At 46.3% G+C, this 68893-nt stretch overlaps 5 protein-coding genes across 9 annotated transcripts in view; 4 read left to right on the forward strand and 1 right to left on the reverse strand.

Moving 5' to 3' along the window:
- The first annotated feature begins 7564 nt into the window (after positions 1–7564).
- DMC1 (DNA meiotic recombinase 1) lies at positions 7565–18704 on the forward strand. Its single transcript, XM_054167902.1, has 13 exons — positions 7565–7621; positions 8246–8290; positions 11280–11426; positions 11710–11792; positions 12781–12833; positions 13708–13749; positions 14849–14921; positions 15528–15619; positions 16439–16512; positions 16614–16728; positions 17304–17364; positions 17897–18013; positions 18635–18704. Exons 1-13 carry the CDS (start codon positions 7565–7567, stop codon positions 18702–18704), a joined length of 1029 nt encoding a protein of 342 aa, XP_054023877.1.
- Positions 18705–21406: 2702 nt separating this feature from the next.
- On the forward strand, positions 21407–38420 carry DDX17 (DEAD-box helicase 17). The gene is made up of 13 exons (XM_054167894.1): positions 21407–21888; positions 26082–26232; positions 27439–27538; positions 27668–27801; positions 28910–28975; positions 29254–29395; positions 30794–30954; positions 31043–31215; positions 31532–31642; positions 32084–32145; positions 32559–32618; positions 36818–37057; positions 37707–38420. The coding sequence occupies exons 1-13, from the start codon at positions 21845–21847 to the stop codon at positions 38228–38230; spliced, it is 1968 nt and encodes a 655-aa protein (XP_054023869.1). The 5' UTR covers positions 21407–21844; the 3' UTR covers positions 38231–38420.
- Positions 38421–41585: 3165 nt separating this feature from the next.
- On the reverse strand, positions 41586–47299 carry KDELR3 (KDEL endoplasmic reticulum protein retention receptor 3). The gene is made up of 5 exons (XM_009902486.2): positions 47110–47299; positions 46038–46138; positions 45333–45491; positions 44744–44996; positions 41586–41696 (listed from the first exon to the last, which is right to left on the reverse strand). The coding sequence occupies exons 1-5, from the start codon at positions 47198–47200 to the stop codon at positions 41656–41658; spliced, it is 645 nt and encodes a 214-aa protein (XP_009900788.1). The 5' UTR covers positions 47201–47299; the 3' UTR covers positions 41586–41655.
- Positions 47300–53280: 5981 nt separating this feature from the next.
- The window catches only part of KCNJ4 (potassium inwardly rectifying channel subfamily J member 4), a 17754-nt gene continuing 2141 nt past the window's right edge, over positions 53281–68893 (forward strand). Inside the window, exons 1-4 of one of the 5 annotated variants that reach the window (XM_054167895.1) lie at positions 53281–53901; positions 60735–60813; positions 65515–65690; positions 66871–68893. The exon at positions 66871–68893 is cut by the window's right edge and continues 2141 nt beyond it. In XM_054167895.1, coding sequence (XP_054023870.1) covers positions 65653–65690; positions 66871–68203 — 1371 coding nt within the window. In that variant the 5' untranslated portion in view covers positions 53281–53901; positions 60735–60813; positions 65515–65652 and the 3' untranslated portion in view covers positions 68204–68893. Of the gene's footprint in view, positions 53902–60359; positions 60375–60734; positions 60814–64550; positions 64960–65514; positions 65691–66870 lie in introns of those variants that run through there. The other 4 variants (XM_054167897.1, XM_009902487.2, XM_054167896.1 and 1 more) reach the window with 4 other exon arrangements.
- LOC104302097 (endosome-associated-trafficking regulator 1) lies at positions 61893–63412 on the forward strand. The gene has a single exon (XM_009902573.2). It carries the CDS (start codon positions 61986–61988, stop codon positions 63090–63092), a length of 1107 nt encoding a protein of 368 aa, XP_009900875.2. The 5' UTR covers positions 61893–61985; the 3' UTR covers positions 63093–63412.

A 68893-nucleotide genomic window follows, 5' to 3' on the forward strand; every position in this document is an offset into this window, starting at 1 on the left:
ATAACAGTTTCACAGCAAATGAATGTTACAATTGCTTTCTTCATCCTACTTTCATCTGATCTTGGAGGTCGGTTCAAATGAACAAAGACGTATGTAGCAGCAATTCCTGCTCCCACTTAGCTACATATGTGGGCAGTCTTATTTCATTATTGTAGTTATTCCTATTTATCATAAAGTTGATTGAGCTAAAGTAGAACAAGGTGTACTTATTCCAGAACAAAAATCTATGTATGTCAAGAGCAGTTCTTATGGAATTTACAAGTTATTTAGAAAGCTCTCCCAGTTTTAAGAAGACCTGTATTTCCCAAAGTATACATGTCATGATTCAGAGGAATGTATTTTCCCAACTGCATTCCATTTCTTGCAACAAATTTTTTTGGTGCAGAGATGGATAGATTGCAGGAGGTCACAGCACCAGCCTCCCAAGCAGGAAAAAAATGTTTTGTTACAAATTTAAAAGCTGCCTTAAAATAGATTAATCATATATATATGTATGTGTGTGTGTGTGTGTATATATGTATGTGTATATATATGTATGTGTGTGTGTATATATATATATGTATGCATATATATGTGTGTGTGTATATATATATTAACATGGGTTAGAAATATGCTCAGTGATAGATTTGTGAAGGACTGAATTTTAATTACAAACAGCTTAATCCATGTCTGTCCATTTTGCTATTGGCCTGCTTGTTAGCTCAGGCAGTCCTGGAGCTTCCTCTAATTTAGCAGCTGCCACTGAAATTAAGAAGTGGATATGTCAGCCACTAGCTTGTGACATGCTGCTGCACTGAAAACCTGTCTATGGACAAAAAGAAAAAGCACTTTGTGGATAATTAAGGCCAAGAATTTACTGTTAGTAATAAATCTTGTGAGTGTGGTGAATATTGATGCAGATGTAAGTTTACAGATGAGAAAGGATAATACTGCAGTGGAAGTGCTTCTATAAAATGGTAACATACGTGTTTCTTGACTTCCACTCCTTTTCCTTGTATTTCACTCACCCCTCCACTGATCCTGTCGGTTCTAAGGTTGAGGTTTCATTCCGGTGTGCATGTTTGGGGCATGATAGGGAAAGTTGTCAGCATTTGGAGTCTTTTGCTGGGAGCATATGATCTTCACGTGGTAGATTTTTCTTTCCTTGCTCTAAGATCCACTTGGCATAATTTTAAAATGTTTGCTAGCATGCATTTACACCTTTCTTCACTGGTATGCAGAGCTATGCTATACTGATTTCAGGGTATGTGGTGCCTGTTACACGTGTCAGTTACTATTTTCTCTTCTCTCTATTACCACTAAAACCAGTTTCATCCAGCTCCAGGTCATCATTTCTTTGACTGATCATTGGTGAGTTTTTTATAGCTGTCAGGTCTTCAGTGCCAAGACTGTGCTTTACTTGTTATCTTTGTGTGCCTGTACTCCTCTGCACATCTTGTGTTCCCACTTCTCAAGGCCTCTGCTATTGCACCAGGCCTGTATTTTTCTGCACTGCATCCTTATGCTAGTTGTAAATCTCTCTTTCTACCTAGAATAACTGTTGCTGCTATTTATATAAAATACTGTCTGTACCACACAGATAAACAGAAGTAAAACAAATCAGCCGTAGACCTGGTAAATTATGGAAACTGCTGTCACAGCTAACCAAGTAAAAAGTACAGAAGGGTCGAATGAAGTTCAAACAAACCAAGCCTGACAAGCCTCAGCCCCGAGGCCTCGTGGATTTGATACAAATTACTGAGAATGGAAACACTGCATTACAGGCCTCCATGGTTACAGTGTTTTAGCCCCCAAATCCATAAGCAGGTAAGAGCAAACTGTACGCAATAGCAGATAGCCCACCAGCTTTGAGCAGTTCTTTAGAACTGGATATGCTGGCATTTTTTTTCTCATTTGGGGTAGAAAACATGAGTGCAAAAATTACTAAGAGTCATAGTTATCTGACCTGTAAAACTAGAAGTTAGCTGGAAGTATACTGCATATTTTTATAGAGGAAATTGCGTTACATAGTGAATGGTGACAATAAGGGCAGTGGTGAGGATGGCCAAGCACTGAAATTGTTTCTTTCTCAGAAACCTCAGATGAAAGAAAATCTCCAGACCCCCCCAGGCAAACAGTCATCTGCCAAGTTTTAGCTGATTCTGCTTTGAGCTAGATAATCTCTTGATGTCCCTTCCAGTCCTATTGTTCTCTATTACTAGTTTGCTTTTTTAAATGTTAAATCAAGAAAATTCCTTGTGCATTCTCAAAAAAGAAAACCCCTTTTGTTATCTCCTTTATCTTTCTGACAGACTTTGCCTCTAACTGGGTTTAGATTTTGCAAAGCTTAAAAGTAGCTTTGCTTATTCTAGTCTGCACTCTTTTTTTGTGTGTCATGTCATTTTTCATTATATAGGAAGAATTACTTGCTTCACAATCACCTATTAGAATGATCACAAAGAAAATGGAACTCGTGGTGCTTGGACTGCTATGACTTAACTGCATTGCTACAGCTGACATAGAGATTATTTCTTCTTCATTTAGAAAAATACCCATGCTTGAATTCTCTGCTTCGTATTTTGATATTAATAAGTTATCTTTGGCACCTTCTTCAGTCACATCCAACCTGTTTTGGTCCTGATTTGACCTGGCATCTCTTTAATATCAATGGGTATGGCCCTCTAGTTCATACCCTCCAGAGCTACAATGCTGAACTATGGTCTGGACAGGACACTTTGATACACAGAAGGGAGATCTCTAATCCTGTAACATGTCCTTATGACTAATTAAAGGTGAATTAGAAGTAGCAAGATCGCTCCCAAAAGTGTAGTGTTTGAGTGTTTTCTCAAGACTTTGCCTAAGGTTCTCAAGACTGACACAGAGAAGTCTCTCAGTACCACCTCTATTCACAGAACCATAGAATCACAGAATGCTTTGGGTTGGAAAGGACCTTTAAAGGTCATCTAGTGCAACCCCACTGCAGCAATGAGGGTCATCTTTAACTGCATCGGGTTGCTCAGAGCCTCATCCAACCTCACCTTGAATGTCCAGAGAAGGGCAACAAGGCTGGTGAGAGGCCTTGAGCACAAGCCCTATGAGGAGAGGCTGAGGGAGCTGGGATTGTTTAGCCTGGAGAAGAGGAGGCTCAGGGTAGACCTCATTGCTCTCTACAACTACCTGAAGGGTGGTTGTAGCCAGGAAGGGGTTGGTCTCTTCTCTCTAGCAATCAGCACCAGAACGAGAGGACACAGTCTCAGGCTGCGCCAGGGGAAGTTTAGGCTTGAGGTGAGGAGAAAGTTCTTCACAGGGAGAGTCATTCGTCATTGGAATGTGCTGCCCAGGGAGGTGGTGGAGTCGCTGTCCCTGGAGGTGTTCAAGAGGGGATTGGACGTGGCACTTGGTGCCATGGTCTAGTCATGAGGTCTGTGGTGACAGGTTGGACTCGATTATCTTTGAGGTCTCTTCCAATCTTGGTGATACTGTGATACTGCTTCCAGGGAGGGGACATCTATCACCTCTCTGAGCAACCTGTGCCCATGTTGCACCATCCTCATTGTAAACAGTTTCTTCCTTAAATCTAGTTTGAATCTACTCTTTTTCAGTTTAAAACCATTATGCCTTGTCCTGTTGCAACAGGCCCTCCTAAAAGGGTTGTCTGCATGTTTCTTATAGGCCCACTTTAAATATGGAAAGGCCACAATAAGGTCTCCCTAGTAATTCCTTTCAGTAATTCCTTTTAGCAATGGAGGCCTCTTGTTACTCCAGCCTGATGGATGAAGCTGGTCTGATACTTCACCAGTTCTATCCTGAGACCTACTACATACATAGAGGTTTTGTAGTTCCTCTTAGTTCTGTATATTCCTTTGCTGTACGAGACACACAGAAGTTTCTGCCTTGTTAATATTTGGATTGCTTTTGCAATATTCAATATTCTTTTTCTTTCTCTTCCCCTCTGTCTCCCCAGCATGTATTTCCAACTTTACACAGGAAAAAAAAAAAACATCCAGCAGCTGCTGCTAGAGAAAGGAGAGCTAAAGAATGTGGAAAAAAAATTACTGCATCCCTAACCAAGAAGCATTCTGCAGTTCTAGGAAGATTTCAGGTGTGTCACAGTTTTAGTCTGGGACCAACTGTAAGTGAAAAGCATTCCTATGGAAACCAGAGGGCACAGTTTTTCCAAAACAATTCAGACATAAATGTGCACTTGTATACCAGGCTGACTCTTCATGGGTTACATTCTGCAAGGCCAAATGTCAGATTATTCTGTCCTGGTGAAGAACAGGCGAAGTGCCAACTTGGAACTTCAGAGAAGGCATTAGCTTGCATATTTGACTCTAATCCATTTGAGCCACATAAATCTGAATCAAAACCAGCCAACCAAAAAAAAACACCCCACCAAACAACAAAACCACAAAACCCACACAATTTCCCTACTGCCACCTTGGATTAAAATGGTTTGTGAGGATGAAAAATTCAGCTGGATGCTACGTATTTTTACTGTAATGGATTAACTTGGGTCTTGTCCCACCAATAGGTGATCTTAAGTGAGAGTAAAAGCAGATTGCCAGTGCCTCACCCACAGCTGGAGGTGCACTGGTCAGTAGCAGGGCCTGTAAGAGAGATATAGAGCAGACTCTCTTGGTTGGTGGCGATGGGGTATGTGGGGTTATTGCACTGCACATATTGCTAGCAGCTGAATGAGCAGCTAATAACCACAAATTTTCAAGATGTACAATGTAAAGTGTTGCCCCAAGTAGCACTTTGAGGTGGGAAATGATCTTCACATCCTGTGCATTCATTGACCCCTCTGAGAAGTATTTTACAAACTAGAAGGATAATAGATGGAAGGTTGTTTACAGAGGCATTAGCTGTTGCAGAGCTGTTAGCAGCAACAGAAGGATCACTCTGTGCCTGTGCATTCTGTTCTGCAAAGGAATTTGTCTTTAAAGGTCTGTCTAAGTGCTCTTCTGGAATAGCTCTTGCGGAATAATGCTGTTTTCAAAAAGCAGTGCCAGCCAGCTCCTCCATACAGACAAAGCCTTGGGCACCCAGGATTAGACTTAGTACTTAGACAAATCGCTTGATGTCTCGAATGAGGACCCTGTGGGCACTCCTGTGGGGTTCTGATGATGGTTAGGGCCTGCAGATTTTGTTGGCTAGTTTCCTAACGTGGCTAGCACTCGATAGGATTGAGGCACTGATGGCACCCATGCATGCTCTTAACTTCCCACAGGCAGAGGGTGGGTAAGTTTTCACAAGCACCTTGAAGCAGGCTGGGATGCTGTCCCCATCACTTCTGCTATTTAAATCCCCTTACCCAGGAGGACAGCAATGGTCAGGGGCACCTAGGAACTCCTCCTGCTCACACTGACATCTCCTTGATGTGCAGTCCTGTACCAGCTGTGCTGCTGGAGGTGAGCTAAAACAGGTGACTGCTACCCAAATACTGTCTGCAAGAAGACTGCAGAAGTCTTGTGGAAGTGTCTGCATCGTAAAAAGTGCCTTTTCCCTCCTTCTAAAATAGCAGGTTAAGTCATGTGTATGACTCAGCGTCATTTTCTTGTCCTGTGACTTCAGGCAAGTGAGTTCCCCTCCAGCTTTCTGACGGGTTTTAGCCATCCAATCCAAAAATGCCTTGTTTAGGAAGCTGTGTATGTGGCACCCTGAAAAAAAGAAATAAGGCTGTCGAACTGATCTCCCTCCAAACCAACCCCCACGCAGGGTTTTTAATTAAGCCTGTCTTTGTCGGGTGTAAAACAAAGAATAAGATAATAGTCCTTAGAAATGGCGAATACAGCAGTGGATACATTTTAGAAGCTAAAGTGATGGAAGTCATTAATACAACTGCATTTCAGTGAGAGGGTTAGGGAAGAGGCAGGCAGTCACCGCTGCCTCATGGCGGCCCGGCGGGAGCGGGCCTGTGGCTAACGGCCGCCGCTTTTGGCGGGAAGGCCCCTGGCCCACAGCCCCCGCTCGCCCGCAGCCCCCGCTCCCCCTCCGGCGGGAAAAGCGCCCGGCCGGCTCCCTCAGAGCGAGGCAAAGGGGTAGGCACGGCAGCCCGGGCGGCTCTGGGGAGCTCACAGCCGCTGCGAACTGTAAGCACTCGCAGCCCCCAGCTTCTGGAGGTGCCCGGGGATGAGCTGTGCTTTAGTTATGGTTGCAATTTTGACAGGGTGCTCGCTGAGGGAAGGCAATTCCACAGGGCCTCACGTTTTCGGAACAGATATTTGCACCCCCTGAAAAGGCAGCTGGCAAGGGGAATCAAATAAATTCCTGTGTTGATAGACGATTAATCACTTATTTTCCTCTGAGTCAAGAGATGTGAAATTCCACCACAGTGCCCCTTGGAGCAGGCCAGACCGCCTCCTGCCCCTGAGGGGGGACCCAAACTCGGCTGCAGCCAAGTCAGCTGCCGTGCTCCTGTCAGTTCAAAACCCACTCTTGAAACCCAGTGTTGTGTTCTGGGGTCAGGTCCCTGTCACACCAACAGTCTGCATCTCTTGCAAGGAGTGCAGCACCTATCTTGCTCACATACCCTGAGGAATTAGCTAGCAGGGCAGTAACAGGAGGGTCAGGGTACCCGAGGTGGCACAAAAGTGTGTTGCCTCACAAAGATCCTTGTTTATTCGTGAATTTGCTGTGTTGTCTCAGACCTTCACCCTTTTATCTGGTTCGCTGTAGGCAGCAGTGGCTGAAATCGTTGGGGTCTTCAGTGAGCCAACGCACCAGCAGCAGGAGGCCTCTCCACTGAGCAGGAGGATTGTGTTCATCCCTAAAGTTTTCAGTAGGGTGTGGCATAATTTCTGTATTTTCCCTCCCAGCCTTGCAGGAAGGCACAGACCTAGGTCTGCCTCCTCCTTCTGCTGTGAGATGCCAGTTGCCTAAGGATGGGGGAGTAAGAGAGCAGTCCCTCAACCTGTTCAGCTGTGCTTGGAGTGCAGGATTATGTACATTTCAAGAGGACATTTTTAGTGGAGAAGGGGATTATAATATGATTGCAATGCCTTTTGCATTACTTGTTTTTCTTTCTTCAGTATTTGGAGCTAAGGGGGTTATTAAACTCCCTTCAAGTATTTTTTAAATTAGTGTTTTACTGTAATTATTTTTCTGGTACAACACATGATGTGAAGGCATGATTTCTTGTTCCATAATTGACAGGGTTCTGAAACAGAAATTAACTATATGCTGACAGTACCAGAAAAAGCTGATTTTATAAGAATATTTTATCTATTAAATCTAACAAAAGTGGCTTAACTGTATTTTCACTCCACCACCCCACACCCCCAATTATAAAATTATAATATTTCCTTTCTCACTTCTCCCATCCTCTCTACAGACAGGACTTTTGTAAACAAATTAGGTATACCCTAATTACCTGTTTAGATCTCCTTTTGGTCTGGTAATGAATTATTGGGAGCAGAATGCAAGTTTAAATCCATGTCTGATGGCATACTGAAAATGTTCTGTAGTTCAAGAACTTCTTAGAAGTCCCCTTATATTAATTTACTTATTTATTGCTACCCCAATACTATCTTTGTTTGCTTTTTCCAGTAGTGATCAATACTTTATTGCCAGCACTTTCATGATGAAGTCCATGGAGGATCAAGTAGTCCAAGAAGAACCAGGGTATCAGGATGATGAGGTAAATTTATGGTTCATTGAAAAAATATGTGTGGCAAATGTTATTTGAAGGTATTTTGATAATGAGATTCACAGAAAGACAGGAGGTCCCCAAAGATAATCAGGGGGTTCAATGCATTCAAAAATTTCATTCCAGCCTAATACCAAGAAAATCTCATTTCTTAGTCCCTCTACAGCCTTGTTCTTCAAGTACTCCTCATTAACCTTTCAAAAGTTATGCACGATTTTTAATAGGATTACCATTATTTCTTTATATTTTACACTTCTATATTAAATGCAAGGGGACTATCAATTAATTTTATGCTTCCAAGGGATATTCATCAGCCTGCAAAGACTGAGGAACTGTGCTGGAAAAGAACAAGATGATGATCATAACATAAGTTTTATTAGCACAGTAGAGGATTCCTTGCTGAATAGCAGAGGATTCCTTGCTGAATAGCAGAGGATTCCTTGCCTGTGAAGATACATTTTATGAAAAAGCTGATAGGAGCTGTATAGGCCTTCTTGGCCCACTATGGCTTTGCTTATTTGGGCAGTCCAACAAGTATTAGTGTTTTATTAAGGAAAATAATTTAAATATTTACAAAAGTTTACAATTATATTTTCTTTTTTGCTATCTTTTTAGGAATCCTTTTTTCAGGATATTGACCTGCTACAGAAACATGGAATTGTAAGTATTAGCAGTGACTACACTGCACAGAATAGTCTATTTAAAGGTATAGTAAGGTTATTTCCAAAGCACATACACATTGATATAAATAACCAAAATTCCACCTTGAGATGAATTCTAAATCAGTCATGTGAAAGCAAGTTTTGCCTTTGGTGATAATACAGGTTTTCAGAAAACCTCAGTCCCATCAGACTTCTAAATAAAGTGGCAAGATATTCAAAGTATTTAGCACCCAGCACTCTTGGAAAAACAACTACTTGCTAATTTATTTCAAAACTGTGATAGATTACTTCCTGTTCATGCCAATCTTTGTAATTACTTCTGCATTTTTGGTGCCTGTGAAATTACACCATGACAATTGTTGCTGTACTATTTTCAGCATGCCTGTGAAGGGGGTAGAGTGGGAGTCAGGAAAATATTAGTAGCTAGAGAAGTCAGTGGTTAGTTTTCTTCATCAAATATTAACTCCTATAATTGTCATCATCATCTTAATTATTATCATATAAACATCACCTATTTATTTGAATTACTATTGTTATCTGTTTATCCAGGAGATTGGCCCATGTTATGGAAGTGGGATAAAAAGTTGGGTTTGCCCAAAGAAATGTTAGATTTAACTCTAGTATGAATGACTACAGACAGATACAGATAGGGAGGACACAGAGACCATAAGACAGCATTGGTCAGCATTGTAGTCACTGGGCTCAGCATGTAATTGTCAATGGATCTTATTGGCAATCAATTGACATTTTTAAAGAGAGTTCCAAAGAAGGACCATGAGGTTGGAAGCTCTAACTATGGGAACACAGGAAAAAGACAGAGGAAAAATTCCTGTGTTAAACATTTAACAAGTTGACCAGAGACTGACCTCATGTGCTGGAAGGCAGCTGTGCTAGCCTGTCAAAATTAAATGAGACATGGTATGCAGAGAATGATAAAGTATGAAAGATCTTGAAAATAAAGAATAATGACTTAGGCTGTTCTTCTAGATTAATAAGGCCTTTCTGGTCCTTTTTTAATTTTTTTCTTCCTTCCAAGTGGAGGAAGTTTTTGTTCTCACACCCCAGAGGAAGTTTTTGTTCTCAGCTGTGCCAGTTAAAAGCTTTGTGTGAGTGTAAGATGACCTATATCTGTTAATTTGCTTAGAGTTGCATGAGTTTAGATTAATTCCCACCCCCCCTAGCATTAAAGAGAGAAATATTTACTAGATCTGACAGTGTGTCCACAAAGAAAGTCAGATCAGCCTAACCAAGGCTGTGGTTTGACTTCCCCTCCCCCCACAAAGTCTTTGGTAGGTATTAAGGTGCTGTGACCCTAAAGCTTTTGCTGAGTATTCTTGCCCCTAGAAGTCTTCTGGCACAGCTACTTTTGTAGCCATCCTGTGAACTGGATTTGTGAATGATGTACCTGTGCAGGGAGAGAACAAGAACTTATATAACCAGGTCTACAACACAGAGACTTGGAATGCAGAACAGCCTTAAGTCTGATGTGATCAGAAAGACAGAGCCACTCAAAAAATACAGAAGTAGGGTAAGGCGTTTGAAATCTTGGTCTAGAAAATTTTGCTGCAGTGGTCTATTCTCTTAATAGAAAAACAATAAACCAACTCAATCATAGAATCATGGAAAGATTTAGATTGGAGGGGACCTTAAAGATCATCTTGTCCCAACCTCCCTGTCATAGGTAAGGACATGTTCCAGGTTGCTCCAATCCCTGTCCAACCTGGCCTTTGACAGTTTTAAGGATGGGGCATCCACAACTTCTTTGGGCAGCCTGTTCCAGTGTTTCACCACTCTCCACAGTGACGAGTTTCTTCCTTGTATCTAATCTAAACATAATCTTTCAGTTCGAAACTGTCACACCTTGTCCTATTAATACAGTCCCCATGAGGAGCCCCTCCACATTTTTCCAGTAGGTCCCCTCTAACTCCTGGAAGGCCACTATATGGTGTCCCTGGACCCTTCTCTTCTCTAGGCTGAACAACCCCAGCTTTCTCAGCCTGTTCTCACAGGAGAGGTGTTCCAGCCCTTTTATCATCTTTGTGGTCCTCCTCTTGTTATATTCGTTTGGGTGGAAGAGTCATTTTTATTCATGATTGATTTTTCCTCACCCATCCCTATTAATGTAATAATCAAAAAAACATATCACAGGATGAGAAATAAGCTTCCAAATGAAGATGACTAATTTCTTGCATAACCTCCCTCCCTTCTTATGTCCCATGCACCCACACACTCTAGATAAATAGACGGTACATCCAGTTCATATTTTTTTCAAAGAAAAAACATGGCTGCAAATGGTAAATAGGAGCATTATCTCACACCTTTCACATAGTTACTTACCTTTAAGTTTCCAGTGATGTGGGAAACATAAAATGAGGTGAGGGGAGACGAAACATGTCAGTAAGGCTCTAATCGAAGTCATACAGTACCCAGTTTATCAGGAACTCTGGTAGTTCTCTCCAACCCAAAGCATCAGTCAGGTCTGGAGGATACAGGTATTTTAAGCTGGACACACTGTGAACATGAAGAAATAGCACAGTAGTTAAGATTCAGCTTCCAATGATCCTTGCAAGTTGGCTCCCAGTTATCCACAATCAGATTATCTGGTTTACAGATTATCTGTGCTAAGGGACAGAATGATATAGGGTTTACAAGGTTGTGCTCCACACTATCTTGCAATAATCTGTACTGTTGCTTTACTACCAGCTTGGATCTAGAAATACTGACATGCAACAGGGCCAAGTAAATAGAACTGGACACAAGACAGCTTTCTCTCAAAAGCACTAGGATCAGGACTCTGCACCATGATGATACTCAGAAGTTTTTGGTGTCAGTGTCACAAACTGCACAATGAAGAGTTTACTGGAAATCTGTTTCTTGGTGAAAATACACATGCATAGGAATCTATAATAAAATACATTTCAAAGGTTTACTTTGCCTTCTAGTGGTTAACTGTCCTGAGTACTCACAGAAGGGAACTTTCTTCACAGAACGTGGCAGATATTAAAAAGCTGAAGTCAGTTGGGATCTGCACAATCAAAGGAATCCAGATGACCACCAGACGGGCACTATGCAATGTAAAAGGGCTTTCAGAAGCCAAAGTGGACAAGATTAAAGAAGCTGCAAACAAGCTGATTGTAAGACCACCACTTTCCTGATCGTTTGGGCTCTGCAAAATGTTGTGCAATGTTTATCTTGACAGACTTTTTCACCACATCAAGGTAATTTTGAAAATTACCCTGCTCATTACTCTAAATGAGTAATGCTTCACACTCTACAACAACCAGACAAATGCTGTGATGCCTTTTATATACAACCTGTGGAAATGAGACTAGAGTGAAGACATTAGGTGGGATATTGCACTTTAGCTTCAGGTTGAAGTTAAAATAAACCTCTCATGTTCTCTTTGGTCTTCATTAGGAACCAGGCTTCCTGACTGCCTTTGAGTACAGTGAAAAACGCAAGATGGTATTTCATATCACTACTGGCAGCCAGGAATTTGAGTAAGCTTATCTCTACTTAAATCCTTTCTTGGGACAAATTGTTCCAATAATCATATTTATTGTACTTAATGAGACACAAAAATATAATAGAATAAGCATTCAACTAGGACACATAGGTTACCTTGCATTGGGAGCTAGTGCTGGGTCAAGCTGCCTGCATCAGTAAGCAACAAAACCAACTCTTTTCTGAGGTGAAACTGGACCTTGTACAGTCATTGTAGATAAGCAGAATTTGCATTCAGAAATCCTCAACATACCATTTTTTCATCTAGTCAAAACAACCTCTACATCTCAGGTCAAAACTGCATGTCTTCAAGACCTCCCTTGAACTATTTTTATGGAATGTTATCTTTTCAAAGATTATTTTCCCTTTTCTTTCTTTCCTGCAATGATTTGGGATTGTTTAGCCTGGAGAAGAGAAGGATCAGAGGCGACCTCATTGCCCTCTACAACTACCTGAAGGGTGGTTGTAGACAGGTGGGGGTTGGTCTCTTCTCCCAGGCAACCAGCACCAGAACAAGGGGACACAGTCTCAAGTTGTGTCAGGGGAGGTTTAGACTCGAGGTGAGGAAAAAGTTCTTCACTGAGCGAGTCATTCGTCATTGGAATGTGCTGCCCAGGGAGGTGGTGGAGTCGCCGTCCCTGGAGGTGTTCAAGGGGAGATTGGACGTGGCGCTTGGTGCTATGATCTAGTTGTGAGGTCTGTTGGAACAGGTTGGACTTGATGATCCTTGGGGTCTCTTCCAACCTTAGTTACTGTGATACTGTGATACTGTGATTTCAGTAGATCTTTCTCCTGCATAGAGAGAGGGAGGTTAATTATTTGTGAATCAGTAATCATTTAGTGCCCCCGAACTTCATGCATGAAGTGAGGGGCTATAAGGCAGAAAAAAAACATTTGTAGAAGTAGCAAAAATGTCTCTCTCTCATTACTTTGTGCATAGGATTTTGTTGGTTTAACTATTTCATAATCCTCTCCCTTCTCCAGTAAACTTCTGGGTGGTGGGATTGAAAGCATGGCAATCACTGAAGCCTTTGGAGGTGAGAAAAAAATTAGTATTACTGGACAAAGAACGACAAATTAGTTTAGATTTTAAATCAAGCTGGATTAATTCTATCCAACTTACCACCTGGTAGTCATAAAGATGAGTACCTGTGTCAGTGTAAGAAGAACCAGCTTCTCTTTGTATTTTCCCAGTTTCCCTTGTCATTTGCTTGAGCTGGTAATCATTAGCCATACTGATTCAGCACAAAATATCTTCATTAATACTGTTACGAACAAAAGATTTCCCTCATGCAATCTGTTTTCCTTTCCAGTAACAAAACTGCCACAAAAAAAGATATTATTTATGCACATTTTGGATACACTGGTTTCATATAAGGTTTAAAATTACAATTAAGTTACTATTATAGTAAATTTGATTAGTTGGTGGTTAACATTTCAATGTGAAACACAGTAGTCTTCCCTTTAGAAAAGATAAACTGGAGCCTAACATGATATAATGAGATCCATAAACTCATAAGCTTCTCCTTGATGATTTTACTGAAAATTAAACTGGGCCAGGTCTATAGAATCAATAATTTCTTTCACCCTCTCCCTCACTTAACACTTTTCCACGGGTGCCATGTGGTTTTAACTTCTACACAGAAAAGAAGACACGACCTTAGCAGTCAAGATTGATCAAATTAAAGCATTGCAAATTTTGCTTTTCATGTAACATACTTTCACTGCACAGAGTATGATTTATAAATTGGGGTTAAGTGATTCTAAAAGGTAGAGATAGAGGTGAATTCGTTAAGTGAGAGTGTTTCTAACTGCAGTAACTCCTGAATTTGGCAAACTTGGAAAAAGAAACCCTGATTATTATTTATTCTTTTTTTCTCCTTTATTTTCTTCTTTTTTTTTTTACTTAAGAGTTCCGTACCGGCAAAACGCAGCTATCTCACACCCTTTGTGGTAGGTGCAACACCTTAAAAAAGATCTGCTTCTTCTCAGTGAATCCATTCCTTACAAATATATCATATAAATGATTACATTTTAATACTGCTGACATCAATGTAAGTTTTGCAATAAGGAGTGGGAAGATAACAGACTTGTCTTAGAGAAACCAGTAAAGACACCATCTGGAGAAACAGAGCACAAACGTGGGTTACAGGTGGCGAGGGGCATTGCTCAGAAAAAGGGAAAAGGCAGGATTATTTCTTCTGATTTCCTGGCTTCAATTGGTTTTACTGAATATGACATTCTGAAATGGCCCTGAAAGGATACTACTGACTGATTATCCAGTAACTGCATAAACAAACATTTTGGCAGTCACCATATTCTGGCAGTGCCAAATACAGCAGGGCTCTGATTTCCCAACAGGATCTCTCAATATGTAAATAGCAGTATGCAATAACTAGCATAAATATTAATGCTGCTGTAATATAGTCACCAGACACTGGGTAGGCAAACATTCCCTTAAATCAATGCTATATGATAAAGGAAGTTATGGCACCTTCTGGAAAAATAAGACCTCATTTGTTTAGTACAGTCTAATGGTCAGCACTCATACCCTTTTGCATGAATGATTACAACTGAATTGAATATTTTAGTTTATTCACTCCAAAGAGACTAAACCCACAATCAGTAACTAGTTATGTATCAGGAAAAATTCATATCTGAAGAATTTTTGATCATGAATTACAAGAGGGAAAAAACCACCAACCTACAAAGTCAATACCATTAATTTGGGCAGAGGGTTAAGAGGACATTTTGTGTATAAGAAATTATTAGCAATATCCTTACCTAGTTTCAACATAAAATATACAGATTGAGTGATGATATTGATTAAAACACAGTTTTGACAGCATTAATTAAATCTCATCTGATCTCCAACTGAGAAAAGTGACTTGATCTTTTCTCAAGCCAGCAGTAAGTCCGGAGTTATTCCTGATTTCCACATGGATTAAAACTGGTGGTTCTTTGTGCTACGGATAACCAGTCATATTTCATTTTAGAAGGAGAAAGAAAATACTTTTCTCACTTTCATATTTTGATCTATGATTCACTGTAGTGACAGCTCAGCTTCCAGGACAAAATGGCTACACAGGTGGAAAGATTATCTTCATTGATACTGAAAACACTTTGTATCTTTTGGACTGTTGAAAGCTACAGGTACAATGAACTGGGAAGACAGTTCATTTTGTTATAAGCAAGTAGGAGGCTCCAGATAGCTTCATACATGTAAGACATTATGACTGACCCAGAAAGTCTGGAGAGCACGGTGTGCAATGGCCCACAAGGCAGTGACATTTTTCTCCATCATTTGATGTAATCCAGCCTGGAAAATTAGATCTTATGTGCCTTCTTCATAATGATACAGGTGATGCAGATTTTCTATCTGCTTCAAGAGAAATTCACCTAAGAACTGAACATTATTTTTAACACTCCATATCTGTGATAGACTGTGAATAAATAGGTTTTGTTCACAGCTAAATTCCTAGAGCACAGATATCCATATGTTAACCTCCCCACCCCTCACCCCCGCCTCAAACCCTAAACACAAACCAATTATCATGGTGAGCCCTAAACTATCTTTAGGGTATGTGGGACAGTGTGAAGAGAAGTTTGTCTTCTCTAGAATCAAAATAAGTATTTGTCTTTGTTTTTCCATAGTTCTGTTTTGGGATGGAGTTTTAATATTTTCAGATCATGTTCTGTACAAAGAAATCCTTAACTGTGCCTCTTGTCAGCCGACCAGACCGTCTTCGTGACATTGCTGATCGCTTCAATGTTGACCACGACGCAGTACTTGACAACGTGCTCTACGCACGTGCATATACTAGTAAGGCCATCATTGCAACTGGCACAATACCTGTTTTTTTCTTTAAGTCTTCTGTTTTAATCACTCTCAGTCCATTAACTGATATGGCCAACTGAGGATTATACAGAATGCTTTGCTCCTAACAGAAGAATTTGTAAGCTTACTTTCATTTTCTGGTGTTGTGCACTGAGCAGGTCTGTTTACTGTGTTTTCCAACTCAGCTGTGCTACATAAAGTTTTGCAGTTTGCCACAACATTAAGTGAACTCTGCCATGTGTATGATGAGTGTCAACATAGCATCTTCGTAAAAGAAGCACCAATTAGTGTAACTACGCTCACCTGAATGCAAGCTAATTCCATACGTACTTCTCTATCATCTCATGAATGGGACTTCATGGGGACAGCTCCAATACTGGCACAAGACAATGCATTGAAACTTCAGGAAAGTTTTAAACAGGACTTTAAGAGTACAGTATGAACATGAATAATAGGATTAATACATTTTCTGTGCACCATTTAATTCAACACTAAAATGAAAAGTTTATGTTGCTTAACAAAAAAAGAGTTTTCTTCATGCATAGTTTTGTTGTGAAGCTTTCCACAAAGAAGTTTTGTTAGCTGGTGTGGTAAAACTTTAACATAACATCTGGACAAGTAGAAACTGTAACGTGGAGAAGTGCAGGCGCTGCTGGGTGCTGTAGAGGTAGCTTGTTACTGGGTTTAAAGCTGCTGGCAGTGACAATATAAACAGTGCAGACATTTAAAATGTAAATTCAAGCTTTCGTTGCTTCAGAGCTCCTTCTGGTCCTAATTTCATATGGCAACTGTACTTCCCACCAGGTGAACATCAGATGGAATTGCTTGACTATGTAGCAGCCAAGTTCCATGAGGAAGCTGGTATCTTCAAGCTACTGGTACAAACCTTTTTTGTTGTTGTTGTATGCTAATTGCTTTCAGAATACATTTTCCTAATTTCTTTCACTATATTTACTTATCTAACATAATTGCAATGCAGATCATTGACTCCGTAATGGCACTTTTCCGTGTGGATTTCAGTGGTCGTGGAGAGCTGGCTGAACGACAACAGAAGCTGGCTCAGATGCTGTCAAGGCTCCAAAAAATATCAGAAGGTAAGGGAAGTATTGCAAAATTTGGAAAACATGGACTGGAGTTACTGAAACAGTTGCCCTTGGTGGCACAGAGAAACAAAAAAATGTGCCTATTGCCATGTTCCCGGTGCTTTGCAATGCTCTGAGGGAGGATGACAGAATGAATAGGCTTCCTCCTCTTTGGAGTACCTCACAATGTTGATGAGGAGTGAGTAAATGTGTTTGGTTTGGTGTGTTTTTTTTCCCCTCCATGAAAGAAATAAAAAAAAAAATTAAAAAATGGAAAACAGACAAAGGGAGGGAGGGAAGGCTGAGGGCAGGGAGCCAACAGAGAAGGTGGGAACTGAGGAAAAGTTGTTCAGTGGAATTCTAAAAGTGAAAATTTTTGGTGTAAATATCAGTTGAAGTCATACAGGAGCAAACTGAGGCTCTCTCCTGAATCACTCCCACCATCAGACATAAGGAATATTTGCTTCTCTTTCATTTGAAATTCAACATGCTTCAGCAGCAGCCTTGCTTGTACCATGGACGGGAGGATATTTTGGAATTCTAATTGGATATAATCCAATCTTACTTTGCATTGTCTTCTCTTACAGAATATAATGTGGCCGTGTTTGTGACCAACCAGATGACTGCTGATCCAGGAGCAACTATGACGTAAGATACTTTTTCTCTATCTTTTGTATTACATATTTACCAGAGATGAGAACTGAGACTGTCTAAAGCAAGAGGCACCAAAACGAAGGTTCAGATTGGTTATTAGTCCCTCTGGTATGATGAGTCATTCATGGATGACACCTGTAGGTTTCTCTCAGTATTTGTAATGAGTTCTTCAATGTTCATCTGCTGCTTGGCATGATGGCTTCTCTCACTGTGACTTGAACAGAGAGAACCAAGCCACATAAATACTAAAAAAGCACCACATTTTCTTTTGAATCAGCTTATATATGAAGTTTAAGGTGTGTATTTCTAGAACCTCTTGACTTTAATGAGAGGAAAATGATGCCAGCATTGAACACTTAAACGTCCTATCTTGAGGCAAGTGTGTTAACGTCATTTTTAGGTATATATTTTGGTATATGTAGCCATTTATTATTCATTATTTGGTTCAGTATGCCTTACTTGACGGTTTGTCACCTGTGGAATTTGGACAATGAATCATCACAATTCAATTTTCTTGCTAACGCAGCTTTCAGGCAGACCCAAAAAAGCCCATTGGGGGCCATATCCTTGCTCATGCTTCAACTACCAGGATTAGCTTGAGGAAAGGGAGAGGGGAGCTGCGTATTGCAAAGATATATGACAGGTAAATCACCTTTCTGCCACAGAAAGGAAGCTGTGTGATGAGCAACCTTGAGGTGAAATGTAATAGCTTGAACAGCTATATTATGGATTAAAACTAAACATGTTTCTGGGAGGTAAATTGAGAGAAAATCTGAAAGGATACTTAACGGACTTAAAGTTGCCTTGCATATTGTAGGCATTTAATTGCATAAGGTTTCATCATAAATAATCTCTTAAAGAAGACTGTCAAGTAGTTTGCTAAGACTGGTGGTCCCCTGGCATGAAAATTCCAGAACTGTTAAATTACTAAGTTTTGCTGACACAATTAGTATTGTTTTACTTGGTAAACTGTGGCAGGACAGTGGAAAGACCAGTGTTTCTGGTCAGGAATTAAGGAAATTAAATTAGGTTTTGCACAGACAGAATCTTTCCTTCTCCTGCATCTCCTCTATTTCCCTCCCTTCTGTTTGTCATCTTCTAAGAGGTGAATTTTGCATCTTCTGATTTCAATACTATTGATCATATTCAACAGTTTGCACACACAGAATATTTTGGGGACTGTTTCACAGCTGCATTTAACAGGGGGAAAACCACAAGTTGTTTTGCTTTGTTTGTTGTTTTGCTGTTGTTTTTTTTTCCCCAGCCCTGAGATGCCAGAAAATGAAGCCACATTTGCAATAACTGCTGGAGGAATTGGAGATGCCAAAGAATAGGCAGAAAACCAATGTAAGTGTATAGCTGAAAACTACATGGGCAGTTAGGGTGAAGATTTGTGCAAGGCTGCTGACTACCTGGCCACACTTCTACCTTTTGGGAACCATTTGAGATATTTTGAGAGAATATTGAGAAGACCTCTGTCCAGTTCAGTTTTCTTGATCTTAATAGGATTTAGTTCGTTTAGGTTCTTCTTTCGTCAACTGAACGTTCAGCAGAGACTGAAGAAATAAACTAGCCAATTGTTCACAGAATCCTTCCCCTCTGTTTTGTGAAAATCAAAGCTGTCCTTTCACAAGACATTAATGTAATCTTTCTCAGTTTCTTTCAAAGAGTGTTATATGGCAGAATTTAATAGTGCAAAATGGAACAGAACTGGTATAAACTCAACTTTAAAACTGACATAAAAAGGCAGTGGCAGGAGATACAGCCCAAGAACTTGTAGGAATCCTATGCACTACAGAAGAACAAGTTGCTTTAAACGTATATCTTTAGGCATTTTTATCTTGACTAGATAATTTTTGTGTTTTTATTTAGCATTTTCTAATTTTTTTAGAGTTTTAAAACTGTTTTTATTAAAGTCAAAGATTATGAATTAGAACAGCATTCTGCTTCTGTGTGTGTGCTTTGAATCAAACCCTGCTCTCAATAATCTCACTGATCTTTCAAGAGAGAAATAAACCAAGTGCAAACATTTTCAAACCTTTCGTCTAGCCTTGTCAGGCTCCTAATATAAGTGGGAATATAAAAGATTATTATTAATACATACCAAATATTATGAAAAAGCAGAAGATGACAAACCCAGTGTCTAGATAGGGCAAAGAGGCTGGCACCAGTACTTACACTGGGGAAAAAGCAATAATGACTCAGCTTGCTGAGGGCCAGCACAGGCATAGCTCCAAACCAGCTATGGATGTGTGGCATCAGGGTCAAAAGGAAGAGCTGGGAGCAAAGACAGAAATGGAAGGTCAAGGGACAAAATACCAATTCAATCTGCATTACCTCCAATGCTCATGGAATTGCTTGCTTTAAAATTAACAATTTCTATATTAGATGCTTTAAGGGAAGGCCTTACTTTGGTCTCTTGTACCAGAATGCTGATTGGAATGGGCCTGACTTTGGTGTCTGATTAGAAAGCTTGTCCTCACCAATATGGTAATTTTTTTTCCATGTAGATTAACACCTGTAAGAGAACATGAAGTAAAAAGGTAGCGATTACCAGAAATTCATCTGAGAAAAGCCTGACACTGTAGCCAGCATTTACCTTGTAATAGAGCTAGAGTTTGCCTTCTATAAGTAGTATCTTAACAGATCTTTGATATTTTTTCCTGAGGCAAAGTACTGGTTGTTTTTTGATTTTTGTTTTTACAGCAGACAGAAGACAAGAGAGAAGCCAGCAAGGAGGCTGGCTGATCTAAGGGAGCCAGGAATGTCATTTAATGTAACATTTAAATCTTTGCATGTGCCAGGCGTGCCACACCAGGCATTCCTATCTAATGGCTCAGTACAGAGTGTTGGTGAGAGCTTACAGTGTCATTTGACCCTCTCCCACCCACTTAAAAAGGCCCAAGTTTCTTCCAGTATTTTAAGCCTTTTGCTTTCCCACATGTACCATACATAGCACATACAGCAAGTACAACTAAATCAGTAAACAATCTGTGTCTCATTCCAGACTGTTATTTGTTTTGAAGGTCTGAAAATGGAAAGGTCTTTCTCTTCTGCCAGTAAACCGATTTTTGATAAATTTGACAGTACAGGTTTGGGCCAAGCCCTGGTTTGGCTGTTGTACACAGACCAACCCTAGCTGATTGTGCCAGGACAGACTGAACCAGCTGCTTCTGGATAGGTCATAAGTGTGTAAGCTCAGCACAGAACTCATGGCCTGTGCCACATAATTTCCTCGTGGCTTATTGTACTTTTTATCTAGGAGTCTCTGGTTGTTTTGGCTAGTCAGTGCTAACAGGCTACAAACACAGTGTCTACGCTGTGCCTTGTGTCCTTCAAGTACTTCACGCGATTTCTTAGAACGCCTGCAGTAACACCACAGTGGGCAAACTGGTGAATTCGTTTATTTTCTGGAGAGGTGCCATGAACCTCCTGCAGCTGCTGGGGTGTACGTGTGACCGGGGGTTGCCGGCACTGTTATGCCCGTTATGCCATTTTCTCCTAGCACTCAGGAAGATGCACACGTCATGGCTGCTGTGACTCCTGCTCCTGCCCCAGCATTCCCCTAGTGATCTGCCACGGAAAGAAACGAAGGAAAAACTCCCAACCCACCGGGCCCACCAGCAATGCTCGAGGGACTGCTCCCGCCTGGCCTAGCCCCCGCCCCCTACTCCCGTTATTGTCTCTCCAACCCTGCCGCCACCCTCCACGGGCCAACGTAAGCGACAAGCCGTATTCTCCAAACCCTACTAAGCTGAAAAATTAACGTAATCCTCCAGCCCTGCCTGCACAACCCGCGGAAGAATTTTACGCAAAGCACACGGCTTCTTCCTGCCCTACGCCAGCCTGAGTTACGCAATTTCCGTACGCCGTGTACTGGCGTAACGTACGCTTCGGCATAGGCTTTCCCTGCTGTCTAGAAGAGGTTACGTGATTCACTCCTTGCTTAGCAGACTTTGAAGAATAGGGAGAGCGTTACTCTCCTCCCTCCCTTTCTCATGACAGGCCTGGCTGAAGTGAAGAACGCTACGTACTTTTCGTAGCCTGCCTGCCGCGCCGAGCAGTGTTTCGCCAAGCGACCTTAGGGCGTAGTTGGCTTCCGGGAATAGACTTAGTTATTTTCGAGGGCCGCAGTTTGCGCAGCGTCGGGCCGTCCGTAACGTAACTGAAGCAGATTGGGGCGGCGGCAGCCATTTTGTGCCGGGAGCCCAGAGGTAGAAGACGTTGGTGTCTCCACACTTCACGGGCCCTGGAGTCGACCGAGAGCCCCGCCGTTCCCTCCGCCGACGTTCAGCGGGTCTCTGACCCACTGACGACTTCTTCTCCTTTTGTATCCCACCAAAGAAGCGAGGTGGCGCAAAGCGAATCCTCCGAGACACAGCCGCCCCTGGCTGGACCCTCTCCCCGTACCCCTAGTCCCTCGCCGTCCCCACGGCCGGCGTTCCGCTGTCTCTCTCCCACCCCTCCGGGTGCGATGAGAGGCTTCGGGGACCGGGGCCGAGACCGAGACCGCGGCGGGTAAGGGGGGGGCGGGGAAGGGGAGGGAGATGGGGGGGGGGGGGGGGGGAGAGCGGGGGGAAGGTGTTGGGGGAATAAGCTGGGCCGGATGGGTTGGGGGGACGGGAATGGGGGGCTGGCGCGGCGCAGGTCGTCTCGGCATGGGGGCGGTGGGGGAAGCCGTCTGCCCCGCGTTGGGGGCCTAGTGGGAGGAAGGCCGGGGAGGAGTCGTCGAAATGAGGGGGCCGCGTTCTGCTTGCGGTACTGGGGGAACTTTTTCCCCCGAAATTACCCGAGGAGGATGGGCTGGAGATTTTCTTAGTAAGGTTCTGTTAACAAGGCCGAGTGGTGGTTTGAGGAGGCTTTTATTTAGCTTTTCTGTCGTTCGTATACAACCGTGCGTGCCTTGCTTGCAATTCTAAGGCCTCCCATTTTGCTTTCTGCTAGATCTCTTTTTCTATACCCCACTCTCTCTTTTCCTCCCTCTCCTCAAGCAACGAAGGTCTTGATGGCTCTGGCAAGGGTGGTTGGACGATCTGCCCTTCGGGTTGTCATTGCTATTTCTAGACTTACTAGAAAGATGGCATTTGGTGAAAGATCTTCCTCAGTTGCACTCCCAGGCTTATCGTGAGAGGAAATAAGATTGAAAACTGCTGCCATGCAGGCAGCTTGCATACTCAGGAGGTGATCTTCGTAAACATGGCCCTGGACCACACTTAATTAGCATGACCAAGCTTACATAGTAGTCAAACAGGATTTTGTGTGAGGGTGCAGAGGACTAGTGCTTGATGTGCTTGAATATGCTATTTAAAGAAAGCTTGGCTTGGAAAATGTGGGTTTGATTTTTATTTTTTCTTCTGAGGATGGCAACAATCAATATATTGTCATTACAGTATGTGACTAATTTGAGACTTGAGGTTTTTAAAGGGTTGAGAGTAGTAAGATGTTTCTCCTAAGCCTTTTTCAAGAGAAAGAACTAGTTTAGGAGTGGTGTTTTCTCTCCTTTAAATTGCAGGTTCTTAGGTCTCTGTTCTCAAGAATTAGCAATAAATGCGTTGTGTGTCTTCTGTTACTTATTGTGGCAGACTGGATCTCAGTTATTGAGTCTTCCCTCCTTTCCCCCCTTCCTTGTTTTCTCTCCGTGCTGGGAGATTCAGGAATATTTTGGTTTATGTTGCAGTGCATTTTAACATTTAGTTTCTTGCCTGTGAAGAGAGATAGTTGTGTCCTTGCTTTATCTTACACCCACATTTCACGCTTTGAAATGAAAAGATAGTTTGTTGTGGGGTGTGTTTGTTTTTTTTTCCACAGAGAGGAGAGTTCCGGTGTTTCTCCACTTTGAGATTTCCAGCTCAGTTTAACCCAAGGGCATTGGAAAATGCTTTGGCAAGCCTGAGATAGGTCAGACCTCAGTGGTGTTGGAGTTTAGTGAGTGTTTGAGTGTGCAGATTTATATACGGTTACTTAAAAGAATACTGACCAAAGCGTGGTCACATCACTTGATGTGCCTTAAAATACGCATACAGTCTCATTTTGTGTAAAGGCTTTGAATATAAGTGGATGCTCCTTTTTTAGATCAGGGGGTTTGCATAAGCAAAAGGAGTGCTTGCCATACTTCTTTGTGAATGTTTTTGAGCATTTGCATGGAAAATTGCTTTCTTGGCATATTATTTTGGAAGCTTTAATGCCTCAGGATTCAGGTTGTTCCATACATCTGTTTAAGGTGTAAAAATATTTGTAACCACTACCAACCATCATATTTCCTAAATGGCCTCTATAATATAAATTCTGAGCCACTCAGGGTGCTGATTAAGCACCATTTGAAAGTTACATCCCCTTCTCAGTGCTGATTCTTAGTAGGCTAACCAAATGCAGGCTGTTTTCCTCCTGTCAGGAATAAGTTGTAGGTGACTTCTTAGAATGGAAGTTGTACTTTTTTGCTCCGCAGTGTAATAAATTTGCTCAATTCTATCCCAGAAATGATGGTGCTGGTAGTATTTGAGAAGACTGTTTTGAGTTGGTCTGAATTGACACTTGAAAAGAGGACTGTTGGCAAATCAGTGGTGTAATCTTGGATTTAAATCAGTTTAACTGAAATGGGAATCTCATTGTATTTGCGATCAGAAAGTAGAGTGTCACTGTCAGTTTAAATGATAAATAGTATGTACAGTGGCACTGCCAGTTTAGCTGATAAAAGTTGAGCAAAGCAGTGTTGGAAGACTGCTGCAGGGCTTCTTTCAGGTCAGTGAACAGTCATATTGTGTAAGAATGAAGAACTGAAACTGTGTTTCTTATATGTAAAATATAGCAATTCTTCCCTCTGGATAGTTATGGAGCAAATACTCATAGTACTCATCTGTTTCAGTGTCCAGAATTGCAATCAGTTCTTCCATATGTTTCATAAGGAAACTCACTGATGACTTTGAATCTCCAGTTGACTTCACTGAGACTGGGTTTTGTTAGCCCCAAAATACAGTTATTACTTTGACATGTTGAAATAGTTGTTTTGACCTCTAGTTTTCTTGATCAGTAGCAGACATCTTCAGCAGAGGTGAATGTTCCTGTAAAGGGAAATCTACACTTATTTTTTTTTTCTTTTCTTCTTTTTACTTTGTCCTGAAAGAAAATGCAATGCTTAAATGATTTTTTCAGTTTGGATTTCAGTCTTTTCATGTGACAGAAATTGCTGATTATGAAGGGATCTGATAAGCATACTGGTGAGAAAATAAGGGATGTTTATAGGAAAGGGAAGAGACTTAATGAACAGTTTCAATAAAACATTTCAAACTCACTTAGCAGGTTTTAAGTTAAATTACATCTATCATAGCTTAGCTTTTCCAAATATTTGACCCCTTCTTCCTGTCAATAATTGAGTTCTGGTCTTTTTGACTCTCTTTAATCACTGTAATTTCTAGTTTCCATTGTTAAGTAACGTAAAGAAAAAAAGTTAGTGTCTGAAGAGATAGTCTTAGACTTAATTCAGACATTTGTTTCAAATTTGACTTATTTTTTTAGCACATGCTCTTCTCCCCCAGGTTATTAATGGAATAAGATTACTTTGGGATTTTTGCTGCTTTCAGTTTGTTTCATTAACAGTTATTTACTAGTGGTCTGATTGGGTAAGATGCAGACACTTTGGATTTGGTGTCTAGATAAAATGGGCATTTCTCCTGAGTTGATACTTTGCAGAAACCAAAGTCTGCATGAGGGCAAAATTTGACCTGGTAACATTTGGAAAAGTGCCTTCTGCTGTGTCTGTATAATACTAATGAAGGAGCTATAATGTGTTTTTTAATGGAATTTCAAGATAGGTAATTTATAATATTTACAGTAAATATTCCACTCAGTTACTCTTACAGATTATTGCCAGAAACTCATGCTGTGTCCAGTGCATTAATGAGTCATTATTTTGTAACCTTGTGAAGTGTATTAAATTAACTGGGTGAAGAAAATGTGACAGAGAGCAACTTTTGAGCTGTTCTGCTAGCTAGGAAATTTTTAGTAAACATCTTACTCTCTTGAATCTGTATCAGAAACACTTGAGAGAGGATATGATTTTTCCCAAGTACGTTGTTGGTTGTTTTTTTCCCCCCCTGTTAGACTTGGGTTTAAAAAGAGAGATTTTTTTACTACTTTTTATTTTTTATTGCTTTGGTTGCAGAATTACTGATGGCCTTGCAGGTGTGGCTAGATTTGTTTACTTTCTGTTCTACACTCTTTTTTTCATTTGAGGTGTGCTGCTTGTAAGAAAGAAGACACAGGGGCAGCCAATGAAATACCTGTTTTGGTGTAAAACTAACCTCAAGAGAGATTAAAGGAACTTGCAGTTAGAGATTTTCCTCATGCCTTTTATCTAACCGTATTTTAAGTGTGCTGTCAGAGGAGGTAAGTGCTGTAGTTATACCTGCAGCCTTGTCCTGATGAAGGAAGACTTGAGGTCGGAAGCTAGAGACAGGAGAGTTAAGGCAGTAACCTTCAAATGGCTGTACTGGAAGGAAACTTTGAGACGGTTTTGGCTTTAGAACTGACTTAAAGCAGGTTTAGGTTATTTCAAGAAGTTGTATGCCATTATAATGCTGGAAGGTGGGTGACTTTTGCTGGAATATTGTGCACTTGTGTCAACTTAGAGGAAATAGGCTGGAAAATGCTTAATGAACAAATCCCAGAGTAATTAAATACTGCCTTATAACTGACATTGACATTGACATTTTCAGGTTTGGAGCAAGTCGTGGAGGTCCTCTTCCTCCAAAGAAATTTGGTAATCCGGGGGAACGTTTGCGAAAGAAAAAGTGGGATTTAAGTGAACTGCCCAAGTTTGAGAAGAATTTTTATGTGGAACACCCGGAAGTGGCCAGGCTAACTCCGGTAAGTTTTCGTGTTCTGTCTCATTTTGCTTAGAAGAGACAATGTCACAAGTGGAAAAACAGTGTGTAATAGAACTGTCTTCATTAAGCATGTTTGGCATGTGTGTACTCTGTGGAGTAGTGGTTTTTCAGTTGCCCTGATTATTCAATATTAGCAAAGGTGATGCTTCTGCTTTTAGCTGTTTTTATACAAGATACTTCACACTTGGTCCTTTGTAAGTCTTCATCATAATGCTTGTCTGGTCTAGCTATTCATCAGTGCAGAGTTGGAGAATGTGGGAGTTGCAGTACTGGCAAAAAACCTGAAATAATGGACTAAAGTCATGAGTGGCAGAAATACATTAAGAAATGTTTTAAAGTAGTATTTTATTGTAGTAATAATTCAGCCTGAAGGAGGCCATGGGAGCTCTCTCATTTAATCCCCTGGGAGCAGAAATAACTCAAAACTAGACCAAGTTGCTTAGCTCCTTGTCCTTTTGAGTTTGGATTGCCCTTTCTGGGTGGCTGTTCCAGGTGGGACAGGAAAGCCTTTAGCTTTCCCCCCTGTAATTGGACATTCTGTGTTAAAAACAATGTGCTGCTTACGCTGGGGGCTCAAAAGTCTGTAGTACATTGTGTTGCCTGTATAGATAAGAGTAACCTCCCCTTCCTACCCAACTTGAGTCTACAGTTATTTTTTTCTCTCTTCAATGTCTTTTTATAGTTAGAAATGAAAAGGTTTAATTTTTAGCACCAGTAAAGAAACAAAATGTTCTTATCCTTACATAGACTCACAAACCTTTATGCAAAATACTCACGAGATACGTATGTGGCATAGAGGAATTGAAGGGCTGCTTGTGGATGCCCTCTCCCTGGAGGTGTTTGAGGCTGGGTTGGATGAGGCTTTGGGCAACCAAGTATAGTTGAGATGTGTCCGTGCCCTATGGCAGGGGTATTGGAGTAGATGATCTCAGCCTAAGCCATTCTACAAAAGGAGGTGTTGGCTTTTTCAAGATACTACAGCTTGAACTGCTCCTTCCAAACTGCATAGAGAGCTCTGAATATTGGTGCAGCTGTGGGGTAACTCAGTTCTAAAGTCTTTATGATGACAGTCCTTTTTAGATCTCTGTTTCAATTCAGTTCTCTGATAAATAGGTGTAACATGCACTATAAAGTCTCTGCTGACATCTGGCATTTTACTTTGCTCTATTTTCCCCAACATAAATAGTATGAAGTTGAAGAATTACGGAGAAAGAAAGAGATAACAATTCGAGGGATGGAAGGCTGCCCCAAGCCTGTGTTTGCTTTCCACCAGTGTAGTTTTCCGCGTAAGTACTCTGCTATTTGTTGAGGGTTACTCAAAACCCAGCAACTGCTTAGGCCTTTCTGTTTTGTAAAACCTTTTTCTGAAGTCTCAGTTACCCTTTAAGAAAGTTCCTACTTTCTTAAATTCTTAGAGTATGTGATGGATGCCTTGATGGACCAGAACTTCACAGAACCCACTCCAATTCAGTGCCAAGGCTTTCCACTGGCTCTCAGTGGTCGTGATATGGTGGGCATTGCACAGACTGGCTCTGGAAAGACACTAGCAGTATGTATTCATCCCCTTTTTTTGTTAATTTAGGTTTCCTTGTCACTACAGAAGTCACCCTGGGATACTTTCTAGTGTTTTTTGGGTGTGGTGATTTTAGGCTATGCCTTTAAAATGGTTACAGATTTTGAGCAGAAAAGTAGAAAAATGTAAATAAATCACTGTTGGGTGTAAAAAGGAAAACAAAAGATTATTCTAAACAAATCCATTGGATAGCTATCTAGAATAAGATATGCTTTTCTCTCCGCTCCTTTCTCTCTTGGGACTGGGAGGTAGGGGGAGGGGCAGTGGAACAGCTTCCCTGGTCTCTGACCAGGGGGATTTTCATGCTGTTTGCTAATTGTAAATATCTGTATAATGTTGTACATCCTGTATATTTTGTACCTATTCATTGCATTCCAATGTAGAGTGTAGTTCTTGTAAATACAGCTTCATTTGCTTCTAACTGAGCTGGTTTGGCAAAGTTAATGCTGGGGGGAGACTTCAACCCACCACATTACAAAAAATAATTGGCGCCCATCTGTCAGTATTTCAAGCATAAAGTGAAATGATTACATGTTTTAAAGCTTGTTTTATTGCATCATGGGTGAGACTTAGGTCTCAGCTTGTCTCATTTACAGGCATGTATTTTGTGCTTGCCTTTGGATGCTTAGTCACTTCTCTTAGTCTATTCTTATATTGCAATTTAAAAACCTGTATGTACATTTTAGCATGAGATACACCTTAATTTTATCTGCAATGGCTAAGGAGTTTTACCCTCTGTGAAAAGCATTGATTAGTGCTGAAATTCATCAATTCTGTTGACTTAGACTCCAAGTTTAGATAAACCTTCATTTTGGAGGTGCTGAGCATTTTGTGTTCATGTCAGAGCAGATATGGTTGGTCAGTGGCTTTGAAAATCTGTTTTGCCAAATAAATGCAAGTGTCTGTTTTTTGCAGAATTCTGATTTCTATATAGCCAAGGATTCCATCTCTCATGTCAGGTGTTGGCTTCTTGAAGGGATGTTAGACTAAATGGGCTCTTGCTGTGATCTAGTTGTCATGGCAGGAGGTTATTGGCATTGAATACTGAAATCCTGTGCCTTGACTTGAAGTTCTTCTCTTCTAGTACTTGTTGCCTGCAATTGTTCACATCAACCACCAGCCATATTTGGAGAGAGGAGATGGCCCAATTGTAAGTGCTTGTTGATTCTCTTCTTTTTTGTGTGCTATGACATGAGTGACATGGCATTGTTAATGAGTTGTGTTCTTCCTTATAAATTGCCGTATCAGTTGCTATGTGAGCATCCCACTGAGTTGAAATTCTGTGCAATTGCTGACATAGTCTAAAAATATTTAAATGTTTTAGCTAATATACAGCAGTTGGTCAGCTTGGCTTATGGTATCTGTGTGGAGCTCTTCTGTTAAGGATGTGTGCCTAGCTTGGCTATCCTGAATTGATTCCTTTTACAGTGTCTGGTCCTGGCACCAACTAGAGAGTTGGCCCAGCAAGTGCAGCAGGTGGCTGATGACTATGGCAAGTGTTCAAGACTGAAGAGTACCTGCATTTATGGAGGAGCACCCAAAGGTCCCCAAATCAGAGATCTAGAAAGAGGTAATTTTGAAACGTGTGTTTGCAGTTTCTGGAGGAGGTGGCGTTGTAAAAACGTCTCTAAACCCAAGGTTATTTCCTTAAAAGCTCTTTGGAAGGGAGTGTACATGAATGGCTGTCTCTTTCTCCAGTTACAATGATAGTTCATGAGGTAGTTCTTTGGTGTATAGCAACTTATTTGGATATTAGATTTCCTTTCTATTTTCTCTTTGAGCTGCCACAAAATACTCTGCATCTGTAAGTCCAGCATCAAGAAAACTGTTGGGGTTTTGCTATTTTTCATTCCCCTAAACTTTTAATTTCCTAAGCTTACTTTCCATGGATGTTTCAGTGACATGTACTCACTTGTAAGCGTTGGGATTTGGTGAAAACCAGTCTCTGTTTTGTCTTTTATGGAGCATCTATTTTATGAAGAGGGGCTGAGAGACCCAAGTCTGTTTAGACTGGACCAGAGAGGTGATCTCATTAATGTTTACAAATAAGTGAAGGGTGGGTGTCAAGAAGAAGAGGTCAATCTCTTTTCCATGGGGACCTGTGACAGGACAAGGGGCAACGGATGCAAACTGAAAGACAGGAAGCTCCACCTCGAAGAAAAACTTTTTACTGTGAGGGTGGTGGAGCACTGGAGCAGGCTGCCCAGAGAGGCTGGGCAGTCTCCTTCTCTGGGGACTTTCAAAACTTGCTAGGACACATTCCTGTGTGACCTGCCCTAGGTAATCCTGCTTTGGCAGGGGGATTGCACTCCATCTCCAGAGGTCCCTTCCAACCCCTACTAATCTGTGATTCAGTGATTTAAGGAATGTGTGAATACCTGGTACTAGCTTATGAATATTTGAATTCTGGTTATATGCCAACATACAACCAGGATGGTTGTATGTTGCTGCTGGAGCATAATTATTCAGTATTAGAGTTCATGCTTTGGCTTAATATATTAAAAACAGAGTGGAAGGAGTAATTTGACCTGTATAAGAAGAATAGCACTTCATGCTTGATTAATATAGCAAATTTAGCTCTCTTCAAAAATCAAATTCCATCTCTCTAGATGCATAACCCTGGGCAAAGGTTGGTCAGGTTCGAGTAGAAGCTTTTTACTTCTGGTTTTTGGACAGCACTTCACTGGTGTTCTGTGACAGTGAGCTTTTACTTTTTATACTGCACTTATTATTCTAATGGCAATGTAACAGTAATTTCAGAATGGAAAAAGAAGTATTAAAAGAAACTAGGGCTTCTACTGAAATGACTCAATGTTGGGTACGAATGAGGGTGGTGCCTTTTTTCTCTCTCTCTCTTTTTTTTTTTTTCCCTAAACAGTTTTTCTCTGAAGGTGATTCATTCTGACTAAAAATACCAATTGACATTCAGATGAAGAGCCTTACTCCTCTTACTTATTCTGTTTTGAAGGTGTGGAGATCTGCATTGCTACACCAGGTCGCTTGATTGACTTCCTTGAAGCAGGCAAGACCAACCTCCGTCGGTGTACGTACCTGGTGCTGGATGAAGCAGACAGGATGTTGGACATGGGATTTGAACCCCAAATTCGTAAAATTGTTGACCAGATCAGGGTGCGTGAGCCTTGTAAGAGGACAGTTTCCTTTGGTTTCTCATTCACAGTCCAGTACCTTAAAAAACCGCATTTTCCCTTTTTCTCAGCCTGACAGACAGACTCTGATGTGGAGTGCCACCTGGCCAAAAGAAGTGCGCCAGCTTGCTGAGGACTTCCTGCAGGACTATGTTCAGATTAATGTGGGGAACTTGGAGCTGAGTGCCAACCACAATATCCTGCAGATAGTGGATGTATGCATGGAAAGCGAGAAAGACCATAAGTAAGCTGAGTTTTCTACCGTTTCACTTTTTTGACCTGTACTTCTGCATTGCTTTGTAAGCCATATAAGAATTTCTGGACAGTGAAGTGACTTGTGGTGTTATTTAACCTTTGAGGCTTGTAACCTTTGAGTCCTGCAGTGAACTAATCTATTGTGTGAACTCTAACCATACCGTTATGCAACAGACCTAAATTGCATGTGGTACTGTCTTATTTACATGGGTGCGTGGTTTACATGATGCCAATGTGAGTTGAGAGAGTGCTTCTATAGCTTTTTTACATGTGGATTTGCGTCTTGTCTCTCATGTCTATTTTAGACTGATACAACTGATGGAAGAAATCATGGCAGAGAAGGAAAACAAGACCATCATCTTTGTGGAGACAAAGAGGCGATGTGATGATCTCACTCGAAGGATGCGCAGAGATGGGTGATTAGCTGCCCTCCTCCCCTTGATTTTAGTGGGAAACAGGAATCATAGTCAAAAGCAGTAAGGTTTAAATGATCATGATGCTGTTGCTGGCAACAACTCCATTCTTTTCTTGGCTGAATGCAGTCTGTTTCCCAGAAGATTGCAGTCCATCAGAGCATTAGTACAAGAGAGTATTTGTGAGCTCTGCAGCTCTTTGCATATCGCAATACCAATATAGCAAATGTGATGGGGCTTAGATGGTTGTCTAGGTAGGTAGTTTTAACATCCAAGAAGCAGACCAATATACATGCTAGGTAGATAAAGGCCAGAGGAGGACAGGGAACAAAATGTTTCTCAAGTTTTATTTTTGGTATTTCAGTAAAAAGGCAAATAAAGCTGCTTGTTGCCTTTAATGTATGTGCTTTTCTGTCTGTACTAATGTGCTGCTTTGTTTGGCAGTTGGCCAGCTATGTGTATCCATGGAGACAAGAGTCAGCCAGAGAGAGATTGGGTGCTTAATGGTGAGTCCATCACTGAGGGGAGAATAACTTGGGCTGCTGTACCTAATTTACTGAGACACGCTTTTCTCTGGTTTTGTTACATTTTGTGTCTATACCCAATAGATACATTTCAGAATAACTGCCTTGCTGCTGTTAATTTTGGTTCTTGGCATTTGTTGGGGTTTTTGGGGGTCTTTTTATGTTGGTGTTTTGGTGGTGTGGGTTTTTGTCTTGTTATTTTTGTGACAGAAATACAACGAGAAAATTGCTTAGCCCAGAGAACTAGATGTTGAAAAATAGTTGACATCTTATATCCTGACTTGCTGGGGCTTCTGACCCACCCTACCTAGGTTCTGGAAAATGACCATTTAGTGTAAATCAAATTCATGTAGCCTTTGAAGAAATCTTACTTCATAGCGTGCTTTGTTTTACAGAGTTTCGTTCTGGAAAGGCTCCTATCCTCATTGCTACCGACGTTGCATCCCGTGGGCTAGGTTTGTACCCATAGACCACTCTTGCCTACTGCTGCATATTTTTCTCATTGGACTGAAATATGTTTTCTTTTTTAAAAAAAAGAAAAAAAAAAACCTCAAAAGCGTGATTTTCCCCCACATGTGAAATACGTTTTTTAACATTAATCTTTTTTTTGTCTTTCATATTCAAAGTCTCTTCCTGCTCCTAATGAACAGGCTTTGGTCTGCAGCAAGGCCTAGGCATGACCATTCGATCGCCAAGAGGGAGAAGAGACGTCCAATTATGCAACCCAACCCTTCCACCACACTCACTACTTCCCCAAATCCAGCTTTTGTTGCTGGGTTATAGGGATGGATTGCTCTCAGTTCAGAGCCCGTCAGATAAAGTTCAAGTAGGAAGTTGTGGGAGAGCATTTCAACAGCAGATAGCTAATATTCTCCCTGTATGACACACCACAGATTTGAATGTAGCAACCCCAGCGTACATGCGTGTTTACCCCACAGATGTGTTCACATCTGAGAAAGCACTGCTCCAGATCTTTGGTCTTGACATGTAACCTTCCCTCCTCTGTGTTCCTTCTAGGCAGGACCACTGAGATTATATCTGGCCTTTTAACATCGTGTTACCCAAAGGCGCAATTGAATCAGAATCACACAACCCCATTCTGGTGGTATGAAAATGATCTGTCTGGATGCATCAGTTGTGCCCCCTTTCTTAATAAGCATGTTTGTATTGTGAAGCGCTGTGTGCTAAGCGCAGTGCTTGTACATCTGCCCACTCAGGAAGAGGAGCATGGCCTGTGAAGTGCTCTGAGTTCAATAACAGACATTGAAAACTCTACCCTCCCTGAGTCTGGTAGAGGATAAAGTACTTGAGGGGTCAGTGTCTTATTATAGTACCTCTTAGACAAAATTACTGCAAATCAGTGCAGAGAGATCTCGAGTTCTTTCATATGCTGAAAGGGTGGCTGTGCTGTGCATCATACGGTCACTGCAATGCAGGCAGACCATTACTAGACTTGGCAGACTTTGTTCACACAACCAACCTTCACCCTTCCTTCCCTTCCCCCCCCCCAAAAAAAATGTCCAACACTTCCTCAGAGAGGTGATTATATGGACTTCAGTCTCTGCCCTCTAGGGTCATGTCTGGACCTGTGCAGTTAGAACTTGGGCCTGTTGGGAGAAGGGATTGAGGCCTGAAACCAGTTTGTATGAAAGAGCTGCTTTATCTGGCAGCATTTTTTAAACAGGCTTGCTATGTGCTGGTAGCTTCTTTGTGCATCTTGCCTAGACATTTAAAACAGCCTCAACCCTTTCAAAAAAAAAGCCCCTCCCAAAACTACTCAATTGGATAACACTTCAGAAAAACAGTCTCCCCACTTCCCATCCTCCACTTCACCTGAGCGAAGGGGGAAAGGTACCAGAGTCTGTTTCTTGTTACTGAACAACATCTCTGCTTGTTTTGGGGCCCTGAGTTTGCTGCTTCTTAAAATAAGTCCCTTAACTGGCAAACTTCTGGACGACTTCCTCCAAGATCCTGGAAAGTGAAGGCTTCTACCTAAATAACATAAAACAGGGGCGCGCGCCTTTTGGCTGAGTCACCAGGGCTTTCCCCTCTTCCTAATGGAACATTGGTTTCAAAAAAGCTTCCAGGTAAGTTCTGAGTCCCCTGATGACTTCTTTGTGATAATTCCCTGGAGTGAGGTCCTCTCTCTGCACTGATTATTTTTTATTTTTTTTTGTTCAGTCTATTAAACTAAAACCATTGAATTTGATTTGTTTTGTTTTCTTTAACAGAAGCTTTGATATGAGCTGCAGATCATTCTCAGTGCAGGGGTGGGGGCACATCTACATTAATGGTCTAAATAGCTCTCTAGACTAGCATGTTTGCTAGTGTTAATCTGTCCCGATCAATAACTTGAGACTGTCTGTGCCATAGGGTATCCTGATGGTCTGACAAAGGGAATGCTTGCCAGGTAGCAGTCAAAAATGATTGACAGTTCAATTCTTGAGCCTGCTATGTTATCTTCTAAAAGCGCAGGAAGATCACGAGCGCGCAGACACTTTGGAGCATGCTAGACTGGAGAAGCCTCCAGTACAAGACTTGGGTCTTGTACTTGCTCTGGTCTTACCTTCAGCAAGCTGTGTGCTCTACCAGGACCACTTCCTAGTCTGGAAAACACCCTTGCATTTTCCTCTTCCTGCCTTCCCATTCTTCCCGCTTCTTCCCAATCAAGTCAGTTCTGTCTATGTTGGTAGCCACAATTTCCTGTGCTTTCTGCCGGGAAAGCATGTCCTTGTTTCTTCTCTGGTAATTCAAGTCACTTTGCTACTGATGGATGTGCGAAAACGGGACTGACTGAGGATCATGTAGCCTGCAGCTTGTCAGACTAGTTACACCCTGGCTGTGAAGATGTGATCTGTCATGCACACTCCTCTCTTTACTTCACTTTCCCTTTTTAAAAACCCTGTTGCATCAAGGACCCTAGCTGGAGACTCGCGCAGCCCCCTGTGAAACCTGCCTTCTCACTCCCTTTTTTTGGTGTGATTCAGGACTTTGGAGTCAGCAAAGACTGAGGAGCCCCCCCTATGCTGTAATAAGAAACAGACATAAAGTCCCCCCTCTTGTCACTACAACCCCTTGGTTTTACTTTTCCTACAACCCCTTTGAAATTGATGCAGTCTGGGCAATAGATGCAGTCTGACCCTTTGGATGTAATTTTTGTATCTTCATTTTTTTGACAATTGCCCCTAAGAGCCCTGAATAGGGGACAAAAAGCGTTGGAGGACCTGAAACTTTTACCTGAACCCAGGTTCTCCGGCGCTTCACAACCAAATGGGGCTACAGAGAAGCGTCTAAGCCAGTTCACAGAGCGAGCGTGTGTGGGGACTTCTCGCTGCCACGGACCCTTGATGCATGCTCCCCGCGCTCCAGTGGTCCCGTGTCAGAGGGCGGAGTTTTCGAAAGGAGGCCGCCAAAAATAAAAGGCAAAGAGACGGGATCGGCTGCAGCGGTTTCCCACAGGAGGAGGGAGTGTGCATCGGTCTGGTAACAAACAGAGAATGTTTCTCTCTTTAAAACAAACAAACAAACAAACAAAAAAAAAGAAATCACAAAAAATCTGTGTTTTATCTTGGATATTTTCAGAATATTCTTCGTAAAATACAGATTTTTTTAATTTTTTTTTTTTTTTTCTTTTCATGAGCTGCTAGGGCAGTTGGCTTTAATACCATGCTTTAAAAAGAGAGTGCTCTTTACTGCAAGTAAATAGGTGGGTTTGGTACTGAAGGTGCTTTCACTGAAGCGTTACACTAACATTCACCTTGTTTCGTCCCACGAGTTTGCAAAGTCTCTCTTCCCATAAAGCATCGGTTCTCACCTCCTAACCCCCAGTCACGTTTTGCATACAGCTCGATTGTGATCCTTCCCTGCTTCTGTCTGACGCCGGAAGCAGAGAATTGCTGCTGGAATTCAGGGTTGTCCAAATTAGGAAAGCTTGCCAGAGCTGGACGTAACAGCGTGGTGACATGTTAGTGCAATGCCTTCTGGTGATCACTACAAAGCTGAGTTAAGATACTCTGAGAATGAGTTGGCTGAATACACACTGATGTAATTGGAGTATCTTAAGCTTTAGGCTAGGGAAGGTAATTCACTGTATTTTGTCAGGACTGCAAAAGTGAATATTTTTTTAATTGCTTTTTATTTCATGTTACGGAGTGGAAGGTAAGTGACCTCATCAACGTTACTATTTGTTAGACTCCTCCCAACAGAGTAAAAGCTTCGCTGTGGCAGTTCTGCCCATCCTCCACCCCAGTTTGCTCTGAGAGTGACCTTTTCATTTCACAGATTGTGTTTTTCCTTTTAAAAACAAAAGTATGCAATTCAATTAGCTTATTCACGAACATCAGTGTCTTTGACACAGGAAGACAGAGAAGTGCATTCTGGGGAGGATGAATTTGAGCGCAGGGCAAAACTGCTGTAACACTTTTTCAGGACACAGGTCTTTGTTCCTGATGATCACGAATTTAAGTCTTCTTCTCTTTTGGGATGAGTCTGTTTTGTATTTATTCCATGCAATTACTAACTTTGTTGGTGTTTTTTTTCTTATTACTGTCACCTGCATTCGTGCTCCCCACCTTTCGTTGGCACATCCTCTCTTCTTCTCCCCTTTCCTCAACCCTACCCCTTCGCTGTGCTTGGCGCCTGGGCACTTCACAAGATGTGGAAGATGTTAAGTTTGTGATAAACTACGACTATCCGAACAGCTCTGAAGATTACGTGCACCGTATCGGCCGTACCGCGCGTAGTACCAACAAAGGTACTGCCTACACCTTCTTCACACCAGGAAACCTGAAACAAGCCAGGGAGCTTATCAAAGTGTTGGAAGAAGCCAATCAAGCCATCAATCCAAAGCTGATGCAGCTTGTGGACCACAGAGGAGGCGGAGGTGGTGGTGGAGGTAAAAGCACATGGGAAAAAGGCTATACAGGGCATGGGTTCCCTGCTTTGACAGAGGGAAGATTAGAAGTAGGTAGAGAAGTAGTAAGTGTTAAGGTAACAGATTGGTGATAAAGCTGTTCTATACCCCAGGTCCCAGCACATTATGTAGATATAATACTTCTTTCCAGCTAGGTGGGGAGTTTCTTTTTATTATTTTTGTTTTTCCTGGTAAGTTCCTCACAGAACTAATTCCATTTGAATAAATCAGTTCCTTGCAGCTCCTACCTTAGCACAGGCGATAGGATGCGTGTGTATGCACGTGGAAAATTAAGGCAGTAAAGGGATACACCAACTTAACCTTCAGGGACTGAAACTATTTTCTTCCTACTCCCTGAAAGAATAATAAGTTTCCTTATATTTCCAAGTTAGTCCTAAATGTATTCTGTTTCTTTGTCTCCAAGCACATGCATTAAGAACCCCTTTTGAATCTTGAACAGAATGAGGAGGCGTATGCACAGCTGTGCAGGGAAGTTGCAGTCAGTCAAAAGAACTTGGCCCTTTTGGACAAAACTGTGGATGTGGAAGGGGAGAAAGGGTGGTGTAACTGTACCAGAGTTCATTGTCTAAGACTTGTTCATGGTACTAAATCTCAATATATCCATCGCCAGGAGGCCGTTCTCGTTACCGAACGAGCAGTTCAGTAAACAACCCTAACCTGATGTACCAGGAAGAGTGTGACAGGAGGCTCCGGGGAGTGAAAGAGGGCCGGAGAGACTCAGGTGGCTTCAGAGACCGTGAGCGTGGTGACAGTTATGCCAACGGAGCCAACAAGACCTATGGCAGTGCCTACGGGAGCCCAAATTCTGCTTTTGGGGCAGCACAGAGCCAGTATGGTTACACTCAAGGGAGCTATGGAGCAGCTGCCTATGGCACGAGTGGCTATGGCACTGCAGAGTACAGTGCTAGTGGCTATGGTGCCAGCACCACAGCTGCCACCGCTGGGAGAACCTCACAGAGCACTACCCAACAGCAGTATGCAGGGATGGTGGGGCGCTCGGGCCAGCAGCCACAGCCGCTCATGTCACAACAGTTTCCGCAGCCCCCTGGCACTAATGTGATGGGCTACATGGGACAGACTGCCACCTACCAGTACCCACCCCCTCCCCCACCCCCTCCCCCCACACGCAAATGAGACCACATACACTGGTGACCAGTGTAGACCTCTTGCATTGAAAGGAACCTTTTCTTTCTCTTTCCCATTGTGGTGTCTCTCATGCAGATTAGACTTAGAATTCACCATATAAATCCCTCAAGCCCATAAGAACGGCCCCTAGTCCACTTCACTGACCCTCTCCTCTTTTTTTTTTTCCTCTTTTTTTTTTTTTTTTTTTTTTTAAATATATATATAGTTGACTGGAAAACTTCTTATTTTTTGTCTTGCATGTTGAGGAAATTGGAAATTTTATTTTCTCTAAAAGAAATGGGTATAAGGCAGATAGGTCCCAGCTCGATCATCTTGGTGTCTTAAGGTTTGTGTGAAAGCCTGCTTTTGAGAAGAGGAACTTTTCTGTTCTGTAACACTTTTAACTTAATTTCAGGAAGTATCAAGAGAGGTGGGAAGCTTTGGGGAGCCAAAAAGCACTTCATTTAAAATGATAAATGCAGGGGAGCAAAGCTCACTTCTCCAAATCTTAATTGGTTTGGGTTTGGTTTTTTAATAGGCTCACTGTTACTGCTTGTAATCTACTGTAGGTGACTTTCTGTAGGAAAACTCTGCTTGTTTGTCTGGGCTGGGCAGGGTTCAGAGTGAACACCCCGAGTACATTTTGCAGCTCCATCCTCAGGTACCTATAGCAGCCTGCAATAGGGAAGTTGGGATTAAAACCCCAGTGTCAGAGACCAAACCTGCCTTGGACTCCATACCTGAAAACCAGATAGTCAGTGTAGGTACCGCTGCTGCGATGTTCAGCCAAGTCGATTCTTCTCCTCCAGTTGTTACATTGCAGCATCTTAAACGGCTGGAGCCTGGTTGTCCTTAAATTAGTTTCTGCTCTCAAATTCTGTTGTTGGGTTTCTTGAGACAAGTCTGATCTGAGAGCCCAGAAACGAAACAGACCTGAGCTGACGAATGGCAGATGTCGCCCGTCTGCCCTTCGCGAACAAGCTACCTTTTGCCCTGGGGAATGTTGCGAACGCCGCTATGCTGAGTAAAATGTGACAGTTTTCCACACTTCGATTTAAGAGGTTTGGTTGGGGGTGGGGTGGTGGGAGGGGAGGGCACAGGGAGGAAGGGAGGAGACGGAGATTGCCTGGAATCTCCTTTTCATGAGGTAAGGTGAGCTGGTTAGTGCATCTTGATTCTGAAGCTTTGTTTCTTTTGTACTTTCACTCTTGTTTTTCCTGGCTTTTTGAGTGCATTCCCCTGCTCCACTGGTCCCTTTGAGCTGAGCTCATGCAGGTAGGTAGCATTTTAGAAAAATGTTAGAGAAGAGTGAAATTTTAGTAAAGACATAAATAAAAACTGGTTTATGTTACAGGCTGAGGTGGGGGTGTGTGGGGGGTCCCCTTTAGTGACACATGTTGTTGACTCATCATTTCTAATACCAGACGGTTCAGAGACAGTAGATGATAACAGGAGTTGGCTGCTCTTGATCTGGTACTATGGCAAAAGACTCGATGCATCACCTGGTTTGTGAGATTTAATCTTTACATTACAATAGTGCAGGGTTTGGGTTGTTGGTTTTTTGGTGGCTGGTTGTGTTTTGTTTGTTTGTTTTCCAGTTGGCATTCTTGCATATGGATGAACAAGGCAGCCCACTCCTCCTGTAGCAGAGTGGAACTTCTTATAGCCCAGGAAAAGAGTTTGCATATACAGGAATTACTTGTTTTAAAAATGTTATTTCTTCCCAGAGTAACATTTTGGGGGATGGATGTGGGGGTTTTTGGGGTTTTTTTGTGGTTTGTTTTTTGTTGGTTGGTTTGTTGGGTTTTGGTGGTTGGTTTTTTTTCCCCCCAATGCCATACACAGGTAAAGTTTGCTGGCACAGAGGCCACAGGGAGAGAGCTTCCAAAACCTTGGTTCCCTTATGCAATCTTCTAACTCCAGTGCTTGGGCAGGAATTTCTCTTGCTTGTGTTAAGTGAAAGCCAGAAACATTTAGTTCATCCAGGCACTGATTGACTTGTCTTTGGCCTCCCTCACAAGCCAGTATGAAGTTTGTTGGTTTTCTTTTTTCTTGAAAAGGTAAATTAGACTTGCAGGTTCAACACAGAAATGTGTTTGAGGGGTGTAGAAGTAGAATATCCCACTGCCTGGCTTTAAAAAGCGTCTCTGGACTGCCCAAGCTGCCTTATAGTCTGCTATAGCTTTCACTTCTTTTAGGAGGGACACACAACACCACTTGTGCACATGGAGACATCTATGCCAAGTCTTGCAGTGCTCTGTTGCCATTGAGGTTGAGGTCAGCTGAAGTCCAGGGTCTTGGTTCAGAGTGGTAACCAGACTGTTGAATGCATTAATGCACCGTGGCATGTGCTGCCCCTGTCCCACCGGGTGCTCGTGGCTCTGTCCATCCACCAGCTGCAGGACCCTTGTGGGTAAAGCATTAGAGCCTTGTATTGTTTGTGCTGTTTTCAATCTGTACAAGTTTTGTGGGAGTGTCAGATGAGTTGGGTGTCTCCTCCCCTCCCACTTCCTGAAGCAATTTACTGTTTGGAGTTCTCTGAACAATGGAAGGGTTAGTGGCTTTGTGTGGGATCAGCATCTTGTTTCACACACCTGCTGGTCTCTGAGCACATTCCTGTTGTATTAATGAAGACTTGAATTGAGAGATGCATAGATCTGTGGTGTTCAGACACAGGATACTAAGAGCTATGTTACTATTCTTAGTTTGTAAATTGTCCTTTTGATACCATCTTGTTTTCTTTTGTAGGTATAAATAAAAACACTGTTGTCAATAAATTGTGAACTTTGTCTTTATTTTTGGGGTGTAAAGCTGTCTTTGCCCCTGTTCTTCCCAGTTCTTAAAGTCAAATTCAAGGAGTTGGAAACATTTGTTGGCCACACTCTGAACTGAAGTGGTCCCCATTTGTAGAACGTGAGGAACTGTCACTGAAATTAGAAGAACGTGCTGAATATTACAGGACCTGAACAGACTGAGGGTCAGGCAGAGTTAACTTTCAGGAATATGTAAGCTCAAAGAGAGTTGTGAAATGGGTCAGTGGCCTTTGCATTACCAGGCTTAATAATGCCACGTCCCCTTTACCAGAGGCACTCGTTATGGGACTGAAGGTAGTGACCGTTTCCCTTACACTCCTTGTGCTGCCTCAGGGTCAAGGTAGAGGCATGTTTTGGAGGTAGATGCTGGGAAGAGCCAGGAGAGATTTATTTGCACTACTTCAGCATTGGCCAGCACTACTTATTGGCACCAAATTCAAGTAAGGGAGAAAAAAACAATTGAAAGAAAGTCTCATCTGGATGAGAAGCTATCAGCTTTCCAGGCATTGCTGTCTTCCTGGCATGGAGTGAAACTGCTGAGCCATCCATTAGTCAAAAAGGGCCAGGAGAGGAAAGCTGTGATCTTCAGAGCTTCAGAGTATCTTGTCTATGAAAATGTCTTCACACAGGCATGGGGAGACTTAGCTTCTTTCCTTTTAGGACTGCAAAGAGAGAAGAGAATGAAGGCACTTCAGGGAATTCAACTGTTCCACTCTTTCAACAATTTTTTTCTTTCCCCTTCTCTTGCTGTTCAGGGTGCTGGACTATGGGTGCCAGGTTTGCAAACAGCAATGAGGTGATGACTACTGAGTGGACCTTGGGCACTCTTCATGTGCTGCTCTAGGCTAGTAGGAGTAGAGCTGTGCTGGCTTCAAGTAGCACAGGTGCTCATCCTCAGCTATGACTTATGCTAGCAGGTCCAGAAAGCCCTGTGTGCTCAGAAGGGAGCATCTAGGACAACCGAGTGAAAAGGGTGACATTAAGGAACCTGAGAATGGCCACTGCGAAATTTCTTCTAAGGGTGGAAAGTGCAGCTGATTTCCCTTACGCTAAAGGAGAAGGTTCTCATTTCCATGGTTCCTTTCTCATGGATACATCCTCTTACCCCATTTTTTTTTAAGTTATGATGCAGTATGGAGATTTTTGTTCTATCCCCACTGCTTTCCTTCTCCTTTGAATAAAGAACATGGCTTGTAGCCAGGCCTCTCTCAGCTTGCCTCATCTCTGATGTGGAAGCTGTGACTGGGGAGGCTTTTGGGAATACCAGGGGCCCATAGGCTTGGATGAGGTGAGTGGAGAAATAACTGACTGGGTGGTGATCAGCTTGGTACTGGTCATGTACTGTGGGGGTTGGTACTGTGCCAGTAGTGCTCAATGTATTTGGTGCCAGAGGGAAGGGCAGAGTACATTCTTGGTGATTCGCTGATGAAGCACAATGGAGAGGAGCAGCTGATAACACCAGATGGGGTCAGAGGGACTGTGTCAGGCTGGAGACAGGGGCTGGTGGGGACCTCGTGAAAGGAAACACCATGTCTTGTGCAGTGGTGGAGCAGCCCTGTGCACCACTGGCTGCTGAGGGCAGCCCAGCTGGAAAGCAGCTTGGCAGAAAAGGCCCTGAACCACCAAGATGAATGTGAGCTACCAATGTGCTTTTGTGGCAAAGAACACACCCCCCTGAGCTGCATCACCAGCACGTTGAGGTAGGTGGTCCTTTCTGCTCAGCTTTTGTGAGGCCACAGATGGAGTGAAGGGTCCAGCTCTGCACTCAGTACAGGAGCAAGTTGAGAAAGACCATGAGGATGGTTAAGGGACTACACTGCAGGCTGAGGAGAATCTTACCCATATGTATAAATGTTTGAGGGAAGGAGTAAAGGAGACAGACCCAGACTGCTTAGCAGTGCTCAGTGGAGGGGCAAGGGGCAATGAGAAATTCCACTTAAACACATGAAAGAGTTGTTTACACTGGGGGTGGTCAGACACTGGTGCAGGTTCTCCAGAAGAAGCTATGGTGCCTCCATCCTGGAGAAACTCAAAACCTGGCTGGACAGGACTTTCAACAATGTGCTCTAGGTGACCCTGCTGTGAGCAGGTGGATGAATTAGATGGTGCCCCTGATTGCTCATAGCCTCAGCCACTCTGTGGAACGCACGCTTTCAGGAGCTGGAAGCTTCCTCAGAATATCTTTCTGTGTTAAACAGAAAGGAGCTCATCACTATAGTTATGAAAACAAGACAAAGAGAAGTTACATTCTATAAAAGTCCTTTCACAATGCTTTGGGATCATCTCTGGAGCCTGTTAAATAGATTGCTTTATGTAAGACATCTTTGCTTTCTCTGCAGCCTCGCTGCCCTTTTGTCCAAGCCCTTCAGAGTCAGAAATGTTTTGAAAAGGTAAAGGTATTTTTTTTTTTCGCAAGAATGTGTGAGAGATGCGACCTGCTTTAATGCTGCTGGAGTTCATCAATGACTGCAAAGCACTTGCATGTCTGCAGGCACCTTTTCTCTCCTGTGATCCAGAGCATTTGTGTAAAAGGAAAAAAAAAAAAGAGGAAAAACAAACAGAAAAGGCAATTCTCTTCCTGCTGTGATGGCCCAGGAACAAATGTGGTGGGGTGGGGTTTTTTTTGTCTGTCTCCTGTATCATCTAAATTTTGCAGCTCTAATGCTAGCAATGCAAGGCTGAAAGCCAGCAGCTGGTTTTCCCCGCCCCCCCCCCCCTTTTTGTTCCACCCCCTGCAACCACAAAGGGTGTGGATTTCTCACAGAAGCACAGGGGATGCAGGAATCGAGTGAAGCTAAAATGGGAAATGGTTTAAAAAGGGGGGGAATTTATGTGGAGCACCTTGATGGCAGTTTTACAAAGTACTTTGCTGGCTACAAAAATGTTTTAATGACAGAAGGAAGTCTTAATCTGCCAAGGCCAGCCACCTGCTCGGTGCTCCTGTCACCTCTCTGTCAGCGTGAAGCTACCAAAAGCCATCCGTCAAAACACCTAACGCAGGCCATCACTACTGCTTTGGGCAGACTAGTTTGGGAAAGTAAAGAAGAAAGTAGGGAGGAAGAAATCTGCTCAGCTAGATTTCATCAAATTCCATTCTCCTCAACAGAAAAGTGTTTCAAAGCATGCTTCAGCCTCAGAAACCATAGCATGTTCTGCCACCTTCTATGCCCTCCGTGCACTTCCTTAGTACATAGGCATTTACCACGGTGCTGAAGCGGAAGGGGCCATCTGATTTTGGGAAGCAGGCACTCATCTTCCTACAGAATCAGTTCTGGAGAATGTTATGTCTTTTCCATCAGAAGAAAAAGTAAGCTTAATAGTACCTCCATATGTCTGCTGTTGCTTTCTCAGGTACATTGTCTGCCTACAGCTATTTTTTTTCCCCCACTCAAAAGTTTTGTTTGCGTGATTCATAATCCTTCGAAGTGTGCGTAGAATCGAGTATTCCTCGGCTGTTAACTTCCCAAGGTGAGGTTGAGCCTGGTTCTGCTTTGTTTCTCATGCACATACAGAACCTCGTGAGCTGAGATGCCCTAGTGCACTCAGCAGGTACATTTTTCAAACTGGACTTGAGGTAGACAATATTGCATCACAAAGACAGCAGAGAATAAAGCCATGGAAGGACGAATGCATGGCAAGCTGCAGCTCCACCACGCGTTACAAGAATGCCAAATGAACTTTGCAGATTCGTACCAACCTATCTACCTACCTTTGGTAACATAAAGGTAGAAGAAATCACAGTAGAAGATGGTTTGTACCACCCCAGAAACCACAGCGATCTGGTCGTAGAAATTCTCTGTGTGGTAGCGCCAGACCCAGTTGGCAATGTAGAGAGCGCGGTAGAGGCCCAGGAAGAAAAGGTAGTGGGTCGTGATGGTCTCTGCTTCCCCTGTCTTGCTGATCATGAAGAGCTGAGGAAGGATAGCCACAGACTCCAGGTAGATGGAGAAGGTCCAGAGTATCTGTGAGATGCAAAATGAAGTCAGGGGAGAGTCTTGGCACTGGTTAACATGTAACATGCATTAAGACCCAAAGCTTTTCATCTGGCAGAGCACCTATGGTGTGAGCAGGATAAGGGCTGCTGCTGGAGTTGGGGAAAATGAGCTTGCGGTGGTGGGACTGAGAGGAGATGGTGTTGAGCTGCTGTATGGATGGTGTGGCCTTCAAGTCCTGCCAACCTTGCCCGTCCTTGGCTTTTACGCTGTTAAAAATCTCAACTATTCAACATGCTGCTCACTCTGCTGCCTGGTGTCAGGCTGCTGCTTCCCCTCCCTATTCCTGTCTCAGGTTTTCCTTACCTCCAAGGGGGTGAAGCTGTGGTTCTCCAGAAAGGAGAGGCCTGTGACAGGGACCAGCAGGAACTCAAGGCGAAAAGAGTCATTCTCACTGTCAAAGGTCTTCTGGAATCTCACGTAGATCATGTACACGGTGACATAGGCACATATCAAAAATATGACCTGGGAGAGGGAAGGGAGATGGTAAGACTTCATCTGCAATCACATCTTCTGTGCTCAAAGAGAGGGTGGCTTTGCCAAAGTCAAGATCTCTTAACCTGGCTTTGGTGGGGCCATGCCCGAACAAGATAGTGGTGAATGCCTTTTCTGCAATGTCTTGTGGACTGATTTCAGCTGGAGATAATCTGGTGATCAATTCAAGATTGCCTCACAATGAGGATTGCACTTGTTTGAGCCCTCTAGAGAGCTCTGTGTGAAGAAGTTGGCTTGGTGACAGCAGTTTTTTAGCACTCCTGCTGTGCAAGGATGTCTAGGTTTGCTTCATGGTGTCTTGTTCTGGTGGTACTAAATGTGATGGGTTCAGCTTGCTCAGTGACTGTGGTTAGGGCGTTGTGGTTTTTTGGTCAATGGAGGGCCAGTGACACCAAAGGAAGCATCTTTATCCACCCTTCCTGGCTGAAAAACTGACAGTGACTGTGTACCCTCACCTCCCCAGGGAACCATGGCAAGCTGAGGGCGACCTCTGCTTCTGCATTGCCCTCTCCTTACCTTCATCACAGTGTTATAGACAGAGATGAAGGTTGTGAACAGGTCCAGGTAGCGGGTTGTGAAGACGAGGGCAAAAAGGATCTGACTCTTCCCAGAGATACCTGCATGGTAGAGAGAAGAAAGGACAGTAAAGCAGATGAGAGGAGGGACCTTTACGATGGTGGTTTCCCTTTAGGCTTTCTTTGGAAGCAGTTGTATGTTGCATTGTGAACTGGGTCTGGCATGTAGGTGCTGTGGTAGCTCTAGACCTACCCCACGACTGCCTGGAGTTTCCCAAGTTAAAGGACTATGTCAGCAGGTTCCTGTTGATGCCCCTGAGTCCTGCCTTGGGTCATGGGCACCGGTGCTCAGCAGGCATGTTCACTGCTTTGGCCAATTCAGGCCTTACTGTCATTAAAATGCCTTTCTCATGCCTTCTTTGCCCCCTTCATCTGCCCACCTCACTGGGGGTTGTGTGATGTGACATTTGCTGCATGATAGAAGAGCTGTGGGGCCAGGGACCAGCCCAGGGATGCTCACAGAGCTTAGTCACCACTGACAGGGAGATGAAGTCAGACCCACACATTTCTCTACCTGAGGTGACAGCCATGATGCTGCAGCCCAGCCCCAAAGTCTGTTGGGATGGAAACCATGAACTTGGAGCAAAATCTTCCTGCAGGAAGCTGCTGCCCTGCTTTCTTCATCCAGGGATGGAACTGCCTCTGGTACCTACCCACTGACAGGACCTCTGACCTAAAGCAGTTTTTTCTCCAGGTTGTTTGGTGCTTCCACAACTTTGCTCATTTCCCACCTCTCTTTGGCCTTGCTGCCCTCTCCTTGGCTACACCGGCCCAAGACTAACATCTACCAAAGGTTGTGTGCCTTGCCACATCACATCCTTCCAATGCAGCCATCTCCTTCTGGGCAGGACACTTCCTAGAGAAGGAGGCCTTCCGTCGAGAAAGCCTGCCAGGGAGGGCTGCCAGACTGTGTGGACTGTTGCTAGCCTTTTTGGCACCCTGTTTTGCTCGCACCCCTCACCAAGCCCTCCAAGAAGGGCTCCCCTCCTTCTCCGGTGCGTGGGAACACTCACCAGCACAGGACTTGGACTTCAGGATCTTCATCAGCAGGATGATGATGGCCAGCAAGTGGGAGAGGTCCCCCAGGATGCGGAAGATGTTCATGGTGCCAGGGGTGCTCCTTTAGGGCGAAGGGAGGGAGTGGGGTGCTTTCTGTGGGCAGGGAGGACAAGGGCCGGGAGCTTTTTCCTCCCAAGCCTCCACAGAGTGAACACTCTCCTCCGGCTCAACTTTCCTTTTGTCCTCAAGTAGGGAGCCCTCTCTTCTGGCAGAGGAAAGTTCAGGCTCCTCTCTCTGCTGGTCGTGAGTGCCTTTCCCCCGCCAGGCGCTCAAGCTGGATGTCTCCCTTGCTTACGTTTCCCCCAGGGTGTATTTTCTCTTTCTTCCCTGACCCAGGGCCTTCCTGTCCCTACTCCAGGCTGAAAGCTGGGGTTTGTCCCCTGGAGCGCTCCAGGGTAAGCCTGCTGAGCAGCCCTAAAGCCAGCACTGGGTGACGGTGACGTGGCTGCTGCCTGGCCGGGGAGGAGAGAGAGGAGGAGGCGGAGGCGGGAATAGCTGCGCTATTTTCCCTTTTTTTTTTTTTTTCCCTTCCCTTTTTTGCTTCCCCAACTTGTCTCAAGTTACATGCGGAAGTGTCGTTAAAGGGGGAAAGGCAGAGGGAAAGGAATCCCCATCCTCTGGCTTTGGAGACGCACCATCCTGCGAGGGCTGGGCTTGCCGGGGACATTCCCTGGCGGTGCATTAACCTCGGTCCTGCTCCCAGCCGGCAGCCGCCTGCCCTCTGCCCTTCCCAGCCCCATCCTGGCTGCAGTGCCGCCTTCTCAGTGCTGTACTTTGTCTCCTGGAGCAAACGAAGACGAGGGAAGACATCTGAATGCCTGTGTTGCTGCAGCTCTACATCACACCCCACTTCCACAGCAGCCCACGTGCTGCTTTCCCCAGTGGCCTCCCCATCAGGCACCCATGCCTTTGGGTGTCTGCTCTGCAGTGATGTGAACCCCAGAGCCCAGATCTGGGGGGAAGAAAAGATCCTCCCAAGGGCTGGCTTGAAACAAACTTTGCTTATGTGTCCCCCATCACAAGAAGGACATGGACCTGCTGGAGTGGGCCCAGAGAAGGGCCACAAAGATAGAGAGCTGGAGCACCTCTCCTGAGAGGACAGGCTGAGACAGTTTGGGCTGCTCAGCCTGCAGAAGAGAAGGCTCCAGGGAGACCTTATAGCAGAAGTTTAGTATCTGAAGGGGACCTACAGGGAAAGCTGGGGAGGGACTGCTAAGAAGGACTTGTAGAGATAGGACAAAGGGGAATGGTTTGAAACTGGAGCAGGGTAGATTTGGGCTGGACATCAGGAGGAAGTTCTTTACAATGAGGGTAGTAAAGTAGTGGAACAGGTTGCCCAGATTTGTGGTGGAGGCCCCATCCCTGGAGACATTCAGGGTCAAACTAGACGGGGTCCTGAGCAACCTGATCTAGTTGGAGATGTCTCTGCTCATTGCAGGGAGTTTGGACAAGATGACCTTTGAGGGTCCCTTCCAACCCAATGCATTCTGTGATGACAGTAATGCTGGATTCTTGCAAGTGGGTTGCAAAGAAGGACATACATGTGTTGAGTGTTGAGCAGCACACAGGTGCTGCTGCTTTTAGTGATTGAACAGGAAGGAGCTTACTAGTGATGGTTACCAAGTTTTAATTTACTCAGGAACAGCCCTGGGTGCCCAGCCTAGTCAGGATAAACAGCAGTGGAGGACCTCCACATCAAGACAGATATTCATTAGGCATTAGATATTCATTACCCATTAGATATTCATTACTCAATCACTCAGATAACGTTGCTTTAATACAACCAGATAGATGTTTTAATTTGTCACCTTGTCCCCAAGCAAATCACATCTGGCTGTGGAGCTAACGTGGTTATTCAAGAAATGCCTGACCCGGCTTGCTCCTGACCTGTGGCTGGCTCTGGCTGCTGCCCTTCCTGTCCCCAGCTGTCACCCACTGCTATCTCCTTTGGGTGTCCCTCCATCCTCATGGGCTTGCTTGGAGTAACATCCTTAATGACTGAAGTGTAAAACTGTTATCCCTGGTGCTTACTGAGAGGAATAACCAACTCTATTAGTAACACCGGATTCCTTTCTGAATACATTTGCATACATTTCCTCCCTGCCCATTAGGCTGGCTGCTGTGTTTTCCCTCTGCTGCTCCAGCACCTGCTGCACCGGGCTTTTCCAGTCATGTTCCCAATTCAGGCTGGAAAACACCTGCTTGGGTCTGCAAAACAGGGAGGGCCTGCCTGCCCCCAGACGGGGCAGCAAGGCAGAGATTGGTGCAGAGAAGAGAAGGTTAGACAGCAGGAGAGCGCTGACAAAGAAGCCATGGGGTAGGAACTAGATGAAACAGAGTTTCCAGCTGTCGGAGCAGAGCCACTCAAGGTTTCAGCAGGGCTCTGCAAGGCTGTGGGGGTGCTGGTGAAAGCCAAGCCCCAGCCTCAGTGACCCAGCAGGTCCCTGGTGTCCGAGGCGCTTTCACAGCTGGGCAGAGGGTGGTTAGAATTATGGAATGAGGAGGGGAAGTTTCAGGGAAAGGAATAAATTTAAGGTCATCTCTTCTGACAGACACACTCCAAAGTCCCTGGGGTGCAGTGTCTGGTCACTGTCATTGTCATTGTCTTGTCCCTCTGCTCTGCAGCTTCTTGTCCCACCTATGTCATGAAATCTCCTGTGCAGGAGTAAGACAGTTGTGGGTGGGAAAGTTTTATCCTCTTCATCTTGCATCTTCCCAAGAAGATGTGATAATCCTCAAGCCACAGCATTATCTCCTGCTGCAGCACCCAAACCCAACAGCTGAGGCGGCCATCAGAAAGACTTCATGAAAGCAGCCCAACTGAGCTCACCCAGCTGGGACATGTGGTGGTGCTTGGGTCTTCCCATGGAACATCCCTCTCTGCCATGAAGGAGGCCCATTGAAAGCTGCTGGGAGGGCAAGGGGCACCCGGACACTTAGAGAAGGAAAAACTGGCACACAAAGAGGGAGCAAGTAAAAATAAACCTTCCCTCCTCCTTCCTCCCTCCCTGCCACAAGATGCAGAGCCTTGCACCGGGTGTCTCCCTGCCTCCCAAAATACCGCCGGGTGCTGCCACGGCACCACACGGTGATGCTCTCTCCATGCCTCCCGTTGCCATGGTGACCACAAGGAATGTCGCCAGGGTGACAGGGAAGCGAGCGAGCTGGGATTTGGCATCAGCATCGACAATTTGGGATTGTTGCATTTAGTTAGTTAGTTATTTTTCTTTCTTCCTCCCTTTAGTTCTATTTTTGGGTTCCCCTCTCTGCCTCCACTGGTCTGGGAGGCTCCTCCCACAGACCTCCTGGGCCAGGCAGCAGTAGATCTGTCAAGGGCCTTTCCCCACTCCCGCCTGACTTGCAAGGTGATGGTGATGGCATGAGGAGTGAGGGACGTCTCCTTCTCACTGAAGTATTTGCTGCCACCAGGAAGGCTTCTGGAAGTATTCAGCTGGGAGTCTCCCTCCATTTCACAGAGTCACAGAACATTAGGGTTTGGAAGGGACTTCAAAAGATTGAGTCCAACCTCTCTGCCAGGGCAGTATCACCTAGAGTAGGTCACACAAGAACATGTCCAGGCAGGTTTTGAATGTCTCCAGAGAAGGAAATTTCACAACCTCTCTGGGCAGCCTGTTCCAGTGTTTTGTCACCCTCACAGTGAAAAAGTTTTTTCTTATGTTCACATGGAGCCTTCTGTGCTCCAGCTTGCACCCATTGCCACTTGTGCTATCATTGGGCATCTCTGAGAAGAGCCTGGCTCCATGCTCCTGACACTCACCCTTCACATTTCTGCCTTGGGCTGTGGCTCTGGCCACACTCAGACACCACAGGAGGGTAAGCAGCCCATGAAATTCATGCCAGAGTGTCCCAAGAGAGGGAAGTGATTTGGCTTTCCCAGAGGTGCTGGGGAACACAGTGGGGTTCAGCATCATGGGCCACCTCCATCTCTCATTACCTGTGCCCTTGTGAGGAGGACAGCTTGGCTGGGGTGGTCATGGAGGACAGCCAGAGGAGGGTGATAGAGGGAGCCTGGCAGATGCTAAGAGGTACAAAACCATGTCAGACCCACCTGGGTCAGAGAGGACTTGAGGACTTGTGCTGGCTGAGCTGGTGTCTCAGGGAAGTAGGACTGTAGGTGGTCAAGCAAGGTCTGCTGTCATGATGGTTGTCCTTGACTTCATCCCCAGGCAGGAGAGAGGTCAGGCAGCACTTGCAAACTTTTCCAGGAGCTCCAGCATCCACCCCTCCATCCATTCCTTTACCCATCCTTCCATTTTCTCCTCAATCCCCTCATTCACCTATCCATTCCTGTCCATCCATCCATCCCTCCCTCCATCCCTCCAAACATTCCTTCATCTATCCCTCCCATCTCTTTCCCTCCTTTCCTTTATTCATCCCTCCACCTTTCCATCCCTCTGTCCCTCCGTCCCTCTGCCTCCCTCATCCCCACAGCAGCATCGGGAAAGGTTGGCGGAATGGGGCTATTTTTGGGAGCGTCTCCCTAGCAACGGCTGCCACCACCGTCTGTGGTGGCTTTTCCATAGGTGCTAAAATATTCCACGCTTCTTATTAAAGACGGTGCTGGTGGAGACAGGCGGGGGTGGCGAGTGAGAGCCACCCCAGGACTGGGGCCAGCGGGCCTGGGACAGCCAGAGCGTGGCACCCTGGGGGCACAAGGGCAGTGACAGGCTGGTGACATCCTCTGTGCGACATCCTCATGTCCTTCCCAATGGCCCTGGCCATGCCGGCTGCCTCTTGGCTGCACCAGGGTGCTGCCTCGTGCACAAGGTGCAGATATTCATCCTCCTGCTGCTCAGGTGGAGGGAGAGCTGGTGATGAGAAGCAAAAGGCAGAGAGGTTGAAAACCCACCTAAAGCCAAGGAGGTGGCAGGGGGGTGTGGATGCCTGGTGGATTCTTCCACCCTGGGTAGGAGCAAGATGTCTCAGCAGCATCTTCCTCCCTTTACTGCTCAGAAGGGAAGGGCCTGTCACGTTGCCAGGGGGCTGTTACCCTTTGTCATGGGGCTCCTGTGCAGCTCCCAGCTAACAGGTCTCGGGAAGCAGTCCCACTGTGAACCTGAACAAAGTCCCCACAGGGACAGTTGCAGACATGATGGAGGGAGTGGACTGGCCCAGTTCTGTCCAGGCGCTGCAGCCATCCAAGACATACCATTCATGCAATGTGGAGCAACTGTGGGCAGACCAGGGAGAGCTGGCTAGTGCAGAAGAATGATGCTCCTCATTTGCAGATGCTTATCTGTGTGAAGAGCAGCTAAAAATACCCTCTGCTTCCCCTGGGGTGGCTTTGGCAGGTGAGAGCAGGCCAAACTCAGCACCACGGCGCTCTCTGATGCCGATGGGGGACGGCACTTCTCACAGTGTGTTATGCAAGGGAGCATCCTCTCTGCCAGAAGATCTTGGGATGATTTTGGGAGGGAGGATCATAATTGTTGCAGGATGGGGACCCACTCTAAGAGTGGGTTTTAATCGTGTTTTAAACTTTCCAGCACAGACCTTAACCCTGGGGACAGCAGATGAGACACTGAGATGATAAAAACAACCTTGAACTCTACCAGCCTGGTGTGGGGCTGTCCACAGGAGTCCCTATCTATAGCTGTTGCCTGTGGGGTTGGGGCTCCATTCAACCTCTAGCTTCACTGGCACAGGGTCCCCTGGCCCTTCACCTTGCCACCAAGAAGTGACCTCTTCAAAGCGCCTGAGATGCTGCTGACCATGGAGATCTGGTGGAGCTTTCTGGGACACATTTCCCAGCTGTGCATCATCCTGGAGCCCTGAGGGCTAGTCCCTGCTTGCCAATATTCCTTGTCCCTCCATGTCTTGTCCCCAGCATCACCCATCCTGGCAGGATGGCTCCAGCACTGCAGGGTGGAAAGGGTCAGCCTGTGGATGCAGGGAGCTGATGACCCTGGGGCAAATGCTCTGCACAAGCTGGGAGAGATTGATCCTTCCTCAGGGCAAGGTGTCAGCCCAGCACCCCAAAGCCAGGTGTGAAAAATACCCCATCAGTGGTTATTTCAGCCCTTCATGCAAGCCTGGTGGGAGGATTTGCCTCCCGGGGCACTCCCTGTCCCCTTCCTGCTGCCGATGGTTGCGCTCTTGTCTCCCCCATGGTGGCTCGGCAGCAGTGCCTCCGTGGCTCTGAGCTCACACGCGAGGATGGGCTAAAGTAGCGGAAAGCTGTTGGATCCTACCACAGAGTTACTGACTTCTCAGCTACAGACTGCATAGCAATCAGCGAGGGGGAGAGGCAGCCAGGGAAAGGGAGCGGAGTGCAAAGAGAGGAAGAGTGGAAGGGAGAGGGGGGATTTGGGAACTAGAGCAAGGGGGCAGTGAGAGGCATGGGGCGAATAACACCAGGCAAAGAGAGAGCCAGGCAGGAGGGGGAGACCTGAATCCATCGCCAAGCCACAAAGTCACATCAGTGCTCCGTGGGATGGATGCTCCAGGGAGCAAAAAATTCTGAGGAGAGGCAGAGGCAGGAGGAGAACACTGGCGTGGGCAGGGCAGAGTTAGGAGAGGAGCAGGTCGCAGTGGAGCAGGTCGTCGCTCCTCAGGGGGAGGAAAAAAAAACAACAGCCAGAGGCGAGCGAGGGCTGCAGAAGAGACCTTCCTGATTCCTCCGGTCCAGCTGAAATATTTCATGGTGAGATGGAGAAACCGGTCGCTTTCCACTTCCTCTGATGTTGGCTCGGCTGGAGCAGGCTGCAGCCCTCGGCAGGACCCGGGTAAGAGGCGGTGCTGGGGCGCGCTGCTCCCCTCGCTGGCATGAGATCGGGGAGGGCTTTTTTTTTCCCCCTTAGGAAAATAATGCATTGTTTCATCTGCGCTGGCTCTGAGGAGCAGCTATAAATATAACTTAGAGAGAGATGCGTGGCTTCATGTGAGCGTGCCAGTGAATAATAAAGTTGCCTGTGTGCGTGCCATATGCACATATGGCTACCCGGGTGGCTGTGGGCCAAGGGACAGGGGTGGCTGCCTGCTTGTAAACCTCCCCAGCTTCTCTCCTCATCCTTCGCCACCCTGGCTTGGGTCTCTTTGCAGGTAACTTCATTTTCTCCCCGTGTCTCCTTTAGTACCTTCTCGCCTGGGGCTGGATCTTGCTCACCTTTCCTTTCTCCTGTTCTCTGTGGCTGATGGTCTCAGCCAGTTCCCAGAGAGGAATGGAGCTGGAGACCTGTTCTCCAAGCACTCAGGCAGAACCGGGGCTCAAGCAGCCGTGTTGGCTCTCGGGCTGCCCACGGAGCTTCTCAAGATCCAGACCTGCCCACCACCTTTCCCTTGCCTTCCAGTTCTTCTAGTCCCAGCATGGCTGATTCTGCCAGTGGTGGTCCAGCGTCCACTAGACAGGGACAGTGCAAATGGTCCTCTGGGTACTGGATTTGCCTGAAAGAGCTCAGGAGAAAGCCATGAATGAAATGCCAGAGAAACTCTGCCTTTGCTGCCTGTTGGCAACGCCAGAGTGGGAGCAGGTATGCAGGTTGGCATAGTACAGGCAGGTCACCTCACACGTCCCTAGTGCCACCTTCAGCTGCTGATGCCCTCCCTCCTGGGTGAATTGCCTAGAGACAACCAAATCTCTCTGCCTACAGCCTAGAGTTTCCTATCTTCACCACTCAGCTCTGGCTCCATCCATGGTAAAGTGAATGGCGGCTCTAGGGCCTCCTCCTTCTTCCCTTCCTCCCTTTCAGGGGGTGTGCTGGAAAGGGGAGTCGGTGACAGCGTACACGGGGGATGTGTGGCGGCGGTGACATGTCTCCAAGATTACCCTGCAGCCCTGCTCTGTGCCCTCCTCAGCTTCTCTGGAGGAGGTGTACACAGGAGGTGGGAGGTGTGGAGAGGGACCTGAGGCTTGGGGTCACCTGGTGCTTGAGGGGGGACAAGGGGTGCAAGGGGAGCATGTCTTGCCTAAGACTTGGGGATGTGCCCTCTCTCCATTCACCACTGGAATGCCCACAGATGCCTGAGTCACCCTGGCATGTGACCGCCCCTGTTTGTAGCTGCTGACTATAATAACATGTACAGGGGGAATATGTGGCTTAGGAGGGGACAGGGGGTCTTGGGGAAGAAAAGGGATAGCGATGGTGGCCACAGAGAGTATGATCTGGAAAGGGCTGATCTGGGAGGAAGTGGGGGATCCCTCTCTTCTGTTTATCTCCTCTTCTATCTCTCACTTTCCTTGGGTGCCAAGACCAAGTGCCATGCTGTGCAGCACTGGCAGGGGACTAGCAGGGGTCCTTGCCCCATGTGGCCCCCCACCACAGTTTGCGAGGAAAGCCGAGAAGCAAGGATTTGGCTGCAAAGGACCTGGAAGAATGGGTCCCTGCTGGCCTCTCCGGTCTCTGGGCCAGCTGAGTTCAGCTGCCAGCTACCACTCTGGGAGCACCTTGTGCCAGCAAGGGTGACCAGGCCACGGTGATGGTTACCTGTGCTGGCCACTTGCTGACATCAGTGCAGACGCAGAGCAGAGCAGTTAATGGCCATCTCCCCTCAGCAAGTTCCCCCTGTCCTGTCTCGTTATTGTGCTAGGTTGGCTTAGCCCGACAGCAGGGCCAGGGATCGATAGGTGGCTGCTGGCGCCTCAGCGATCAATGCCTCCCTCAGCCGCGTGGCTCCCCAGCCCGCCGCTGGCGCTCCCTTTTCTGTGAATGGTGAGGACCGAGCGGAGCTGTCCCCGCTCGCCTCGCAGCGCTGCGGAACCGCGGCAGCCTGAACTCCTGTTCCTCGACGGCGCTGCTTCCCTGCCCCTTACCGAGGCACTGGTGATGGTTTTCCCTCCCAAACAAGGTGGCTTTGCTGGGCATGTTCGGTCCTGAAGCCCTTTCTTCGGGGAGATGCTGATTCTCCGGCAGTGGAGGGCTCAAGGTGGGCGGAGCTACATCTGCACTGATTCTTGCCCTCAGATCTCGTAGGAGTGTTCTCCAGCAGCAAAGGTGATGCGATGACCTGGGCAGATGAAGGATGGGAGCCAGGTGCAGTGCAACCCTGTCCTGACCATCCCAGAGATCCATGCACCTCTATGCCCATTCCCTCAGGAGCCTGATGTCAGGCAGTTTGCCTGAAGGGGCAGTTTCAGCAGTTGCCCTCCGGTGCATTTGGGGAGATGCCACCAGGGGCAGGTGCCAGCAATGCTGGCACAGCAGCACCACTGCTGCTTTCAGTGGAAATGAAGGAGCTCAGAATGTAGTGCAAGGTATCCTCCAGCCCAGCACTGCCCCATGCCACTGGCCAGAGACTCCTGCTGAAATTCTGCCTCTGCCTGTGCCAGCCCCTGGCACCATGGTGGTGGGCCTGCCCCTTGCAATCTGGACGGCTGTTTTATTTCTATGGCAACATTTCTCCTGAAACACTTCGGAGGGAGCCTGGTGCTGAGCGAAAATGAGAGAGACAGCATCCCTCACTCTGTCCCTGTGAAGGGCTTGGAGAGTGGACCCTGTAACCTCTTCTGCCTCTCTTATCTCTTTCCCTTCCTCCCTCCCTGGTGAGTGGCACCGGCACTGGTGCAATGAGTTGCCAGCCTCATCTCATCCATCTCTCTAATGCCTCTTCTCCCTTTCCTTGCCTTTTCTTTGCCCTCCCCTGCCCTCTGACCCGCTCCCTTTCTGCATCAGGCCATGGCCTCTGCTGGCAGCCTGCTTAGGCACTCACAAAGAGGGGCCACCCAGCAGGAAATCTACAGAAAGAGAAGTCAGAAGTGACTTTGCTGTAGAGGAGGGGAAAGCTGCCCTCTAGCCCCATGAGAGCTGGATAGATTGGCTCCACAAGCAGCATGGTGAGGGCAGGGGATGGAGAACACTGGGAATCCCAGAAGTGGGACAGACAGGTGCTTCATCCCTCCAAAAAGCTCAGTGGTGTTGCAAAGAGGTGATGCCTGCCACAGGACTAGATCCCATTGACCCCCAAATCCCTCTCCACTGCCATTCATGTGGACCACACCATTAATAAAGAGCCTAGTGTCTGGGTGGAAGCAACCAGGCAGAAGCTGCAGGCAGCACCGAGTGCCGGGGGGCCAGAGGCAGGTGAGCAAGCAGGATGCCAGCAGGAGCAAGCATCGCAGCCAGGAGGAGCAGAGATATGACAGCAGCCAGTAATGATTATTGGTGGGAATATCACTGATGTAGTAGCATTCAAACATGGCTGCCATGGCCCACTTCACATCACTCTCCTCCTGCATCCCAGCTCATCTACAACTGACAGCTTGGGGAGTCAGTGGGCAAGGAAGGGAGGCAGGGGATGGTCCTCTGTACCCGGGGTGCTGGGCAGCACATAGGCTTGGCATCTTTCAGGTGCATTTGTTTAACCAGACTGAGCAAGCTGCGGCAGTACAAGTCAGCAGACCTGTAGTGAAATAGTCAATCTGCTCTCCATGGGAGTGCAGGTTTGCAGCTTACCTGGGATGGTTGCTCAGCAATGTTTCTGGTGCCTAGCAGGCATGACTGAAAGGGGAGAAGCTGGTGGCTCAGCTGTGCTCCTTGTTAGAGTAATGATGAGGGTTTGAGGGGGGGAGAAATTCTTTTTCCCAATAGCTGATGAGTTTAGTGCTGAGCAGCCAGGCCAGGCTGGGAACTCAGCCCTTGTGCAGCAGCTGGGTGTGGAGCAGCAGCTGCAGCCTCTCTCGGCTGGGGGCTTGGCACAGAGCAGGCTTTGCCCTGGGTATTGCTCACCCTTTGCTGCTATTGCTGTTGTAGTCACCCTTCATAACCCATTTGCAGGTGCCTGCCTTGCTGGGTGCTTTGAGGAGGCACTGGCATGCCTTCCATGTCCTGTCGGAAGGGGCAGTGGGCAGGCAGATGATGTGAGCCACCCTTGCTTTCCTTTTCCTGCACATCAATAACAACCCTTAGCCATCACTAGCCAAAAGCTGTTCAGGGAATAACCTCCTAGCCAGGACAGCAAAGGCTCAGGAAAGGCTCTGTGCTGGAGAGATGCTGAGCCTTAGGGACACTGCTGTGGATGGTCTTTGGGCAAATCTCCTGCAGGGCACGATGCTCAGCAAAATGAGCTCCCAGGTTGGGAGTGTTAGAGGAGGTGCCCTTTGTGCTGGTGTAGTTGTGCTGGGAAGCTGGAAGAAGTGACCTTACTGTACTGCAGCTGCCCAGGACATGGGGACCTGAGGGACACCTCAGCACCTTCATATTTTCTGCCCTTGTGGGTTTTGCACCAGCCCTTTTGAGCTTGGACAGGGTGGCTGCTGGAGACCCTGCGTCAGCCCCAGCGCTCCTTCGGGAGCAGGTGTCACACCATCTGCGGCCTGCCTGCCACAAAAGCCCGTCTCCTTTTTTGGCCAAGAAGGCAACCCAGAGAAGGCCAGGGGCCTTCTGAGCATTAAATTTCCCTTGTGATGCTGGCCACAAGGAACAACTCCCACTTATCCACTTGACATGAAAAAGTGGAAACATCTCCCCGTCTGCTGCCCCAGCCCTGTCCTCTCCTTACATTTCTGCTCGGCTGCCCACCAGCCCCTGCCTCTTGTCCACCCACCCCCACTTCAGCTGGGGAAAGTGAGTGCGTGCCCATGCCGGCCCCACCAGCCCCACTGTGGTGTATCTCCACTCTCAGCCAGGATCTTGGGGAGCAGGCAGCTGCTTTTGCAGTGCCATTGCCTGGATGGTGCAGCCAGAGCAGGGATCACTGGGGTGGTGTGGGAGCAGGCAGGAGGTGATGCTGTCACCTTTCTGTGCCTCTTCCCAACTTTGTCATCCTAGAGACCTTTGTGTGGGTCCCATTTTTATCTGTTGTGTGTTTTTTTTTTCTCCCTCTCTCTCTCTCTCTCCTTCTCTCTTTGCTTTCTTCTCTCCCCCTCCCATCAGTATGTGGGCTGATCACTGCTCAAACTTTTAATTCAGATGGTAATTGGAATAATAATACGGGCAGAATCCTTCTGGCTCCATTGCTGCAGCTGGCTTCAGGGAGCTATGAATAGCTCTGAGTCACACACTGAGATGGTTTAAACTTCAAATCATTTTGTTTTGTTTTGATATTACCCATCCCCAGGCTCCAGAGCTTCACGGGGTGGGGGGGTGGGGAATTAAAAATCCCCCCCCCCCCCCCCCCTTCTCACTCCACCCCAAAATATAAAGAGGGCAGAGGCACATTAACAGAAATCATCTTTTGGAGAGAGAAACTGGTCAGCGGCTCATGCCTCGCGGAGCAGATGGGGACTGTTGGCACTTACTTGATCTATTTATAATTATTGAACGAAAAGGCAGAAGTGTGTATATAAAAATGGTATAGAGTTGATTGCAGCTTCCTCCCCTCACCTTCCATATGTCACTTGCCTTTTTAATACGGTAAAGCTCCTGCATGGTGGCTGCGCCTTCGCCTGTGCTCTACAGCACCTAGCGCCCGGTCCTGCCGGCACGGAAGAGCGAGAGCTTGGCCACTCTCTCTTGTGGTAAGACAGCCCCGTGGCACCAAGCTGCCCTATGAGCCCTGGCGTGAACCCTGGCAATAACTGTGAGGAGAAGCAGAAGAGACAGAGTTACAAAGAGGATGGAGAGGACGTAATGAACGCTGCAGGTCTCTGAGGCACTGCAAAAAGCCAGTGGGGTCCCTGCTCTGCTGCAAGTGTTTCCACTCTGACCCTCTAAAGAATGAGAAGACGTCTGCTGTGTTGTCACCACACCCAAGCCATCAGGATGGGTCTGTGGATGCCGATCGCAAAACCAGACGGTGCTACACAGCCGGCAAGAGGAATAAAGGCATGAGGTGCAGCGCAGCCAGCGGCTGTGGTATTGACCACAGACAGGAGGGAAGCATTTGCCAGACAGCTCCACATAAAGCAAAGACTAAGAGTGTAAAAATACCCTGGGATTTTTCCATCGGCGTTGCTCACGGCGTGCGTCCCAGAGCACCAGATATGGTTGTTATAAAAAGACAAGTGGGGGAGTGCTTCAGCGTGGACTTTTCTGTTCTGTTTCATGAGACTCTTCCACCGCAGATTTGAGGAAGGATTGACAATATATGATCTGCTTTGGCAGAAAAGCTCTGGAGAAAGCCTGGGATGTATGAGATGCTGCACCATGTACTGGGGATGGAGTGATGGAGGCATTACATCAGCACGACGTGCCCCGACTTTATTAGCCCATGGGTCCCTCGGAAAGGGGTGGCAGCAGCCCAGCCCCATGCCTCTGCTCAGGGGCAGGTGTAAGGCGGGCCGGTGTGATGGCGTGATGGCTGGAACACAGTGTCACCCAGGAAGGTGGGGATGACTGCAGCAGGGCAGCAGTGTCCCCTGTATCGCTTAATCTAGAGTGCAGGACAGGGAAAGTGATTGGGAATCAGGGAAGGGCAGCCCAGGCTGCAGTGGTGGAGGCAGCTGTTGGCCCCTGGAGATCCAACTGTCTGACAGCTTCAACACTGCAAGACAGTGGCTTCAAAGCCATGCTGCAGTGGCTTCCTGAAGTGCTGGGGGGCCTCCTCAGCCCATGAAATATGTGGATGCTTGTGTATGACAGGGACAAGGTAGCAGAGGGATGGAGAGGCAGATGCCTCTCCTGCCTAGGGTCTCCCATGGTATCCCATGCTGCACCCACCAGTGTGGTTTCATCTCACTCCTCAGGAGCTGCTGCTGATCGCCTGGCTTCCCCCTCCACATGTGGGTCCCAGGAAGGAAAGCAAGCTCCCAAAAAGGTCCTCAGGTACGTTCCATGATTTGCATCTCTGTCCTTGGGAAGCCCTTCCTTCTCCTTGCCTGTGTGACAGGCAGCTGCCTGTTCAGGACACGAATGTCTTCCCTTTTGCTGAAGGGATCCCTGAGGTTGCCCCTTCATCACATTTGTGTTTCAAGTTTCTAAGGAGCAACAGGACCATTTCACAGCCATTTGAACGAATTTGCTTAAGGTTCAGCCTGGTAAAACCCCTAGCCTCGCTTAGCTGCCAGCATCCATTTTTCAGACAGGTATGTGCCTAGGCCACCTACTGCTGCCAAGGGATGTTGGCTACCTCACCTTTTGCTGTGGCATCTCCTGGGGGACTTAGATGCTGGCCCAACACAATGTCAGTCCCCAGCCCAGGGCTTCTCGTCTGCTTGTCTCTCTTTCCCGTGGTGGCACTGTGTGCTGTGGGGGTGTGTTGGGGTGGAAGTGGTAAGTGGGTTTATTTTTGTTCGTCTCCTGGCTCGTGCCACTTGGAGTTTGTGGCGCTCGGTATTACTAACGCTTCCCTGTGCCAGCTGGCAGCAGGGGATGAATCAGATTGGCAGCATCACAGCATGGACCCCTTGCCAGCTGATTGGCTCGAGGTGATGCCTCTGGCCAAAGTGCTGGTGATGTCTCTCGCCTCTGCCCAGGGTGAGTCCTGGCACCAAAACACCAGCAGCTTGGTCATGCTGGTGTCTTGGTAGCCTGTTGGGCAGAGCTGTCCCCTCTGCCTCGCCCTGCCTGCCTGGGGACAACTGGTTCCTGCTCCCTGCTGCATGCTGGAGGTCTCAGGTGGCTTCATAAGCTCATCTCTGCCCACTGGCAGCACTGGCTCTGTGACCACTCATTCTCCTGCTGCCAAAAAAGCACTTTTGCAGTTGATTGGTTCCTCCTCACGCCCCCCTCCCCCCCCCCCCACTGGAGGAGCTGAAGTCACACAGTGACATCACAGATCTTGGTGATTCCTGTTGTCCCCATGGCAAGGACACACAGATGCCTGATCCTCCTCTCTGCTCCTTCCCAAACGCCCCGGTGAGATATCTAAATGGAGGAATTTTGGTGACTACTTCTTCCTCTGTGAGTGTCACTGAGGCTCCAGAAGCTGGCACCTTGCTTGTCAGTGTCACCTGCCTGCATGACCTGCATTCCTGCAGCCCAAAGCATCCTGGAAAATGTCATGGCTGCATGACATCTCTGTGACAATGGAGAAGATCTGCCTAGGATCTCAAGGCTTGGGAGATAATGATGACAACAATGACAAATGCAGCTACTTCTGTCACTCCTTACATCCTCCAGCCGAGGGCAAGAGCTACGACAGCTTGGGTGACAGTCAGGTAGAGGATCTGGGAGAACCCATCCCATTTTCCCTAAATCTCAAGCACTTTTACATGGTGAAAGACAGAGTGAAAAACAGAATGCATGCCAAGACGTTGGCTGAACACACGCTGGAGCTTGAGGAGAAAGCTCCAGAGTTTCAGAAGTCATTTTATGAAGACACAGAAATTCCTGGCTACGTGTCCAAAGATGAGGACCACAGCTGGACCAATCCTCTTCCTGTGCATCAAATGTTGCATGTTCTCCAAACTGCCAGTACAGCACCAGGTGGCTCTTATGACTCTTTCCAGTGTGGCATGGGCAAGCACTTGGGGATGGACGCCTTTGCCCCATGGGCCCATGCTGATGACCCTTACCTGGGGTACCCAGAGCACACCAGGGGAGCAGAGCCCCACATGCTGCCTGAGCAGGTCATCGAGGGCAGAGAGTTCCCTTCCCTGCTGCTGGCATATGATGTGCTCAGGGCAGAGAACACCATGCTCAGGAGGGTGATTGGGAACTTGCAGAGCTCCTTGGAGAGGCAGATATGCATGGTACAGAACCTGGAGAAGCATCTGAGGGCCAGCCTGGCCAAAGAAGAGAGTAAAGCCCAAGAGCTGCAGTACTTTGTCCAGCAGAGTGAGCAGACTCTCCATCTAATGACCCAGCGGGCTCTGGAGGCAGAAAGCAATGTGGAGAAGCTGAAAGAGGAGATCTCTGCTCTCCAAGGAGAGCTGCAGAGCTCCAAGGCAGAGAATGAAAACCTGAAAGCAGGCCAAACAATGGACATGGGGGCAGTGAAATGCAACATAGACTTTGCTTTGCAGAACCTCCACAAGGTAATAACAGGTGCAAACTGGTCCATCAGACAGCTTGCCTCCGGAGCAGAGTCACTCTGTTTTGTTGCTGAGGTCCTTAAATCTACTGGCAGAATTTCCACAGCTGAAGCAGAAGAAGAGTCATGAGCTCAGTTCTGTGAAGGTCCCATGGATGAGGGCATGGACTGAGACTACAGATCTTCATCTACAGCTGTACTAAAACTTTGATGTGCTTGAAGTGTGTGTTCAGATTTGTAGCCTTTGTTCTTCAAGGCAATAATTGTCATTAAGTACAAATTGCAGGTGGTGATGTCCTTTTACTCACCGATGCTCTGCTCTGGCACTGTGGAAACAGCAACAAATGTTTCCCAGGCTCTGAGCTGCAAGGTCCAGCCATGGTGAGTGCTGCACAAGAGGTTGTGCCACTGCTCCAGCTGACTTGAGCTCTTGTGTGGGAGCCAGGAGGAAGCACAGCAGCGTGAAGTGCAGTGCTCTGACACTGTGTGCACATCCCTTCCCATGAGCAAAGCCCTTGCGTTTCATCTGCTCGGTGGGGAAGGGAAGGTGAGGAGCAGAGATCTGGGTGCTGCTGCACGTGCTTTCAGTGAGCAGAAGTTCCAAAGCTGCTCTTTCTTCTTGTTTTGGAAGAGGACAAAAATCCAAAGCCTCTAGAAATTGTGCACCTTCCAGCAGCTGGAGAAAAGGGAGGTGGTGGTGGGGGTGGTCAGAAACCTTTAGGAAGTTGTGAAGTATCCATATGTGTGAGCTGTGGCAGTGCCTTTCCTCCCCTATCAATGTCAGTGACAATGGCTAAGGGTCAGCTTGGATTATCCAGGCTGGCTAAGGAAGAGAATGCCATTGCTCTTCTGGCTGGTGTTGTCATAGAGAGGTACACCCACATTGCTTGCCTCTCTCATCTCCTTAAGACCTGTGGGGCTCTGCAGTGCAAACTCAGCATGCAATCACCGAGTATACATCATAGCTTTATTCTGGCAGGATCATCTGTGGGCATGAAGTGACCTTTATTCATCTCTTAGTCATCCCTTGATGTTGCTGGTGAATTTAGGCTACTGACTCCAGTTTCTACTGTAGGTTTACCCAGTTGCACAACAAAATTTCCCCTATCTGGCATAAGTGACCCTCCTTAAAGACTTGCATACTGCAGGGTGATGAGTGGGGGGGTGCTGGCAGAGTTCAGAGCCAAAGTGCTTTTTCCTGATGGGAATTTTGTGGCAGCCATTCCCTTTTACCTCTACATAGTGAGCTGATGACTACGAGGTTGTTGTCTTCTGGTTCCAAATACCCTTGGACTGAACAACCATGTTTGTGTTGCCACAGAGCTTGAAATGCCTCAGTAACCTTGGCCTCTGGAAGAGAAACTGCTGGTTTATCTTTATCTCAGGCATGACAATGGCAGTGCTTGCACATCAGAGGTGATGTCTGCAACTCCTTACTTTGTATTTTCTAGTCTGTGCTCCTACCTTGGGGAAGCTGGTGGTCAGCCTTAGTCACATGAAGCCCCCTTTTGCGCCACTGGTGATGAGACAAGGATAGATCTCAACAACTTTTCCATCCCAGACAAGATCGCTTGCTGCTCTTCTGTCCACGCGTGACCCCTTGCAAGCTGCTCTAAACCTTGTATCTGACCCAAAAATACTTGGATTTTTCTAGATATGGCAATCTCTGGTTGCTCAATGGTGAGGCTGGGAGGAAGCAAACTAGCTGGCTCTGTCTGCGTCCTGTGCTCCGTCCGCATGGCTGATGTAATCCAAAGGCTACGGTGCAGGATTAGCAAGGGTGTACAAAGCCCTTCCTAATCTGTGAGTCATTACCCCCTCACTGCATATTTACCAGCAGCTCTGGGCAGGTGGGATAGGTCAGCTCTTGAGTCTTCAGTCTGCCCATTCTTCAGTTCAGGGAGGACTGGGCTGGGACATAATATCTGCTGGACATCCTTCCCCAGGCTTTGCTGCCGAGCCGCTCCTCGGATGCTGTACACGGGGCATGTTGCAAGGTCTGTTTGCTCTAACTGCTTTCTCCTCAGCTACCCCACAGCCTTTCCTTTCCATCAGTTCTCCTTTTTCCTACCCGTTGCTTTTCTTCTCCTCTTTTAAACTGGGGGGAGGAGGAATGTTCTTCACCCCCTGGAGATAAATCCCCTCTAGATCAGGCGGGGTTGACAGGAGTCCCTCAGAGTGGCTGTGTATGTCTGTGCGTTGGGAGTCCTTGTGTACAAGGTATTTAGCCTGGCTGAGCTCTTGCCCTACTGTAAGCTACCATATTAATATAATAGCTCAGGACAAGGGCCCTTAAATCTGATCAACCATTGTGCCCTTGATCTGGAGAGCAGTGACTAGCCAGCCTTGCACTTCTCCTGGTGGAAGATGCCGGGGACCATGAAGGCTGCAGGTTGTGTAACTCAGTCTGCTTCAGGCAGGCTGTGGTGTGATGCCCAGTGAACACCTCCAGACCCCTCCAGAGCCAAAGGCTGTGAGCCCTGCGCTCTGGGACTGCGATGAGTGCTGTCAGGGGAGGTTCTAACTGGTTTTGCTTCATCCTTCTCTGCAAGGCACGTGCCCAGGAGCAATCACAATGGCAGTGTGGGTGCCAGCTCACCAGAGGTGAAACCTGGAGCTGCCTGGTCTCATGTGAGTGCTGTTGCATGAGATCCTGTGCCCTCCCAGCTCCTGTGGCCCCCTGACACCTGATGATAGAGCGAGCCATGGGCAGCGTCAGAGTCAACCGGTGAGTATCCCTCCTCTCAAGGACTGCTGCTCCCCTTTGTATCTTGGTCTTCCTCATCTGGCCCCTCAGGCCATGCCTTCAGTCTGCCTTTCAGTGTATTCTTCTCAAATTACCTACCAGGGGCTCTTCTGCTCCAGGTATGGCTCCTCTATCGTTCTCCAGTCCAAAACATGCCATATGTGGGTGGGTGCAGTGCTTGGAAGACTACTATGGAGGAGAAGCAGAGCAGTGCAAGGTGCTGGACTGGAAGTTTCAGATTCCAGCAGCACTGCAGAAGTCCTGTCCCCTTAGGGATCACAACTGTAGCCATGAGATGAGGATGACAGCCCATGCTGGTGAGCTCCAGCTGACATGTCAACACCACGGAGTGGGAGTGAAACACTGCCAACCTGAGGGGTCCTGAGAGGTTACAGCTCCATGATCACAGGGGCAGAGTGGTTTTGGTAGACCTGTGCACTTCCTTGATTTCCTCAGTGGTCAGAGCATCTTCTGCCATCATATCTTTAAGGAGTATCTACAACTTTCCCAACAGCACATGAAGGGCAGTGGCAGCGCAGTCTGTTTGGGAAGGAAACTGGAGGGGCAAATGTCTCCTAGAAAGTGTGTGTAGCTTCTGCCAGGGAAACTGCCAGTGCTTTGGCTGTTGATCTCCAAATTACACCTTTGGCTTCAGATGTAGGATGCTGGGAGCCACATATGTTGCTGTGGCAACAGAATTGTCCTGAGCACAAGAAGTGTATAAACATTGTCACCAATGCACCACGGAATCAGTGAGGAGAGAGGAGAAAATAGCACCTCCCAGCTTTACATAATGCCAAGGCCAAAACACGGCCAGACTGCGAGTGCTGGCTCCCAGGCTTCCCACCTGTCCCAGATGCTGTCAGCTTTTGAAGCTTTGGCTCTCTTCTTACCAAAAGGGCTAGAAGGTAGCACAGTGCTGCAAGCTTCTGCTGCTTTGCAGCCTTTTCAGGATTTTGCTAGATGCAACTTCCTGGCAACTGAGCTCCACCAATTTGGTCAGGGTGGCACCAAAGTGCAATAACCTGGGACACGTGGTGTTGCGATCTTCAGCACCCTGAGCCCTTGTGAGCCACCCACGTGTCTCCCATCCTCACTGTCTCGCTGGTTGCTGTTATTCTCCAAGTATTTCTGCTGGAAACAGCTGCATCTTCTCTTCCAGGTACAGCATCGTCTCGACTGAAGAGGATGGCCACAAGGTCTCTGCGCTGGGCAGCATGAACGGGCACAGCCGGAACGGGAAGGGCCATGCCCCCCGGCGGAAGCACCGCAACCGCTTTGTGAAGAAGAACGGCCAGTGCAATGTCTACTTTGCCAACCTGAGCAACAAGTCTCAGCGTTACATGGCTGACATCTTCACCACCTGTGTGGACACGCGCTGGCGGTACATGCTCATGATCTTCTCTGCCGCCTTCCTGGTCTCCTGGCTCTTCTTTGGCTTCCTCTTCTGGTGCATCGCTTTCTTCCACGGTGACCTCAACGCGCCAGTGGTAGGAGGTGGTCCCTCCCTCCTCAAACCCTGCATCATGCACGTGAACAGCTTCCTAGGGGCTTTTCTTTTCTCAGTGGAGACACAGACAACCATTGGGTATGGCTTTCGCTGTGTGACTGAGGAGTGCCCGCTGGCTATCATGGCAGTTGTGGTCCAGTCCATCGTGGGCTGCGTTATTGACTCCTTCATGATCGGCACTATCATGGCCAAGATGGCAAGGCCCAAGAAGAGGGCCCAGACTCTCCTCTTCAGTCACCACGCAGTCATCTCAGTGCGGGACGGCAAACTGTGCCTCATGTGGCGGGTGGGCAACCTGAGGAGGAGCCACATCGTGGAGGCCCACGTCCGAGCTCAGCTCATCAAGCCCTACATGACGGAGGAAGGAGAATACCTCCCGCTGGACCAGAGGGACCTAAATGTGGGCTATGACGTGGGTCTCGATCGCATATTTTTGGTCTCCCCCATTATTATTGTTCATGAGATTGATGAGGAGAGCCCACTGTATGGGATTGGCAAGGAGGAGCTGGAGACGGAGAACTTTGAGATTGTTGTTATCCTGGAGGGGATGGTGGAAGCCACAGCCATGACCACGCAGGCACGCAGCTCTTACCTTGCTAGTGAAATCCTCTGGGGCCATCGTTTTGAGCCAGTTGTGTTTGAGGAGAAGAACCACTACAAAGTAGATTATTCACGCTTTCACAAGACCTACGAAGTAGCTGGCACACCTTGCTGCTCTGCTCGGGAGCTGCAAGAGAGCAAGATGACTATCCTACCTTCTCCCCCACCTCCCAGTGCCTTCTGCTATGAGAACGAGCTAGCTCTTGTCAGTCAAGATGAAGATGAAGATGATGAGGATGAAGTGGGCGTAGTGTTAGGGGGCAGCACCAAGGAGGAGGGAGGTGTCATCCAAATGATGGATTATGGAAGCCACCTGGACCTAGAGCGACTCCAGGCAACTCTGCCCCTGGATACAATCTCATACCGCAGGGAGTCGGCCATCTAACTCCTCCAACCTCTCCATTTCACACCCGTTGCCCATCATCTCCTACTCTGTTCTGCACCCATACGTAGCTGGATAAGTCCCTTGACCACCAAAAAATGCCTCCCAAGACTGCCTCTCAGCCTCTGAGTACATCAAGGCCTGGAGCTGCTCTGACATGCTCCCTTTCCCGTGAACTCATACTGCCTGGAAGAGGAGTAAGGCTACACTACTCTTTCCGTGCATGCAGTGTGTGCTAGGGCCCCTTCCCTGCCCAGAGCCAGGAGAGCAGCATGCCTGTTTTCTTATCTCTGGAGAGATGACAGGAGCCCCTGCCCTCCATGGACAGACTGAGACCCACAGCAAATGTTTCTGCTGATGAGGCAACAGCAGACTTTGTGTCCTCCCTCAACAAGAGCAGGCCCCATGGCTGTCAAGAGTCACGACCGTCACTTGGAGAGGAGCAGTACCTAAGCACTGACCAAATGAGGCTGGATGGGAGAGTTTAGGACTCCTGGAGGCAGTGGAGAAGGATATCAAGGGAGGGGTTTACTTGCATGTTTATTGCTTGTTGCACATGACTCTTTCTTTGCATACAAACCAGAATGAGAACTGAAATCCATATTCTTCCACTGCAAATGCCAAGCTAGGAGACAAGGACACTCCGAGTAGCCTATTCTGCACTCTCCTTGGCTTTTGGCATCTGTCACCTCC

This window comes from Dryobates pubescens, chromosome 15, assembly GCF_014839835.1.
Source record: "Dryobates pubescens isolate bDryPub1 chromosome 15, bDryPub1.pri, whole genome shotgun sequence".
In the NCBI taxonomy this organism is placed as follows: domain Eukaryota; kingdom Metazoa; phylum Chordata; class Aves; order Piciformes; family Picidae; genus Dryobates; species Dryobates pubescens.

Bases quoted from the DNA above. Each gene is read 5' to 3' on its own strand.
- DMC1 (XM_054167902.1), top strand. From the start codon at position 7,565: ATGAAGTCCATGGAGGATCAAGTAGTCCAAGAAGAACCAGGGTATCAG. The intron at 11,793-12,780 runs GTAAGCTTATCT...TCCCTTCTCCAG, and splicing joins ACTGGCAGCCAGGAATTTGA to TAAACTTCTGGGTGGTGGGA. The intron at 13,750-14,848 runs GTAGGTGCAACA...GATTCACTGTAG, and splicing joins GCTATCTCACACCCTTTGTG to TGACAGCTCAGCTTCCAGGA.
- LOC104302097 (XM_009902573.2), top strand. From the start codon at position 61,986: ATGTCATGGCTGCATGACATCTCTGTGACAATGGAGAAGATCTGCCTA.
- KDELR3 (XM_009902486.2), bottom strand. From the start codon at position 47,200: ATGAACATCTTCCGCATCCTGGGGGACCTCTCCCACTTGCTGGCCATC. The intron at 46,139-47,109 runs GTGAGTGTTCCC...TCTACCATGCAG, and splicing joins GAAGTCCAAGTCCTGTGCTG to GTATCTCTGGGAAGAGTCAG. The intron at 41,697-44,743 runs GTAGGTAGATAG...CTCTCTTTGCAG, and splicing joins CTACCTTTATGTTACCAAAG to TCCTAAAAGGAAAGAAGCTA.
- DDX17 (XM_054167894.1), top strand. From the start codon at position 21,845: ATGAGAGGCTTCGGGGACCGGGGCCGAGACCGAGACCGCGGCGG. The intron at 26,233-27,438 runs GTAAGTTTTCGT...CAACATAAATAG, and splicing joins AAGTGGCCAGGCTAACTCCG to TATGAAGTTGAAGAATTACG. The intron at 28,976-29,253 runs GTAAGTGCTTGT...TTCCTTTTACAG, and splicing joins AGAGAGGAGATGGCCCAATT to TGTCTGGTCCTGGCACCAAC.